Raw genomic sequence first — 72,089 nt, 5'->3', positions numbered from 1 at the left:
CATGCGAGCGCATTTTCGCTGGTGTCAGCATAAAGCATAGTTTTGAACTTGCGACAAGTACTTGCTACCAAGTGCACATACAGCGCTCTTCTCCAACCTTTGTCATTGAGACGACAAAAATGGCTTACTCTGCAAAAAAAAAACAATAGAATTTAAATGATTTTAATGTGGTAGTTCAATTTTATCGTCACGCCTCTCACTCGACATTCGTTTGGCAATTGCGTCTATTTGCTTTCATTTCGCCCGATTATTGGCCACAGCATATTGCACATTGAACAGCTGGCGAGGCTTGCAACGCTAGAAGCCACTTGCTTTCCGATATTCTCTGCTGCTTGCCTTTGCTTGCTACAAATATCAAATACCAGCAGTCGCAGCACTCATTTGCTGAAAATCGTATGCACGACTACTTTCAGTAGCTGAGCGCTGCAGTCCGTTGTGCGGAGTAAACAGCAGTGCAAACGTAAAATGTGCTACCAGGGAGTAATCGCATGAATTTCGTATGGCTGTAATAACAATAATAATAATCTACAATTGCCCCATTTATGTGCTTACATATACATACAAACTATATATTGCTGACTAGTTGCATTATATAACATATGCTCATATAGTTAGCATCATCAAATATACGCACATAATTACATATTTATATGCAATCATATGCTAAATTACATAATAGCCCATATGCGAGTACTAGCACTCACAATTCTTTATACTAGCGAGCTTTTGCTTGGCATATGACTTCCTTTAATTATTCGAAACTTTCACTTGCTTACAAAGTGCGTTCTTACACATATGCATATATGCGAATATTGAAATATTTTTTACTTAAAACGAATGCTTAGGTATATCTCTGACATATATTTCAATGGTTAAGAGCTACTTCGGTTTACCACAGGAAAATATTTTGTTTGTACATGTATGGAGTATGGATTGGTTATTTAATCGAGGAATATTTTTTGTTGTTCATTCATTATTATTTCACTCGCAAGATCTATACCAAATATATATACCTATATATACATTGATACCCTGAACACTGTATATTAAGTTTGCCATGAAGCCTGTAACACCCAGCAGTAAACGTCGGTGACTTTATAAAAATTATGCAAATGAACAACGTGGAAAGCTGAGTCGATTTAGCCATGTCCGGCTGTCTGCCTGTATATACGCAAACTAGTAACTCAGTTTTTGCGATATTGAACAGAAATTTTACGCACATCCTTTTCTCTTCAAGAAACTATATATTATATTTGTCGGAATTGTCGTAATCGGACCACTTTAACATATAGCTGCCGCCATAAAAACTGAACGAGCAAACGCAAGCCTTTGTAAAGACAACTTTCTTATTTTACAATATATCGTCACGAAATTCAGCATGAATTATTTTCTAAGTCAAAAGTATAGTCTCCAAAAAAAATTATTCAGATCAAATCACTATTGCACGTAGCTGTCATGCAAACTGAGCGTTCAAAAGTTAGCTCTTGTATGAAAAACTTTTTTATTTGACAGCATATCTTCATGAAATTCGGTATATATTATTACCTAAAGCAGTATTACAATATCTAAAGACGTGTTTTAGATCGGACCACTATATTACATAGCTGCCATACAAACTGAACGGTTAAAATCAAGTTCTTGTATGAAAAAGGTTTTTATTTGTGAAGCATATTCAGACTCGGTGCAACCGAAATTAACATTTTTTCTTGTTTAATGCGTTGCCAATCATTAGAACATCTTTTAGGTGATATCTGTAACAGATTAATCGATTTTGGTATTAAGTTTCTCTCTCAACTTTGATAATATATAATATAATAATAATAAGTTATAAAAAATATATTTCAGATATATGCGACCACAAAAATAATCCCTAATTAGAAAAATTTTAAATTATATTTTTAAGGTTCACCATCATATGTACGATAAGTGTATTAACACATACGCATACATATGATACATACAATCAATTGAAGTAAAGGTATATGGCTACAAGGCTATTGCAATACATAATAATTTCGTGTGCTATAACATAATTTCTAATGGAACTTAAGTGAACTTTAATTCTCATATTGGTTGTTAAAACTTTTATAATATTGTGCGGTATCCACGTTGAAAATTTGATCAATATGCATAAGTGTGGGTCAAAAAAACCGAATATTTTTTTCACTTGCTTCTCTAAAAAATTAGGTTCTTAGACATCTCACCTTTTAATTTAAACGAGAAGGTCCTCCGCGTTACTTTTTTTTTGTTTTTGTTTCTTATTAACAAATTGAAAAGTTCATTACGGTTCTTTTGTAAAGCTAACCTTTTATATGATATTAACTTTCGTATAGATCCGTTTTGAAGATATTAACGTTAGAAGTTTAAATTTTTTAAGGCAAAAAATAAATAAATAAATGAAAAATATAATTTTAAATTGGCAAGCTCTTAGTCTTTTAGGAAATTTACTGCTCTACAAAAACGCCCTCTATAATTTTTCGATTAAGTTGAGCGTTTTAAAGATATTCATCGTCAAACATCAATGTTAATCCAAAGAAAAAAAAAAGCAAAATTAAGAGAAAAAAAAAAAAACAAAAACAAGAGCAATAAATTTCCTGCACAACTATAAGTTTTGCAATTTAAAATGATTTTTTTTCATTGAACTATAAAATTCATTAAAAAAAATTAGTTTTAAACCAATCAAATTTCAACCGTCAATATCTTTTAAACGGTTAGGGCTACGAAAAAATCTTAAGCGACCATTTTGTAGACCGTTCGATTTCTTAACAAATCTATGAACCAGATATTTTTTCTTAACAAATCTATGAACCAGATATTTTTTCAATATGTTGGAAACGATACATAAATTTTTATATTTTATACTAAGAAAATAATAAAAAAAAAATAGAAAACCGTAAGACGGAGCACCTTCCCATTACAATTAACAGCTCATACTTGGAGAGATTTCCTTAAAGGTGTCCCAGAACCCATTTTTCATAGTAGCAGCGAAAAAATGATACCCTAATATCTATTCTTATATTTATATATTGTGAAACTTAACAATAGGATAAACCGCAGGCAGCAGCAAAGGGTTAATTTAATATTATCGATAACAATTCATTTGTCATCTGTATACTTGCATTCCTAATAGTTTTATAAATAACCGTTACGTTTGCTCAATTTTTTTTCTAAAATAAGAAATGCTATAGCGCATGGTTCCTAAAAAATTTGGTTGAGTCAGCCGTAGTAGTTTGGGAGTTGTAAGTCTCAAATATATTGAAAGTCAGAGCCACTTTTCACAAATTTTTAAACACACATGCTATTTCTGACTCACACTGTGTTATAGCGCATCATGTTCTTGTTCAAACAAAGCCATTTTGTGCGCTTGACAACTGACCTATTTTGTCCATCTGTAATACCAAGCCACTTATAGTTCACCTAGTTTCGTCTGGCTATTTAACATTTATTAAATTTATCACGGAGATATTGACTACAGAGAGTAGTCAACCGGAAGTCAATACGATTCTTGTGATATACACAACCCTACATACTTGTATATATGTCACGTTTATTTTTAGGTACTAAACTAAGAGTTAGCTGTTAAAAATCACTGTATTCAGCCAAACGTCTTGTGAGAGCATATTAATTTATTATATGAATTCAGTTGCATATTATAAAAGTTCTGTAGTACGATATTCGAATTCAGTGAAGACCTGCTTCGTATAATTTTTTCGGCATTTAATCACTGTACGCATACCGTTAATTTAAAGAACACTACCTTGTCAAGCTAATATTTTGTTTGATTAGTGCAAATACATGCAATTTTCAGTTTAGTTAGTGCATAGGATTTAATTTGCTGCGGAATTGCAAAATTTTCATTCGCAACTTATTTTTGCATGTGCATATGTCAAAATATGTGCAACAGCGCATGTTCGAGTATATCCAAACATTTGTATTATTTGCTGCAAGCGTACAAGGCTTTGAACAAATGCCAATGGTTGTGTTTCTTAATTTTGCAGCCAGAACTTCAGCATTACATGACATGCTGCCACTGTGCGTCAAAATGTCAAACAAAACTAGCAATATACAGGGTTGCTCATGGCAGCACGTCAGCAGAACAGCTGTTTTAACAGTAAAGAGATTTTGTTTGGTTTTTCGTGGGTTTAACTTGAGGCTTTTTGAAATGCAGCAGCACACTGAAAAAGTGTATTGAGTTAGTGAAATGAAGACCTGTGGCCTTTGCCTTCGTCAGTGCTAACAATCTTAAGATCAGTGCTGCCAAATAATTCATAAAAGGGAAACCGAAACAAAGAAATCTCGTTGTTCTTGCCTTCGTATAAAATTTTTTTTATCTGGATTCAAATCTGTTATCAACAGAATCCAGCTTACCGACGAGCTTGTATGGAAATGGAAATTGCGCTTCAGATATATATATATATATATATATATATATATATTTACATATATACATTTAACTGTAGAAGAAGTGTCTCCATATACCACACACACAATATAATTTGTAGTTGCAGTTGCTGGTTGTCAACAAATTGGAGGCCACGCCATGCCATTTCAATTGCCTCAGCGTCATACGCTTGTCGCAAGCACTCCCGAACTAACCGACTAACACATATTTATATAGTGGGCGCCTTCCCCCCCTGCTGAGTTGTTAGTGTGTTTCGTAGCAATGTTTCAACATCATTCGACAAGCTAACGAATTCTCTATTAATTTTCAAATATTTCTACTGAAAATTGTACATATTTTGGTAACGGTATGTGAGGGTATCCGCCCGGCAGCGGTAACGTCACTGCCAACAACTACATATACATACACGTGCACCGCTGTAGCAATATCCGCAGCAGAGCTGGGTTGTGGTTGCAGCGCAGGACATTGCATACCTGCCGTGAGCGTATCTATGTATTTATGCACATTAACATGCACGTGCATGAGTATGTGTGCTTGCTTGCACGAGTATGTTTCAAATACCTTTATGATGAAATATTTTTACATGCATTTCAAAGAAATATTTGCCACAGCTACTTATGGGCTTCGGGCACACACACAATGCATACTTTGCTGGCCGACTATTTGTGTGTGCGTTTTTGGCAATTTCATATATTGCATGTTCAGTATTCGATATTTGTTGTAGCATTATGCTTTAATGAAAATGCTAACATATTATTTAATAAATGAATTGATATGGTCAACAGCATGGATTGTCTCCAATTTATGCACTACATTTTCACAAATTCACAGATTTAACAGTATTTTCATAAGATGAACTTTGTGTTCCTTACATGAGCTTTATTTTGCTTGATCAGCTTGTATGACAGCTATATGCTATAGTAGTCTGATCTAAAGAATTTCTTCGAATATTATACCATTACTTTGGGCAATAATTCATGCCAAATTTATTGAAGATATCTCGTCAGACGGCTTAAATGTACCCAGCGTACCGGATTTTTTGTGAAAACGAAATACTAATTTTAAATGAAAAATTAAAAAAAAAAATTATTCAAAGTATTGGCCATTGCTTTTAACACACTTTGACCACGTTGCTGGTTATTTTTGTATAGCACACCAATAGAAATGTTCGTCTTTTCAAGCAAAACAATCAGACACTAAATTCGTGTCCGATCGATGAAAAAAATGGTAATCGGAATGTGCCAAGTCTGGCGAAGACGGCGGGTGGGGTAGCAGCTTCAAGCCAAATATTTTGATTGTATTATATTACCTATTTTACTTTGTGTACAGGTACATTGTCGTGTTACAAAATTACTTCGTCGTGTCTTCAGGCCCATTTTGGTAATGTTTCGAACAATGCATGGTTCATATTGATAATTATTTGTCTGTAGCGATTAACAGTCTCACCAGGTTTTAGAACCCACCACACACAGAGCATTGCCTTCTTACCGAATTTATCTATTTTGTCAGTCGATGTTGTTCGTTGTCAAGGGTTAACCCATGCTTTTTTTTCGTTTAAGATTCCTTAAATAAATTAATTTTTCATCGTCAGTGATAATTCGATGAAAAACTGATTTTCTTTCGTGTCTTTTGAAGCAAAATTAAGTATTTTTCGGTTTTCTATTTGTCTTTCACCCTTTTCATCCACACATTTTCCACAATTTTGGATCTTGCCCATAGCTTTTCAAACGTTCTGAAATTGTTTGTTGTGAAACATTTAACTTGGCTGCCATTTGTTTTTTACACAAAGTGTAATATTACTTGCAGTTCGGCGTCTTCAAACTTTTTTGGTAGTCTTCCACGCTCTTCGTTTCTGCCATAAAAATTATTATCTCTAAACTATTGAAGCCATCTTTTGCATGTGGCTTCTGATAGAACATGTTTACCACATGCCTCGACAAGCATTCGATGTCACCTTGCTGCACTTTTCGTCAAATAGAAAGAAAAAATTAATGCTTTCCGCAAATCATCAGTTTCCGGTAAAAAATTTGACATTTTCAACACAATGAAAAACTATGATGTTGTTTGTTCAATGACTGTAAGGTCCTTAAATATGTTTGACAGCTCTTATGGCAACCAACCAGAAAAAAATTAGTGCTCATTCACAACAAGTGTTACCTACTAACACATTTATATTATATATATCTTAACGCTCACTTCATACCGGTGCACCGGGTACATGGCTGCCATGCAAGCTTAACGAGCGGAATCAAGTGCTTGTATGGAAAGTTTTGTCATTTGATGGGATATCTTCGCGATATTTGGCATGGATTCTTAACTGAGGCAGTGGTGCAATCTCCGAAGAAATTATTCAGATCGGATTACTATAACATATAGCTGCCCTACAAGCTGGACGATATTAAGTGCTTGTATTGAAAACTTTTTCATTTGTTAAGGGTATTATAGTTTTGGTGCAACCTAAGTTAATATTTTTAGAATGCTTACGCTCTAATGGTATCATCATGTACGCTAGCATTGAGTTTATGAGAGACTTTTCTCAGATATTCTTGCCATTATATGAATATAACTTCATCTGGTTCGTATGGAATACCATAGAGCGAATATTTACAAGGGCGTGGATTCGTAGAATTAGACACTGTAGAACTATAGTTTTAAGAGTTTATAGGCGTTTCTCGTGCCACAGTTATACATATACAAGTATGTCTTGTAAACGAAAGCTTAAATTTTTGAAAACTCTCAACGAGTACAGAGTCTCTTCGAACTCTCTTTACTACTCGCAAGAGTTAAGTATTCTTATAAATAAATTAAAAATTGTTCAAAACCCTCAAAGATTTTAGATTTTCTTGCGATTCCTTTAACTATTCGCAAGACATTAGACTTTTTATTAAGAAATTAAATTATAAAAATTCTCAAAAATATTTTATAACAAAGAGTCTTAAACTTCAGATGTTGCTATTAAAGCTAATGATTTATCTGCTGTTTAGTTCACAAATTTCTAAACAAATTGATCGAAAATGTCTAATTTCCCGTTCATTGTTCAATTTCTTGGTGAAAAATATGTTAAGTGTCCGCAAACTTAATGTGCGTCTGTGTGTATGGGTGTGTGTCGATTTTCGAACATACGAGCAGATGTTTTCCATTAAACAGTTTATCATATTCGTTATTTCACAGTTTATGCTTCAAAGCATATTTGAAATACTGTCTTCCCCCCAAAACGAAACAGCCGAAATATCAAAGAGCAAAATAAAAAATAAGGGAAACGTGAGTGGAGGCGTAATAATAAACGCGAAATCGAAAAACAACATGAACGCAGCGCCAAAACCAACTCACTTAGCTGCAGGTGTATGGTAAACATTGGGGGCGATAAAGAAGTGACGTGTGCATGAGCAAAACAACAAAAACACTATGGGGAATCCGCTGACATCGAAGAACTTATTCATGGCCACACGCTGAGCGCCGCTGCTTTTCAGCACATTATTAAGATGACACACACCTGAAGAGTATTTCTGGCACTTGTGCACTTTTGCTTGAATATTCGTGAGTAAGTGAGTGTGTGTATGAGTGCGTGTGTAACAAGCAAGGGTACTATTTTTGTATTATTATGTATAATGTGCTGTTGTTGTTGTCGTTAGCGAAACATCATTTATGGCATGAAATGAAAATCGTTTCAGCTAACGGTGCAGAAAGGCTGCGGGAAAACTACCTTAAATAAGAATAAGAGAGATGAAAGTTGAGAAACGTATGCACAAGGGTTTACACATTGCCTTGCGGTAGTTGTGTACGAAAAAATGCTAACGGTGCAAAAACGACAAAATAAAGAGTGAATAATACAATTTTCACCATACTGAAGAATGGCGTAAGCAGTTTGCACCACAACAACAACAGAAGCGGCAACAACGCATGGCTGATAAATAATTCTTTGAACGATGATTTGAGAATCATGAACGAAAATGTCAAACTGCCAAAGTGTCAAGAGCGTTCAGTGTTGAGAGCGGTTTGAAAGCCGAAACCATTGCTAACCTCAGCTGCTTGCTTGCCGTGTTTGGTTTGTCGTCGGTGCAGCTTTGGCTCACGGTCGGTGTTAAAGCGTGATATTTAGGTTAAGGATTTTTGAAAATTGTGTTTTTTTTTGCGTTATGAGTACACTTATATGCTATGCCAGTTTGTTTGGACTAGCCGCAAAGAAAAATGTTCAAGGATATGTGCGTTAAGCCAAGAAGCGGGCAGAGTAGAATCAGTAAACATGCATAGAGAAGTCATTATGAGGTAAGGAAAGCAAAGTCGTTGATTTGCGCTTCGTCGATTTTGTATTTCCTAGAAGCATAGCTGTCAAAATTAACAGATATGCTCACCGTTCAAGTTCAGTACGCTTTGATAGATTCCCATAGAAATACTTTCTGAGCATACATATAGCAAAGCTTGAAGCTTTCGAGAGAACTTTCCTATGCTAGACTTGGACCTGGAGCCGTCCGCATGAGCGATAAATATCGAAGAAGTTGAAATTTGAGCTTGAGCTCTACGGCGACATGAATATAGTATAAAGTGCATAAAAATTAAACGAATAGACATGAGTGGACAACCGAAGCAAGAGCGCTCACGCATCCAATGGAAAGACGAAATGCACTTGGGATGTACTAGTGGCGTGACCTCGTCTACTGGAAAAGTTTCGTGTTTGTCCCAGATTGATTCACGCTTGTAATGTCAAAGAAGAAGCAGATAATTGTTTTTGCAGAGAAACTACGACTGATCCATCAGAAACCAATATTGTGTGCTTATGCGAGAGATAAATATATATATGAAGGAGAGACTTTAGCTGAGAGCACCCCCCTCATGATTATATAATTATATAACTCAAAAATTGTTGCACATTTAATTTAAAGTTATGCCCAAATGGCGTCTTGCTTATAAACTTAGGCACACAAACAAATTTACTTATGTAAATATGTATGTGCGATGTGTTTCTCAACGGTTGATAAGACGTGCGTGCAAATTGATAGCTCTGATTGCGGCAAGTAAGCTTAAAGGGGTGGGCATGCTTCGGTATATGACTACACCAGCGCTGAGACTATCTTTCACTGCTCGGCAGATGCTACTCAAAGGATTGCAAATATCGCGGCAATGTGCCAAAAATATCCGAAACTCAAAGATACATAAAGAAACGTGACTGGAGGTGTTGAAAAGGAAGAAATGTTGGGCTTGTTTGTTGTGTATTATTTTCCTCAGCTTTGCACGCCATTGTGCGTTTTATACGGTTATAAAAGTCTTTTGCGTACATACTCAGTAGAAGCTCTTAAGTGGAAGAAGTATAGATATCAGCAGGCAGTTGACAAGGTGGATTCACTGCTGTCAACATATTCGAAATATGACAAATTTAAATTTCAAGCATCCAACCATATGACAGTTTGGTGGCAGTGATAAGATGGTAGACAAATATAATCATAAATATGGTATATATATGGATTCGATTTTTATAATACCGATTAGCTAAGTCTTTAGCTTCTGCCAATTGAATGCCAATCCTGGTTTAGCACTATTGCCAAAAAAAAAAAAAAAACACACACACACTTGGTGCGGATTTAAAATCAGATTTGTCAGCAAAACATTTGTCAGAAAACATACAAAAGCTTCGAGTGCTGGCGCAAAAGCAGAGCGTTTTCTACAAAAACGCAGCGACTGCTGGTTTTAGAAGTGAAAATTGTTGGTGTGAGCTAGTGAATAACAACACTTCCTGCAATGGAAGGACACAACAAATAGCGTTGGTTTGGAAAAAAGCGAATTAAGCTGACAAAAATACCGCAGAAACTCGCTAGAAATACAAAAAAAAGCTAGCAAGTGAAAAATCGAAAAATAAACACATAGCAGGCGAGCAAAACTGACAACAAATGCGACCAATGTCGATAATCGACAAATAGTTAGTGCTGTGGTAAAGAGCGGTAGCAGGGATGCCTGAAACTATCTGAAAGAATTTGCAAAAAATAACAAGTAATGTGCGCCGGTTTAACAGCTGAAATGTTGGCAATGTAGTTGTTGTTATCTAGCGCGAGAGTTGGAATACCTATAAAACTCTGGTAGACAAAAGCAAGCAAATGCTTGTCGCAGCTGTTTGCAATGCAACAATTACTTGATCAAATCAGAGCCAGCATGCAAACAAACTTCTAAATGCCAAATACAAAAGGATTGGGTGTGTCAAAAGCAGAATTCAGAAATTTGCAGACATTGCGGCACTGAGTATAATGTAATACCTGCTTATGGCTATTGGTACGCTTAGTTCCATTTTAATATTGTACGTATTTCATTATCAGCAAGGATTTATCACGTATACGATCAAAACTTGAACGCTTCAATTTCTTTATGTACTGCACGCGCATTCGATATATTTAAGTACAACCGAGATTTTTGCTTGGAACTGTTGTAAAGCTCAACCGAATTGTGATCTCTTACCATCAGCGATTTTTAATTGGGGTAGTTCTTGCAGTGGAAATAAGATTTTAAGGATCTAAAACTATTTGTAAATGTTTCCTTGGCAACCAAGTCTTGCTCACACGATTCATATGGATTACACTAAAGAAGGATAGGTATGAGAATCCTTGGCCGAATAAAAATATTTCGGATCCGTTCTGATAACTTAGACCCGACTGTCGAGTGTGTGGACTTTTCCGATCATCTTAGGCGTCTGACCGATTTTGTGAATAGTAGAATGAATTTCTAAATAACTTAATTAATTTTTTTTATCAATATTTATACTAATAGTTTTGTTCACCTTACGGTTGTGTGTATCACCTAAAACCTAACGAGTTCGATAGAGTATGATGACAGAACGAGTTGAATTATGAGTAACTGTCTGTCCGTCTGACTTGAGGAAAACTTGAGATATCTTTATGAAATTTAAACACATGTTCATTTGCGCTGAATGAAGGTTGGTATTGCAGATGGTCATAATCGGTCTATTGCCACGCCCACAAACTTTCAGAAAACCTTCAAAGTGCTGTAACTAAGTTTTAAACCAAGATACGAAACTGAAATTTAGTATAGGGAATCGCTGTAGTAAGAGGCACACATAAACTGAAAAATTTGAAAAAGTGACCACGGTCCCTCCCTAGTAGGTTTATTATACATATCTCAAAAATTCTAGAGTTTTTTCAACCAAATTTGCTCAGGGCAAATATTTTCAGTACTTCCTCCTACAATGTGAAAATGGGTGTAAGCGGTGATTTATCAATATTTTCATAAATATAATTGTGGTGTAGCGCTGAATATGTATGAAATTTGAAGGTGGTGGTTATTCCTAATTTAATGACTAACGTTTTACTAGTCCATTTTTTCCTCATATACTCAATATACGAGTATTAAATTTAGTCTCTTTAGTATCACATATAATTCATTTGTATTAAGGTTTATTCTAGTACGGATATCTCGGATATGAAGCGAAATATAGTAATCAGGCTAACTGACTCGCCGATCTATAATATTATTTAATAAGATACTAAACATGATTGTAAACCTCTTACCTTTTTTTTGAATAATGAGTGTTGAAATATTTCACAAACATTCATTAAGGGGTTACATGGGCTTCGTCGAGCAAAAAACGCCAAATTTGTAATAATTTTTTTTCATATAAAAAATGAAATATTTTATTGAAACTTTTTATTATTCCGAAGATATGTATTTGATAGAGATTTTGTGAAATTTTTAAAGGAAAATATTCAAAACTCGGTAATTTCGACGTCATTTCCGGCAGTCCCTCAAGAAAAAGGTGCTGCCGTGTTGACTGCAGAATTTCTGACAGGATCATCAAAAGTAAAAAGAAAAAAATACGTGTTTAAACTAAGACCATTAACTAGGCATTGGACGGAGAAGAAAACAAATAAAGTGAGAAGTGTATTTTTGGCAGACGTTTAAAATAAAAACGCAAATTTTGATGAAAATTTCTCAACGTTTTTTTGTTTTAAATAATTGTTATTGAACGAAGATAGTTGTAATTTAATTCAAGACTTTGTAAAGGATATCTCAAAGACCTGTGTATTTTATTAAGATCGGTTGAGTAGTTTATGAGAAATCTTGACAACCGGCTCTGTAAACAGAGTTTCGAGAAAAAGCGTTTAAAGTTTTAAGTGGCTTTACAAGTATAGCTGACCTTGAGCTGTACCTTTAACTCTTACTGGGAGCTACTTAAGAATTTAGGGTAATATTCTAGAGATGTTATTGAATTAAATAAGACAATAAAAAGCATTTTTAGTTTTTGAAGCCGTGAAATCCATGTAACTCTTTTTTATGTGAAGCCAACAGCTGAAGGTATGCACTTTCCCGAGAGTATAAAATGTTCAGTTGCACGTGAACTTAGCCATTCATTATTTGTTTTGAATTACATTTTTTTAATAGGTGGCAACATTTTTTAAAAATCAATCGAAAATATTGGCGGTCTTCTTAAATCTATTTACTTAGATGTCCTGATTGCAATATGTCTTCTCTGTGTCAATATAAATCAGATGGCAATATTTCCGAACATTTTGATTGCTCATTTTCAGCTTTTAATATAATATCTATAGATTGGTATACGAATTGCCAGACTTAATTTAATATACTAATTTAAGTTAATGAAAAACTGTATAAAGGTTGCAATCTATATAACAACGATTTCCTGCTAGTGGTCTGGGTGTGTATTTGGTGTGGCGTTTTTATCTGCTTTGCTCGAGTCGTGTGCAAAGGCCAGAAAAGTCACCGCCGCCTTGTACCGCTCTCGAGTAACGAATAGCGTAATCGTTCATCAATCAGTTCTTAAAGGAACTTTAGCTCACTTTCGACATTTTGTTGTTTTTATTTGCTGCTAATTTTAGTTATAACTCTGCCTTACCATTTCCATAAATTCCATCTTAGTGGCTTTCCGGATAAATATTCAAACAAAATGTCCGCCTGCTGCATTTGCCGAACGCAGCTTAAAAGTTTAACAATATTTCACATTTTTATCTAACAGTATTTTGTGGAGAGAAAGCCAAACCTTCCTGTTAACGGTTAATACCAGCACAATAACAGTGAAATGCTTGTTTAGTAGCGAGCGCCAGCAGTCAATATATTTATTCATTTGTTTATACAAACAAATATAAATGCATAAGTGTATGTGTGTATTTTGGCGTTCATTTAATACTTGTATGCAGCTGTGTGAGTGTGGCTAAAGAGTTAAAACCCTGCACACTCAGCTCACACCACACTGCAGCCAAGCCAAACGCAGTTGTATTTCTGTTCGGTTTGCTTCTACAACCCGCCGCACCGGATGTCTATCGACAGTTAAGGAAATGGACTTAAGCCATGATTTATAGTTTACGGATTTTCCATTTAACTTTATTAGTTTTCTGTGAAATTCAACTAAGTAAACTTTCATGGCGCGCCTTGAACGTCGCACAGACTTTGTTGGTATGTACGAGTATGGTATGTCTTATTCGATATATATGTATTTATGTATGTATGTATATATGTGCATGAGTGTATTGCAATATTTTATTTGAATAGACTACGCAAATTTCTAGCAAACAAGCATATATAAAATAAGGCTGTGGTTGGCACAGCTCCTGTAGGAAAAATCCACAGTTGCCAGCTGTTTTGAACCAAATAATGTGTTTAGAGGTTTGCGACAAACAAAGGCTAACAAAACTCCGCTTAAAAGTAGCAGTTTGTGCATATTTCTAACCCCAAGCACTTCGACTACTCTATGGCGTAAGCATCACTAGCGAAACAAACCCCCCCTCAATTGTTTATAGCTCGAAATTTTTTCCACTGCCTTACTTGCTTTTCCAGCAATATGGTTGCATTTCGCTTCGTTGATAGTGTTCGTAAGCATTTAACGCTGCTACCGTGTATATGGTGGCACTTATTGTGTACGCCCCTACTAACAACTAGGCTACAACTAGGTTATTTAGTCCTTTTCATAGTAATCAAGCAATTTACCGGCTTCTCAGTGGCAGCGCAACATTTTCAGCTTTGCGGCTGATGGGTGCTTTCTGCAAATTCAACTCGGCCTATTACCATATATGAGTAAAGCGTATGTAAATACGTACAAATATGTGTTTATGTGTTGGTATTTACACACAAGTGGATAAAGCAAGTGCGAGTTTCGGTGTGTGTGTGCTGTGCAAACAAAGCCTTCGGTGCAATTTATTGGTGCGATTTTTAACTTTATGAGAAAGCAATTTATTTGATTATACTACTGTTGGCTAGGCATCGATTTCAGAATGTTATGTACAGGGTGGTGCAAATATGCTTGCGAAAAAAAAAAAATATACGTATAAGTCCAAGTGGAAAGATACTGTATTTAGTTCGTGTGGTCTCCAACAATAAAAGATACTGTCAAACATTTTTGAAAATTATGGTTTGTGATAAGTAAGGTTAAGTTAGGTTAAAAGATCGTTTTTGTGACAAATTCCAATAAGAATCTCAATTGGACAACTGAGAACGCTGTTCTAACTAAAACACTGAAGTATTGATCGCAAAGACCCTCATTAATCAGCAAAGCGCTGACACAGGTTTGTGGATCGCCTAAAATGTCTATTGAACGATATCCTGTAAGAACTACTACGATTGCAGCTAGAGGAACCTTGTTAAGGGCGAAAAGTATAGTGGATCTCTTGCGTTCCACTCTAGGCTAGATGGATCTGACAGTCGCACAGCAACTAGTTGTTAACCAATGCTTGCTAAGCTCACGGAAGTTTCATAAATTTAACGCTAGAACAGTGATTTGCATCTACAATGTTGTCCTTTCTTCTAGCGCTGAACTATTGAACTCGTTTGAGTCATCCCTATGTGATTTAACTGATACAAGGGTTCATTTTCTTGCAAACTCATCGGCTTTGCAGTTAAAAACGAATCAGTTACGACCAGGCATCCGAAGTAGTCTGATATTGAAGTAGCTTGATTCTATCGATAGTGAAGACAGATACTGCTTGACTAACTTTGAACGCACAGTGAGCGAGCTCAACGCTAGTATTGCCCTACTGCTGTCGCCGTGAGTGTTGTCTTCGTTGAAAGAGGGTATATTTCGAGGAAATACATAAACTGCTACTCTAATGCTAGTTACTTTTGCTTAAAAAACGCTACGGTGATTCGTTAGTCTGAAGCTATGCTTGATGGAGAGCTCCATTAAGAAAACTCCCCTAACTGACCAGCTTTGCCTCTGAGTTTAGTGAGCTTAGACCCATTGGTGAAGTGGCGACTTTGCCTCGTCGGTGTGTGAGTAAAAAAAAAAAAAAACACCAGGAGCAGACTCTTTGACACACTAAAGTAAACTGAACTTTGTTTTTAATGATTACTGCTTTCTACGGTACCCTAATTGTCTGTCATTAGAATAGTATTGTCATTTGGTTCACCCTTTACTTTTGTCATGTGCACATGTTTGTAAATAATGCTTGCAATTTTGAAACATATATATGTTTACATTAATATACACCCATACATACTCACATTGCATACGTAACTTGCCTATGTAAGTGGAATTACAATCGTACAATTATTCAAGCTCACATCCGTAAACGCCGAAGGCAGAGTAATTCGTTGGTACTTTCGCTGCCTCATATTTGCATTCGAAAGTAGAGCAGTAAGTTATTGGATTTCACATGGAGGTCATCATTTTTTATCTGCCGTAGATTTTTTATTCAATAAACACGCGTTTGAGTAAAAAGTGAATATTGATTGGCTTATTGGAAGAACGTATGTAGTGCGGATGTTCCGCTTACGTTGTAATTCAGCCGAAAAACCTTTGCTGTTGTGAATATGAATTTTAGATTTATTTAAATGTTAAATATTTTGATGAAAAAGTTAGCGAAAATATTTGCGGGAAGTCAAGCAGCATGAAAATATATAAATTTTTTTTTTATGAGAAGAGAGTTTTTTTGAAGACGTCTGAAGGCATTGATGAAAGCGGCGAAAAAGTTGTATTACATTTTATTTAATAAAACAATATATTTTTTAGGGAGTGGACTTGTGTAAGTTTTATTATATAAGTTCGATTGTGAGTTTTTTGATTTTACTTTCCATAAACCATTTTCATATTTCAATAAAGCACTGTGATCAGTTGATCTGTCGGCTTTCGATCAGCTGTTCCTATTCCATTCAACTGTTCCGCTCTGCAATGATCGTTGGAAACAAATTTAAATTTGTAATTTATTTTCAGATAAACGGCAAGACTTAGGTCAACAATATTTTAAAACATTAGATCCATTACGAAGACAAAAAATGTGTTTTTCTTGAAAGAAATATAGACTTTTCAGCCCGTTTATTGTATATATAAGAGGTGGAGTGCTATCTCTGCTCCTATGGACATAAGTAAAGAATAAACTGCTACGGAACTTAGACGGTAAAGCCCCTGAGATCTATACCCTGAGATGGCTATCAGTGCTTTATATCTGTGTCGGAAAATTTTCGGCACTACCAGAGCACTTTCGATCAGCTGTTCCTCGCTCTCATGCACTGGTGCTACACAGCTATTGCAAGACCAATTTTGCTCCACTGTGCAGTAGTAAAGAGAACAGGCATATGGAAACAAGTGACTTTATTTCTACTGGGTGCCAGGTCACAAAGGCATCCAGGGCAATGAGATAGTGGACGAGATTGCTACAGTCATGACGTGGCCGAAATTGGTAAACCCAAGCTACAAAGGTCATGCGCAAAGCGGTAGATCTCACTCTTGATAAAAGAGGCTGTTGAAACATGATGGGAATACTCAGAGGTCACAGTCCGGTGGGGGCACACGCATGCATATGAGGCTGACAGATCGAGATGAGTGCAGAATACGTCAAGAGCAAGGCACCAAAAAAACAATGGATAATATCGTGCGCACTTGTCCTGCACTAGCAAGGCAACACTTGACCCACTTGGGGGCCCACGGTATCAAACACTGGAAGTGGTGTCGTTAGTGAGGCCGCAAATCTATTGAAATTCACGCTGGCATCTTGAAAGATGACTACTGATCTTGAATTATATAACGGCTCTCAATCTAGCATCGCTAAGCACCAAAACTGGTCTGTACGTGGCTCCCGAGGCTACCAGACAGCATCTCTTGTCGTCCAAATGGGCACCACGGCTAGTATTTCTGTTATTGTCTTCGTACCTATTAAATCTATCTACCCCAGAGAAAATAATCCGTAAACAAACATGGCCGCCACGAGCTGTCAAAATCACGTCATCCCTATTGGTAGATGCTGTATAGACCATATATTTTGATATTTTGACTGCAAATTTTTGTGAGCTACTGAATATGAGATCACGTAAATTTTAATCGAAAAAGTAGTATAATATGTGTGCATAAGTGACTTTGGGATTTATCGAAAAGCTGGGTTCATTTTCAACAGTCGCAACATAAACGAAATATAAGCCGGATTTGCGCTGGAATTTGAGTGTTCTGTGTGTTGTCGCAGCATTTTGATGGCAGGAAACCATAAATGGATCTCCCCATCAACACCTTTCACCCGCTTTATTGACCCTGGCGCCAAGTGACAATCCTTTGGCGGGTAAGTAAAAGTGACCTTGGTTGTTTTGGTCGCCATGCAGTCGGTTCTGCGTGCTAACCAACTAGTATGGTAAGACAACCATCAACAAAGCCACAAATGACAAAGTCCAACAATGCCATCGGCTATTGTTATGGCATAACATTTTCTCATTCATTCTTTTCCCTTGGCTATATTTAATAATATTATATTAAAATGGCTTTTTGGCGATAAACACAATATGGGCAGCGGCGCTCTTCAAGGTTGGGTTCGCCAACTACAATTTACCGTTACTTATGTTTATGTTTATGTCTGAGTGTTAGTGTTAGTGACACAACTGAAACCGAAGCATTAATGGTGGCAATATTCAAAAAAAAAAAACCTGAGTTTTTCTTTGTAATTTTTTTGTTGTTCGGTTTTTGCCATCATCGCTTTGTTTCTTTGTTTTTGCAACGTTCAGCTGTTTGACTTTCGCATACCCATGTCTTTTGCGTCGCACGTCGTGTATTAGTTGGCCGAAATATATTTCATAATCGTGTTTGCGTTAAGTGCATTTGGGGTCTACACATGAAACGCGTGTTTATATTTGCCTTTTTGATCCTTTCTTTAAGCCAAACACTATAGATATGGCAGTGCTGTTTGCTGGCTGCCCAGAAAGCCACATAATCGCCATAATCTCATAGAGTTTTGGGCTGGGGGAAACACATTTTTATGTATCGGCATACCTGACTTACGTCTACTTAGAATTACACTTGTGTGTATTGGGGTGTGTGTGTGTGAGTATTATGTTTCGCTTACTGTCCAAATGGAATTTTCATGCATTACAGACATAAATCGCAAGATTATGACCATGAAAGGAAATATAGTAAATTCCTGATAAGAGACTAAGACGCAACACCCAATTCAAGCGCTGTAATAATCCATACGTATATTAGGAAGAATTTTTATTATTTTCAAATACATGCCGATAACACTGTTCACATATACATTTGCATTAGTGTGTAAACCTTGTATTAGTGTGAGTTATATATCTGCTGTGGAATACTCGTCGCGCTTCGATAAGAGCCAAATCTCTTAGAAGAGAGAAGAAGCGCATATCATTCCAAATAAGAAATAGTTACAGTGCCTTAAAAAATTCATTAATTGCTAATTATACTTCGCCGTACTAATGATTACTGTAACATGAAAGTTAAAGAAAAATATTTAATTAGTAACAAGTAAAGAAGGCTATGTTTGGGTGTAACCGAACATTTGTAGTATGAATATTTACTTACGTGACTTATGGGATTTAAATTTTAATAACAAAATTATAAAAAGTACATTGCATTCATTATTTACACTTACAAGCAAGAAGATACACTCTTTTTAGAAAGATAATCTTGCTGAATTTTATTAAGATTTCTTACTTATTGTCCGATAGATGCAATATAAAGCCCACCGGACGCTCAAACATATTCATATGAGGTATATGAGGGTTAAGGGAAGTATTGACCCGATTTACATATTTTTGGTACAAGGGTATGCTGTCATAAAAAAAAAATATTCTACTCGAATTTTTTTTATGCAGCAAATTTTATGCCATTTATTATTTGAACAAATTGTCAGTCAAATGGCAACCACGGCTTCGTTTGTATATCTCCACTCGTTTACGCCAATTTTTGATGATCCAATGCAGCTTTTCGGCTGGAATTTGGACTATAGTGCGCTGAATGTTGTCTTCGAGCTCCTTGAGCATTGCTGTTTGATTGGTGTACACTCTTGATTTAACATACCTCAGAAAAATTAATCTAGAGGCGTTAAATCAAGTGATCGTGGCGGCCATTAGATTTTGCCATTTCCCGAAACTAATGAGTCGCCAAACTTTGCACGCAAAGTGTCTATGTTTAGACATAAAACAAGAGACGGCGCACCGTCTTGTTGCAAATAGAGATCGTTTGCGTCGACTTCAACAAATACCGGGAAAAGAAAGTCGGTCGATATAATGATAAACCGCTCCCTATTGATGTTAGCGGCATTTCCTGTCTCATTTTGAAAGAAATAAGGTCCGATGATGCCACCATACCACAATCCGCACCAAACAGTAACTTTTTGGGGATGTAATTGCGTTTCCTGAACAACACGAGAATTTGACGCACCCTAGTAGTGATCATTTTGTTTGTTGACGCAGACATTAAGGCAAAATTGAGTGTCATCTGAAAAAATGACTTATCGATGAACGTGAATTCTTGAATATGACAATTTGCGTAATAATCTTGAAAAATTTCCTAGTGTTAATCCAAAGTAAAACTTGACATGATGAAATGGCAAACCTTGCTGAACACACTGACAAATTTTGACACAATTGACACAAATCCGTAAACAAACATGGCCGCCACGAGTTGTCAAAATCACGTCAACGCCATTGTTAGACGCTGTGTATGTATAGTGATTTTGCCATAAAGTTCTTAAGGTCATGCCGCAGCAACATAATTTTAATATAATTATGGCGAGAATAGGATAAACTTCAAAACCTCGTATCCTCTTCTGCATACTGCCCCCTCCGCAAGTGTATGGGTGACAAAACAATGTGTCAGACAATGTCAGCAACCCATCAACGCCACATAACCGCACTTTAATTTGCTTAACATGCTTCAAATGTTGGTTGCAAACAGCAAGTCAATGAAAACAACAACACCATTGGTAGCAGCAGCGACAGCATTACGGTACTTAAGGCCAACGAGTGGACACACTGGTACACAGTTGTCCTTCCCAACAGCATCAGCATCAGCACCAGCCAGCCAAGCTTGTTAGGCAACGGAGCCTTTGCAGTGAACCGCAACAATACAAGAGCAACCGAAATAACAGCCTACAAGCAGCAGCTGTCGGCTAACAACAACAACAACTAAAGACCAACAACATAACAGCCGAACTATCAACATACTCACCAAACACAAATTTCTATGTCACCTTTCCACCTACACATTCCAAGCTATTCTTACTTGGCAACACCGCACTCCACCCGGCGTACATATGTGAGTATTGTTGCGGTTTTTCGTGTTGTTTGTTGTCGTTGTTTGCTTGTTTTCGTGGCATAATTTGCACACCTTTAATGCAGCACACAAATATATACATATATATATAATATATATTATATATACTTATATACAGTAGTTGTTTGTTAACATTATTGTCCTTGTTGTTGGTTGCCGTTGCTCACGTTACTCTAACCGACGATATTTAGTTATAGTTGTCGAACTTGTTTAAAGCTGTTATTGCTCGCTAAATTTTGGGGTCACCATGTCAATTGGGCACTGTTCGCACAGACACTGGCAATCACCACATCAATATGCACATATGGAATTGTGTGTGTGTGTGTGCGTGTAGGTGAGACACAGCTGGCGTATGCATTTGCTTCGAAAAGTATGGCAATAGACGGGTGACTGAACGCCCAAGTGATTCTCTGCCGCACTTGTTGGGTGAATCTAACACAATTGTGTTCGGTACCCTGTTGTGTTTTTGCTCACCCGAACGCCAGAAAGCCCGAAAGCCTCAATTTAGATTGTGTGTTTAAATCTTTTTTAATCTATGCTGTAATTTTATATGAAAATATTGCGAACTGACTGAATATTTGCCAGTAAATTGGTTCTGTCTAATGATGTCTATCCTGCTCTTGCAGATTATAGTTGCTTAAATTTATATTTGAAAATACTTTCATTTTGAATAAAATTAATTTCTTCTGGAGCATGGAGTGGCACTCAATATTATTTTACTTTAAACTCAATCTAAACACTTTTTTGATGGAGCTAGATAGTGAGTCCGTAAGAAACTTGAGTATACTTGTATTGAAGTTACTTTCTAAGATTCTATTCAGGGCGTACTCTGTTTTAGAAAAAAAAATAAAAAAAAAATTTTTTTGTGATATTATTGTATAACCCTTTAGGAATATGCCCTTAAAAATATTTATATATATATTATATATTTATATATATAATATAAATTTCAATTATTTTCGGAGTAACAGCTAATGTTGTGATGCGCCGACAAAAGCAACTGGCAACTCGGCGCGAGCTTTAAAGTGAAAGAAAGTTTTAGAAACGGTGTGCATGATATTTTAAGTTCTACTCAATCGCTTTACTTGAAGTTTTATACAGAGCTGCTTTATACATTATACTATCGCAATACGAGAGCATTTTTGGAATTATTATTTTTTTATTTTTAAAAAATTCCGAATGGCAAAAAATAGGGAAATAACGAAACATATTTTTCGAACAGCCGCCATTTTGTGAAAAAATAAGGATCACTCTTGCACACCAGGACACGCTATTGTTTCATCAGTCTCCACTTTGCCCGCCTGGAATGTTTTTTTTTGTAATATTATAAATGATTTTTACTCTTTAAATTCCAATAAGAACATATAAGAAGGTAAAAATATTTCTTGTTGATTTTTTTTATCGGGTCCGAAAAACAGTCTAAAATTCGGGCTTCTAAACCATAATACCCTCTTAATAGTAAGACTTTCATTAGAGAGCGCGATTAAGTAGAGGGAGTTGTAGTAAGTGAATAGCATCAATGTTAAGTTGTCGAGGTAATAAAGTGAACTAGCACCTCGCGAAGAGTTGGTGGCGTAATCACTTTTCTCTACGAACTATCCCGTTTGTTGTTAAATGAATCTAGAACCGAGGCCTGGCCAAAATTACTACTAATCGCTCTATCTAATAACTCTACCATGGCAATCGCCATGATTGTAAACGGTGTCTTACACTAGCCCTAAGTTGAAACATAAGAACATACAAAGAAAGACGAAAATAAATAGGATTTTTAGAATTTATAAGTAAGCAAGGGATAAGTTCGTATGTAACCGAATATTTTAGACTTGCACAACTTAAAAGCATTAAAGCCGGGGGAAATTCCTTCAGGGGTTTGGCAAATAATTATTTTAAGCAAGAAAATACACTGTGATTAAAAAGAGACTATTTCTGAATTTCATTAAGATTCTTAAATATAGACCGATTAATGCGCTATAAAGTCCACCGGAAGTTTTAAAAAATTTATGTTATTTATATGGGGACTAAGGGAAGTATTGACCCGATTTTACGCATTTTTGGCACAAGGAGTGCTGTCATCACAAAAACATTCTCCCCGAATCTCAGTACTACAACTCACAGATTGATCGATATGTACGGTAAAAAATCAGTCATACGCACTGGGGTTCACATATTTGCTGTGTGGATGCTTGAAAAGTTAGTCTCATTTCTACAATTTTCTGGCCTAATGAAATACCTCGAGCGCATTATCTGTGCAAATTTTTATTCTAATAACTTCATTGACGTTTAATTTTTATATTTGAAGTGAAAGATTCAGTGGAATAAAAAGTTTGTCATATGGGAAGTAGGCGTGATTGTCATGTGATTTCAGTGTATAATAGGAATGACTGCGTTACTTCACACATTAAATTTGGTTGCTCTTCGTCAAGTAGTTCTTGAGATATAGGCTTTCACCTAAAGGTGGACGTTGTCATGCCTTTTCACCAAATTTTTACACTCGTAACCTTAAAGCTCCTTCCTACCATTTTGATTGTGAAATTAAATGGCTGTGACGCATTTATTCAGTGAGTTATCGCACTTTTAGTAGTTTTCAATATAACCGTTATATAGGAAATGGATGCGGTTGTTTTCTGATTTTACCTATATTCCCAGCGTATGTACAGGTAGATGACGGTTACTGAATCATAATCGCCAACAATATTGCTCAGAAATCCACAACAAAAAATTTGCCAAAAAATGTCAGGCAAAACAAAATTTAAATGAATCTATTGTCAGATTGCAAGTTGTAAAAGATACAGAAACACGCCAATCAGTTTTCGAATTTAGATGTGTGTGTGTGTGTGTTCTGTATGCGCTTTTCCGTTCATATGTGTATGCAATATGAGCATACGATTTTTATTTTTTTATTTTGAGGTTTTGGGTTTGACATTTACAATGTTGACTCAGCGTGGCGGTTTGTGTTTCGGGCTAATGGCCTCAGGGTCTACTCCACTCGTCCAACTCAGCACAACCGGCGATACATAATAGCTGACGCTGTCACTAAAGCGAGTTGAATGTATCGTTAGCAAAGCTTGCGAATGCCACTTGCGGGCGACCGACAACTGTAAGTGGTGTGTGGGGCAGTGTGGATACGGTGTGGGGAGGTGGCAGACTAGCGGAAAAGGATATGCAGCAGTTTCATTATTATTATTTCTACTTCCCGTCAATTTCGCTCGAACATTACAACACCCATTGCTACTGTCCACTTCATACACACATACACAGGCACACACACACGCAGATCCCATACATGTATAAATCCATATAGAGGCAGTTCATGCAATTCCACACACACACTCACACACAATATAAGTTCCGCACACTATTCCACTCGCTCTGTTGCAATAATAATGAAAACCTTTTACAGTTTGCGGAAAAGTTAAAATGATTGTTATGCAATTGTTGCCAAGAAAATTTTGGTTTGTTTACTTTATGTAGCAGAAGCAGCAGAAGTAGCGGTGAAGTGCCGTGCAGTTGGCAGTGCAGAATGACGACAAATTGCAACTATGTTAGACACTAATACATCTGCGCATTTATTTGCTTTCCCACACATACATACATATACACATATAAAAGTATATATACATTAGGGTGCCCACTATTTCCCAAATTGTTTGCGTTTTTATAAACGCCCGCTGAAATTTCAGTTTTTACCCTAAAAAGGATGAGCCCATGTAAACGATAGCGTGGAGCGAAAAGAAAAATGTTTTTATTTTTTGCTTATCCTCAGGGTCAAGTTTGTATATTATAAAAAAATAATTTTTTTGAAAAAAAAAACAATTTTTTTAACATCTAGAGACTCACTTTTAAAGTAAATTTCGAGTTAAAATTTTTATTTCGTAAAAAATGTTTGATAAGTGTTCTAAAAACAAAAAATTTTTTTTTCGCTCCACCCTAGTAAAAAAGCATTTTTCTCTTATATTCTTTTTTAAATTTTTGATATTTCGCACTAAAGAAGAAAACCTGAAAACTCGAAAAAATCCTATGCTATTGTAGTACAAAATTTTCCTCTCTCCAAAATAGCACTTAATATTTTCATACCCTGTACAAGGTATATTAAGCTTGCTACGAAGTTTGCTGGTTAGAAGGAAACGCAGGAAACCATACAAAATATTGTATATATGAGTATATATATAAATGATCAGCATGACGAACTGAGTCGAATTCGCTATGCCCGTCTATCTGTCTGTCTGTATATACGCGAACTAGTGACTCAGTTTTTGACATATCGATCTTTAATTTTGCACCTATCCATTTCTCCCCAAGAAGCTGCTTGTTTGCCGGAACCGCTGATATAAAACCACTATAGCATAGAACTGCTATATAAACTTAGCGAGCAAAATTAAGTTCTTATATGAAAAACTTCTTATTTAAAAAGATGTTTTCACGAAATTTTGCATATATTATTTTCTAAGCCATTGTTACAATATTTGAAGAAATTTTCCAGATCGGACGACTAGAAAACTTTTTTATTTGATGAGATATCTTCACGAAATTTGGCAAAGATTTGTACCTAAAGCAATAACGCAATCTCCGAAGAAATTGTTCAAATCGCTATTGCATAAAGCTGCCATACAAAATGATTGTTAAAAATTAAGTTCTTGTATGGACAACTTTTTTATTTGTGAAGGGTATTATAGGTCGGTGTTAACGTTTTTTTTTTGTTTTTTATTCGCAGCTAAAATTATGTATCAAATGTAGTGTGCATTCATACATGCTGTATTGCTCATACGACATGGCGCACTATATAAAAACAGTGTCATTTTAACTGCGTATAACTTTTAAAGCAATGTTTGTATGAAAAAAATTAAGAAAACTTTTTTGTAGAGCGGAAAATTTTATATTAGAATATTATTTTCTTAAAGTTCTAGATTTATTTGCTTTTGAGATAAAAACTTTATTGCAAAGGTTTAAAACATTCCAAATAAAATTTAATATATCGTATAGGAAAGGGTTTTATGCGTTTTAAATTGAAAATAAAGAGCTTCTTGTTGTTAGACTCTTTTTAGTGCCGAAAACGGAAACGTCAGGTGGCGTTTGCAAAAAAAAAGATTAACTTGCGTAATAACGCATACCCTAATATGCAAGTACATATATATATATTTAAACGAGTAAGTGGAATATTTATTAAATTTATTCATTTGTTCTTCGCTTTGTTAATTTTGAGCCTGACAATTTCGAAATATGAATGCTGTTTGGGTGCGTACATTTGTGAGTGACTGTTGGTTTGGTTATTGTTGTTGGTCTCGTCTTAGTGCTTTGGAAACTTTTGTTCGTACTTATGAGTATTAGTTTGGCTTTACAATTGCTCGATTTAAATACCCACAGCAAAGTTTTGTAGACAATTTCCGGAATTTGTCATTAGTGCCTGTTAGTTGGCAGATAACCCAAAGTTTATTGTATTTATAAATAATATTTCAAGAATGAAGTATGCCTTTAAATGTGGGTTAAAAAGAAGAGTGGGGGTTATATGAGATGATAAGCACTTATTTTCTTTAAAATGCGTCATTTTCGGCGATTTCGTTCTCCATATATCTCACTGAGACACTAAGGCTTATGAACTCCGATGTGGCTTAGCTTATGCATGGCTAAATAGTGAAGAGAGGTAGATAAAGAGAGAGAGAAAGATATGCTACGAAAAAGAGAGATAAATAGAGAGAGAGAGAGAACATGAGAGAGAAAAACGAGTGAGAGGGAGAGAGCTTAAAGGAAACCTTTGATCTGAATAAGGATTGTGAGATTATAATTGAAGGGTTGGCAACATCGACGTACTTCATGTAATTCACGTTTTTAAAGATTCTTTTGTAAGCTTAAACGCCTTACCCTTAACGTTACCCCACAGTGCCTTAATTCGCTATCCCCAAAATGTTTGACTTTATACTCAAAAATCTTTTTATCTAATTTAAGAGGTAACAATTTTTACGAACTGTTCGTAACAGAGGTAAGGGTAGCGTTGATTGTAAGAACTGAAATATTTCAATTTATTATTGAGTCTAACACATGCTATCAATAATAGGGTGAATTGGGTGTGGCATGCATTTAATCACTGTATCAACCGGTATTGAGCCACGTACCGAATTGATTGAATTGGTTAGATAAGTCCATTTCGCACAGCAGAACGCAACGTTAGAGTCACCTATACAAACACAGGTAGATACTGTTATTGGCTTGCTTGTGCTGCTGTGATGACCATAAAGTTAACGGTACATGGTATGTTGCTGCGAAATACATTATACTTGCTAGTGGCAAGTGGCAAACAATCAAACTGAGCACTAGGTATGTTGCAACGGCTGGCATACACGTCTATAAAGCCGAATTGCTACGGAAATAACGGTAGCGCGTGCATGAGGCAGTGGCAAGCGGAGTGCTGGCAACAGCAGCATTGCCAAACGACATGTGCTTACCGATGATGCATGTGGCATGTGGCCAAAGGTGAACACTCAAAGTCAGCGGAAGTGTAGCCAAAGCGGCAAGTGGCAATGGTAAGCAATATGCTGCTGCGACGCGGGAAGCACCCAGTGTTGTACGCAATATATATACCTAACATGTAACGAAATCAGTTGAAAAGTTTGAAAAGCTTGCAACTAAGCTCCACTGACATCGATGTCAGGCAGCAGGTTAACTTGCAGTGCTTGTCATGCACACAACAACAACGCCAACCAAACGCACCAACTTCTTACAAAATGTGCTGCATCAGTTGTCGCGTTGTGCGGAATATTGAGCGACACCGTAGAAAATGAATGAATCAGTTGAAGAAAGCAACAAAAACAACAAAACCGCTGCTTTGTGCTCGTGCAAGCAGCTAAGAGCCGGGCGAGTAGCGTGTAAGTGTCGAGCGCTAAGCACTGCTGCCACGTGGAGTTAGTCAAAGTCACAACCAGTTTCCTATATACAGCGTTACATATTGGATATGTACCTACTATATAGACGCATATACTCGTATTCTCAAGTTACCGCATCACGAAGCCAGTGTGTGGTGCGAGCGAATCATCAATCTTCTTAGACAGCTGCAATGTCAGCTGATGTAATCCCTAAAACTACTTGAATTATAAATATTGGCGGAAAATGTTTTGGGGGAACGCAGGCGACATGAAGACTAGCAGAACTAAGCATAATGAGACTATGTAGAAAATCTTGTGGGGACACCCATAAAAAACATAAATACGTGTACAGCCTCAAGAGGCAAGAGACAGTGGGAGCTCCTGTGTTGTGAAATTGCAATACACACATGCCCACATATTTGGGACCTTCGCGTTTCAAAAGTTCATATTTGTTATTACGCATACACTCAAATACACTGCTATGTACAACTAGAGTCTTATTGTCGTAGCTTAGGCAGCTCAAATTGTCAACCTTGACGGCCCAGAACCTCTATATAAACGTAATTTGCTGTCGCAACGCTTCGGTTTTACATTTCTTGACCTATAAGGTCATCGATTTGTTGGACTGTATAGTGGTCATGCAGAAGAAATGCCCAAAAAAGCCTATATTATAATATATCAGATGATTGCCACTAATAACCACAGAGTAAGGGTTGCCAGGTCTCATAAAGTGGAGCACGATGCTATGTTAGGTTAGGTTAGTTCGTAGGGTTGTTCCAAAAATCGATGACTCTCACTTGAACACACATTTGTCCTTTGTTTTACTCAAAAACTCCTTGAAGTGCATCAGCTCGTAGATTGGCGAGAAGTTTTGAGCTCAACTTAAATTTATTAAGGCGGCTAATATCAAACCCAGCCACTTCGCTAGGTTCTCCAAAGGCATCCAAAATCTGGCAAAAGCCGGGCATTAGGGAAGAAAGTGACAAGATAATTCCATCACGCTTTCCTCCATACAGTTTGGCGAAGAGCGTCAGTCAAAATATTTAGTCGCACCCCGTGTGTATCTATAGGACAGTGTCCAGCTAGAACACCACCAACTGCGGCGAGATTAATGTTGCAAAGTGCGAGAAGTTCGGATGACGTTTTACGTTTCACACACTCTGCCAGAAAGATCTCGTAGTCGCACAAGTTCTGGTTGTTGACTAGCGTATGCCGAGCTCACTGAAAGTCCATTGGTTCTGCGCTAAAATGCAAGAGGACATCGGAAAACCGGCTCGCTTCTATTCGGTTGAAATTGCAGTAAGGGTGCCTTCCATGGCAAGCTCATCAAACCGCTGAGACTTATTATGCTAACATGGAAAGCGCTTGTATCTATTGTTAATGAGGTCATACATTCTTTGAATAGTTTTAAGCGCGTAGTCAGCGAGCTCAAAGCCATTGTAGCTGCTCGGTTATTTGAGGGAACGCACACCTCTCTGAAGCATGTTGTACTTCGAAGCAGTATATCACCCTCAACGCAAGACGCTTTAGTGGTATGATGGCCTGAAACTCGAGTTGCTGGAGAGCTCCTGAGACTCCGCCTCCTACTCTTCCTCTTAACTTTGATGCATCCGTGAAAAACGTTCGTAGGATGTGGAGTGTTCCATCACTGGAAGACGAGTTAGTTGTATAAAAAATAATATGGTACTAAAAGAATGAGAGATTCTGAGAATCCGATATATCGTCTAATCTAAAACGCAACGGATATAGCTTGCTTCACTTTTGGGCTACTACCGTGACCAGTTCGGATCAAATATCATAAGATGTTGAGCAATCATTGTTGGTTTAGGACTATGCTAGAATATTACGAAGATAATTCAGATTAACGGTGCCACGGACTACTTTTGATGCAGCAGATAAATGAGATAACCGAAAAATGTTTATTTATTTAATTTATGGCTCATACTCGTATATTGCTAACAGTACAGAAAAGTGGGGAAGCTGAAACCCAAATTTTATTATGTAAATAAATATGTATATCTTTCCGATTTCTTAGCAGTTTATGTAAAATTTATAAATCGCTATTTCATAGACTGTCTGCATCGAAACCTTCCAACAAAATAACTGACTTACATTATTCTATATAATTATATTTACTTGCAAGCTTAAGCATTTTCATACCAAATAACCAACTTAACGGTAACTTAAAATATACATATTTACATACACTTGTGTCGCTATATAGGTTTCTCGAAAGCTTCTGCGGTAGCGCATAGCCACTAGCACTGGCTGCTTTGCAACTACAGCGCTCCTTCTTGTCACTTTAACTTTCCATATCTTCCATTTGCTACGCTGTCAAAGCGAACCATTTATCATCGACTGTTGGCATAGCCACAACGAATCAACGAGAGTACCGTTGCATGGCACCCACACATTTCCGTTGCATTCTGGAATCCACTTGGCATGCACTTGTGTTAAATGTGCCTATGTGCTAGCGCGCATTGTACATGTATGTGTCTTGTGTTTGTGTGTGTGTATGCTTGTGAGCTGATAAGTTGGTTGTTTTGCTTTGTGGTGGCGCCTTGGCTTATGCTACGGTTTCTGTGATTATGGTCGCATTATCCTGATTTCCCCTATTGCCCAGCTATGTTGAATAGACTCAAATGTGGCATTCACCGCTTCTGCCCGGCTGCGGCTTACATACAATGCGCTGTGACGATTGAGCGTCGACATCACCACACATTGCTTTGGTTAACCGGTGGCAGGCGCTGATGTGTAAAGCGCGCTATTGCAATTACGGCAAGCATACACATCGACCTGTGATAGTAGCACAATAACGGTAGCAATGAGCCTTGCACCGATATCGACATGTTTACGATCGTACGTAAGCGCTTTAAGCACACACGCACACAAATGAAGGTGTGTCTGTACTTACTGTACTTTGTTGGCGTTTAATATCCGCATGTCTCTGTTTGTGTGTGTGTGTGTGTCTTTGGTGCTTGCTGTTTGAAGTCCAAGTTGAAGTGCAATGAAAGTTTGAAGGACAGTCACAATTTTGTCCGCACACTTCTCCATAAAACGGCAAAAATAAGTGCAAAAACAGCAAAAAACACAAAGTGCAGCATTGGCAAAGTAACGCACACACAAAGTTATGAATTATTCATTCATGTTGGCTGCTTTGCAAGATAAGCTTTGTGGATATTTGGAGCGTGTGTGCTTCAGCTGCTACGGTTGCGTACGTAGCCGCTTCGCATGTATGATTGAAGTTGAAGGTAAATGTTTGTTGAATGTTGGATAAAATTTGCATTGAGAATTTCGCCAAGTCGTTAATTTTGATCGCTGGGAAGCTGTTGAGTATCGCTTTGACATTTGCGACGCCATTAATATGAAGTTATATATATTTTTAATGAGGTCAAACAAGTTCAATGCGTTGGTGTACTACACTTGCGGCTCGCTACGGACCTGTGAACTCTCACGAGTACTTCAGATATTTGTATCTAAAAGCTGTTCAGATTGAAATGCTACGCTGCGCTCAGTATCAATTTGTGCGAGGGTGCTACCAACCTTGATTTGTATTTATTGGGTTTTGGAAATTTAGAGACCGAAATTATTATTTTGCATAAGTTGTGTAGGCTTAAAATATAGTTATTTTTTCGAGTGTTTGTAAAAATGTTAGTTAAGTTTTTAACCACAAAACTGGAAGAATTTTGAAAAATGTATAAATATGGTTAATGAGTGTTAGTCAGGCTGCGGGCTAGGTAAAGCAACCAGTCAGAAATGGTTTACTAAATGAAGGCGCTGACTGTGGGCAACCTTTAGGAGAGGCTGCTATGAATGAAAGCATCACAATGAAGTTGAAATACAGTCAAGGCAAAAAGTTTACATACACTTTTTGATTTTGCGATTTTTAACGAAAAAAAAAATCTTTTTGTCAATATTTAAGACATTTGTGAAGAAGCTTATTAGCAAAACCAAAAAGAAATTCATTTCAATAAGAAAAACAGCTAGAAGAATCGTTAACTTTGTTTGCATCGAATCTATAATACCCTTCACAAATACAAACGATTTCTTAAAGAACTTGATTTTGACCTGAACAGTCAGTATGTATGGCAGCTATATGCTACAGTTCTCCGATCTGAACATTTTTTTCATAGTTTGTAACATTGTCTAAGGCACTAGCTTATGCTAGATTTGGTGAAGACTCTTTTTCAAATGAAAAAGTTTTCCATACAAGCCTTGATTCCGATTGTTCAGTTTCTATGGCAGCTATGTGTTATAGGGGTCTGCTATTGGTGGCTCTGACGCTCACTAGTACGAGATTGAGGAGATAATCACAAACCCAACCCCGACCATTTACTCATGCCTACCACTTGAAGTAGCTCAGACGCTCACAAATTGTTTGTGCGTATACAAATAATCACAGCTGCATCGCCTCCTGCTTTGCGCGCAATAGCAATTAATGGATTTTACATTTTCTTTACATTAGGAACTCTACAGAAATTTAATTAAACTTAACAACAAGCTAATGAAATCCATTTTCGCCCACACACATGTACACATGTACAAATGAAAGGGGAAATTCCATTACTCCACTTGACTACCGCACTGTCGCCGTCGCCACCGCCGTTAACAGACAAATGTAAATTGTTAATAATTATAAACATTTGCGTCACAATTGTCACGCTACAATGGTATTAATTTGCGGAAAACAAAGGACGCGCATGCGCAACCAGAGTGGGGGCGAGAGCAGGCAGCACCTAGACATATATGGACAAGACGCGGCGCGGCGGTGGCGCGTTGCTAACATTGTTGCCACAAATTCAATAACTGTTATTTCCATATGAGCATGGAAAAACACGCATGTACACGCAAGCACATGCATGTGGACGCATGCATGTATATATGCGTGCTACATACATGCAAACAGTTGAAGTGAACGCGGTTGTGCATGCAAGAGTTCGGCTTTACACACACATACACATAACGCATGTCTGGTAGCGTGTGCCTCGAACACAGTTATATTGAAAATGATTATAATGGTGGAACAAGGCGCCAACGTGTGCCACTGTGCCACTGCTGTGCATACAATTTGCCGTTAATTAATGCAATTACTCACACACATGTTAGGACTCGACGAGCGGATAGCGCAATTGTATGGCCTTTGTGATCGCCTCGCTTATTTGTATATATATAGGTATATATATATATATCAGTATATATATGTAAATTCGTTGCATTTCACTAGCGTTGTGACGCTTGCGGCAGCAAACTCAAAGTTGTTGGCTAAAATCAGTTCTCACTGCACTCTTGTTATCGCAGGCGATTGTTGGAAGCCGCTGTTATCAGTTATTTTGATATATGTTTATATACTCGTGAGGACATACAAGATATTAATGAATAGAATTGTCACATTTGGAGTGATGATAATCCACAAGCCATTGTTGAGACGCCTTTACATCCTCAAAAAGTCATTGTTTGGTGTGCTCTATTGGCAGAGGAAATTATTGATCTATATTTCTTCCCACATGAAGCCAGCCATATTATGACAGCCAATGGGAAACGCTATAGAGCAGTATCTGAATTGGAGGATGTTGATGTGTATGACCTCTTGCTTCAATAAGACGGCGGTACATGCCATACAGCCAACGAAGCAAACAATTAATTGAAGGAAATTTTTAGTGAACGCATTATCTCGCGTCGTGAGCCCGTGTCGCGGCCTCCAAGATCATGCGATTTAACATTGTTGGATTTTTTTTGTGTGATTATGTGAAGTCGCTTATCTACGCAGATAAAGCCTAGACGATTGACGTCTTGGAGAGCTAATTGCAGTAAAAAATGGTCGAAAACTGAGCCCCGCGGCAGAAATTTATTCGCGCCAGCCGCTAGGGCACTTGCTCGAAATCATTTTAGAATAAAATTGTAAACTATTTTCTTTATAATAAACCACGTGTCTAAAAACTTTAATATATATATTTATGTTTAATGAGTTAAAAAAAGTTCTAAGGAAAGTCACCGCTAAATGTTTAATTTAGCTAGTTTTCCTTATTTACCTATTTGTTTTTGTATTTCATATTTTTCATTAGATTTTCAGATTGGTTTTAGTTTCACTGGGAGAAATGTTTCTGTTATTTTAAAAGCCGAGTAATTATTTTTGTGAAATATAAATTTTTTATTTTTTCGAAGATCCGGTTTTTTCGAAGATCCGAATTTGACTCCTTAAAGCATCTCTCGTTAAAGCGCGATAGAAAAGTGTTACTCATCAATGATATAAGAGAAATAGGCGGAATATAGACAAATTAATTATTGCTTTTTTTTTTGTATTTAACAAAATTTTATAAATAATAGTGTTTTTTAATAAAAACCAATTTCGAAAGTCCAATATATATACGTATTTCGATCTTTGGGGGTAAAGGAGAAATAATTATTTTACTTATGACTTAATTTCTCGAAAAAAAACTTGTTTGATCCAATCTGAAAAAGGTCGAGGTTGACGTATATTGCATTGTCATTATTTCGTAGATAAGATTGCAGGAATTTGCGTAGTTGAAATTCCCACTTATCAAAAAAAAAAGCTAAATATAGTTATGTACGTTGGAAGTTACAAAAATATTACGGTATCTTTGGCAGTCAATAGCTGGTTCCAGTAGAGCGAAGGTTAGATTAGGTTATGCTGGCCGGTTGTCAGGCCATACATAAACCTACTGCTCCTTAGTAAAGCCAGATGGATGTTCAGTTTTATTTGATCTGAATTACTCGTCATACAAGACGTCAACGGGTTTTGCGAACTTTAAAAGCGACTTGATATCTAATTTTCATACTTCATCTAGTCCCTTGAACTGCGAAGCTCCTAGATATTTAAAACTAGTTCAAGGTAATGCCGGAAAGAAGCATAGTAGGTATTCCAGCGTCTATCTTACGCCTACTTCCCTGCGCTTCTTGCATGTATTGTCGTTACTAAATCCGGCTCGCATGTGTTTCCAGTAGGTTGTAATCTGTTATTAGGCCAACAACCGTCTTGCAGTTATTTAGAGATGGTGTGAGGAAAAGCATGCGTGTTTTTCTTCTGCACTCTTGCGCCCGATCTTGGTGATCTGGCGTTGCCTTAAAACATTTCATTTCGCTCTGATCTGTCTGTCAGCCCTTTCGGAAATTTCATATAGTTTTTAGTGCCTTCCATATTTTCTGTACTAGTTTGGTAGCCAGACGCATGACACTTTTGGCAATCTCATCAGCTATTTCGTTTTCCGGTTATTACATCTACTGCTTCCCTGTTTCTAAGGGCACTCTCTGAGGTAATGCGATTATTGCCTTAATCGCCGCCTGGCTATGTTGTTTTCTGCCGCTTTCCTGACGGCAAAGACTTTTAGCAGGATGCTACTGAAGTATTCCGGAAGCTTGAATTATTGCCTGAGATCAAGCTCCGAGCAATAGATTTCGGCTCGCACCTCGTTAGTAATTTTTGACCCGTCTGTATATACCTATGTTGTAAGTTCCGTTAGCCAGCCGCATTTATTTTAGTGTGACTTGAAACCTTCTCTCCCAAATATAGCATAAGGGTATCTCGTCTAATTTTTCTTCCAGAAACAGGGGTTTCAGCTATGCCAGGGAATTGTATCGAATCTGCTTATAGAATCCCTGGATGGGCTGAAAGATATTTAGTATGTTGCCCATAAAAACTGTAACACAAGAAAGCCAGGTTCCACATTTTTTTTAAATAGATATAGAATAATAGAGCGTTTAGTGAGATTTAGATATTCACCAAATGGTAAGACATGTCCACAAAAAAGTTTTTGTAGCCTAGTATAACATTTTCTATCGCATATCATAGATTTTTAATTTTTAAAAGCATTAATTGCGTCATATTTTTATTCAACTACACAACAACAAAATTCAGCGCTGCAATTTTATTAGGTCTGTCTCAGTAATACTATTGCCAACATTAAGCCTACCGCTGTTTTACTATAAAAACACAACTTAAATATTTATGTGGCAATTCAGCTCAGTACGGATGTGTTCTAATAAGAACACAGGAGAAAAATAAAAGGAAAGTAATCGTTAATAAGCAGCGAGCATTCGGGTAGAAGCAAAATTGGCAATTATTATGCCTTAGGGTTATATCTAGCGACCGTAATGGTGGGTTGGAGGCTATAAAAGCGGTTAATAGATTTTATTTCCGTATACGCAGTGCCGAACGCGTTGCCGGCTTCGTAAGTACATACTTATATATTATATGTATGCACGGTGATTTGCCTAGAAATAGTTGCCTCGTAGGCGTTTAATTGTGCCACATACATTTGCAACATATTTTATTTATTTGCTTACAACCTTATTACATGCAGCCGCATGTGTACATTTGCGCTAATTGCGTAAGGGTGGTTGTTGTTGCTATCAGCGTTATTGTTATTATTATGATGATTGTTGTTGTTGTTACTTATTCTTATGAAAATGTTGTAGTAATGTGGCAGACATTAGGTTTAATTTAGCGCACCTGCCAGTCAAGCAATACCAGTGACGGGTTTGATTTGAGTGATCTCCATATTTTCTGTAGACACATCGAGTAATTGATTTATGTTGCTGATTTTTCTTATACCGAATTCAATGCTTACATAATTGTATTCAACAAAAGTGCAAAATTTGGTTAATACGAATAAAGGCAGACGTTGAATAGAGTGTGGTCAAGTCCAATTCTGCCACGGAAGGTGATTTGGAGTGTACGCCAGCTATTCTCTAGAGCATCAGTCTACAAACTAGTTCATACTGGAAATTTATAAATATATACATACAAGCACTTAACAGAGACAGAAATTTAAAACAGACTTCTAAATATCATAAAAAAGTAGCGAAATTTAAGCAAATGTAATATTCTTTGTGTAGCAAGAATTTGTCATAGAAGCTACGGAACAAAGTATCAACTGAGAATGCATGTGTTTAAAATATCTTCAAAGAATTGCTTCAATAATACAAGTACTTTATTATTTTATTATTTATATTTTGATTGCTTCAATAATAATATAACAAACAAGCTATAATACCTTTCACAGGTTCAAGTTTTCCTTACAAAAACTTTTTGATTTTGTTTGATCAGTTTGTATGTCACCTATATGCTAGAGTGGTCCGATCTTAGTGATTTTTTCGGATATTAAATCTCCGTTACTTGAAACAATAATCCATGCCAAATGTCGTAAATATATCTCGTTAACGGGGTATTCTAGTGAAGAATTTCCAAAAAATCGATTTTTTTTTTTTGTATATTCAAAGTTTAACTATTTAAGAATATATATGTCTACGAGAGGATTTTTGAAAATTTAAATTATTTTTGGAGATAATGACATTTTACTGACCTGGCCTTCAAACTGGGTCGGCTTAGACTTAACGCGTAACTTGAAATGCGTTTTTGTCAGACCAGATTTTTTCAATACGATATCCACGATTTTTCGAGTTCTACTAGACCGATTTACTGGAAATTTCCAGAGAATCTTCTTCATAGAGCTATTCTCATCCTCATAGAGATAGCCTCATCCTCAAGTTTAAAAAATAAATGTGAAATATATTAAAATAATAATTTAAAAATATAATAAACGTTTTAAAAATACGAGAAAATAAAAATTTTTGTCAATATTTTTTCTTTTTACTTATCGCTAGTTCAAAAAATTGCGATATTAAAGCAAATTGATATTTTTTTTTTCATTTCAGATGGCTAGGAGGGGTGAATTCGTGGGTATGCTCATGTGCCAATTTTTTGAGACACGCATTTCAGCAGCTGCCAGTTTTTTAAATTTTTAACTTTTTTTTTAAATTTGTTTATGTACGCTTGTAACATTATTAAATCACTGATAAAAAAAATCGACAGCAAAAATATTGACTGCTTGTTTTTACGACACTTTAAAAATGATCAGTGTGTCTGGCAGCTTTATGCTATGGTGTTCTGATAGCGGCGGATACGACAGATGAGCAGCTACTTAGGTAGAAAAAAAGTTTCAGATAAACTGAGAGACTAGTTCTCATATAAACAGACAGACTACTGACAGACAGACAGCCAAGGCTAAATCAACTCAGCTCGTCATGCTGCTCATTTATATATAGCGTTTATAGTGCCTTTTCCTTTTGGGTGTTAAAAATTTCGTGGCAAACTTAACAAACCCTGTTCAGGGTATAAAAATACAGACATTTTATACTGCAGAAATCCTTAAATGACAAAACTTAAAGCAAGAAAATTTGCTTCAGGTTAAAGCTTAATTTTTGATTCATATGTAAACATAAAGAACATACGCATGTGCCCTGTAGGAAATTTGTGATGAATTGTCTGTGAATTAGCACGTTTTAATAAATTCAAAATTATTAAAACAGCATATAGGTATGTATATTTATGCAATATTTTTACTTTTATTAAAATAATCTGGACTATGCTTTCACTTAAACCATAAGCGTTGTCGCTTCGCTTTTTTATTACTTTACAGCAAAAGACAGAAAAAGATAAACTTTATTGTTTTTTTTTTCTTCGCACAATCAATTATATATCGACTAAATACATATTAACCATATATACCACATTTACCAAGACTAAGATAAGTCCAGGTAAAAGCCTAAAATTCAATTCCGGTTCTGCATTGTTATTTCTTGTCTACAAGCACGTACACATACATGCATATCACAGACACATACATGTGTGCATATGATAAATGCAAATTTTGTAGATTCTTTTTCTCCATTTTCAATCAAATTTGTTTGGGCCTTTCACCGAGTGCAGGTGCAAACATCGGCTAGCAAAAGAAACTATAGAAGCGTGCAATTTTCGCACAGCTGCACACAAAGTTGTGTTTATTCAAGAGAAAATTTTAATGCCGAAGGAGATACATTTTTCACAGCTATAGATTTTTCGAGCACAGCACAACATAGCATAGCAATGCGGCTGTGAGTGTGTGCGTATCTACCGGCATAAGCTTGCAAAGTTATTTTACTTATGGGATAAATTATTTTTGCTTTGTTTGCGAGTAAATAATTAATTTGTACAACTTGTCATTTGTTCAGCACCAAAAATACTTCTACGAAACTTTATAAACTTTGTGGCGTCAGCTAAGAGCTTTCGTTTATAATTAAATGCAATTTTTGCTATGGAGGCTTCAACTTTTGCATCGCGCTAATATTGCCATATATAACAGTTAAGCGCAGTGAAAAAGCTGCAACTCTGAATTAGTATTAACAAAAATTAATTATAATTATGCAATTGTCTTATGCTGTTCTACACAATTCAGCGCCTTCAAAGGTTGTTTGAAAAATCTGGAGGAACACCTTGGGTCTATCTAGAAATACGAGCAACACAGTGCATGCCCCAAAAGTACCTCCGCGTAGTGTTGATGGTTGTTGGCAGACCAAAAACGTTATCTTCGGCTGCACAGCAGCTATAATATTCTTCACACGTTTGATTTTTCCTAAAAGAACTAGATTTTGATCGGTCAGTTTATATGTCAACTATATGCTATAGGAGTCCGATATGAAAAATTTTTTCAGATATTGTAATATTGCTTTGGAACATAATTCATGCTAAATTTCATGAAGGTAGCTCTTTAAATAAAATATATGTCCACACAAGCACTTGATTCCGACCGTTCAGCTTGTATGACAGCTATATGTTATAGTGGTTCGATGTCAGCAGTTCCGACAAATGAGAAGAAAAGGACAGATGCAAAATTTTCTATATCTCAAAAACTGATAGTATAATTATGTAATTCCTTCATGCTGTCTTCACCACTTAGCTTCTTCATAGGTTGTTTGAAAAAATTTACTATAGAGACACAGGTCAGCTCTAGGATCACTAGCAACACAGTGCATACCACAAAAGCACACCCGGGTATTTTTGGTTACTGTTGACAAACTAAAAATATTATACTTCTAGGCATGAGTGAACTAAGTAACATTGTAGGGGGTCAATAAAGAGCTTTTATCGCTAAGCTACCACCTTCAGAAATTTAGTGAAGTGGAAACGACGAAATGCAGAGCATGTAGAATTAAATTCACTTAGTTACTGGATACCCATTACTCTTTGGAAACACAATGGCCCTGGTGATGACTCAAGTGCAGTTGTCTACGATCTGACGCTGATGCGCCTCCCTTTTTAACCCACCAAAGCACCAAAAAACTAATACTAATTGATTTATAATGTTTTTTGGCATTTTTATTTATTTTATACTCATTAATTTTATATATGTGTAATTAATCCGGCATTTATTATTTTATGGCTTCCGCCACTTTTAGTATGAACATACAAAACGCTTTTCTTTTGCTCTGAGCGAAATCGATATCGAATTTAAAATGAAAAGTGAGTGTCAATGGCAGGTCACAGCGTTAATACATTCATGGTAGTTTGTTGTAGTGAGCTTTCATACTCTGTAATCAATTGTGTAAGCTTTATTTTAATATCCAACATTTCTCACAGCAAATTACAGCAAAATAAGATATTCGCAGTGATTGTAATCTCTTGTCTTGTAAGTGGCGCAAACTTTCGTGCAGCTGGCACATACACTGTAAGAAATATATTATTATACTAGCAATTGCTTTCTATGAATTTTAAGCTTAAATTATTTTAGAACTGATTTTTTTCTTTTGCTTACAATTAGTTTTTACATAAATATTATGACATAATTAAGTTTATCTCTTTCATTGGACTTACGATGCGGATAGAATTGTGCTCGGAAGACGAAAGCTCACAAAATTTCCTGTGAACTTGCTGAACACATTTTGAAGAGAGGTATTGCGTATTTATCTGTAAGCTAATCTATACAGCCTGAGCCATTTTTTATGTTTTGTGAACATCTTTGGCGGCTTTGTCATGATTTGGGTACGAATGTCTGTCTTGAGCTCGTCAATGGTCAAAATGTAGTAAAGGGTGACCGGTCCGTTGTGTTACCTAGAACTTCTATAAAATTGGTCATATAAGTTCTGGACCCGGCTTAAATCGGCACTTACGGCTATATTTCCTGGTTCACCGAAGGTATGACTACCGAGATGTTAAAACCTTAGTTTTGCCGCTCTTCTGTCGGGGTGAATGCTCATCTCCCTGAGATAAGCTGTACTTCGGAGCAGTAAGTCTTCAGCTATTTTATTAGCAGACTGAAAGACACTACAGCACTTTAGTAGCCTAAACTAAAGCTTGGCAGAGAGTTTACGCGCCAACCTTCCCTCCTAGCTTTGACACAACCGTTAAAAAGCTCACCGCGGCTCTTCTCCAGCGATATTTGCCCGTCCACATATCCCACGTCGGTATATGAGTTAAGAAACAGCCACTAGGGGCTCTGCGACGTCTTGATCGGATAGTCAATGTCAAAGTATGACGTTTATAAACCGACAGAACAGATGCCGCGCCTTTTGTATATTAAATCAAAATCTCTGCAAAAATTTCATATCTCAATTTTTTAATTTTTTCAGCGTTTGCTTGCACAGCGACTTACATATTCAAATCTATAAATATATACGTACGTATGTACATATAACTGATTGCACACATTTATATAAGTGTATAAGCCTTCTGAGTCTTCATTTTTTCCGCTACTCCACCACAAATGTTTTTATTTTTTGATACACAACAAGAGATTAACTTTCTTTACATATTTACAGTAAATAATATAAGTATGGTGTGCTGCCTCTGAAATATATTATGTATATATATGTACATATATTTTGTTATATACACCCTTATATAGGTTTGTTGATGATGTGCATTACTTTATTGCATTTATTGTTATTGTTGTTTTCATCTGCGTCGCCTCAGTGCATTTCAATAAAATGAAAATGAAAATGAATTTATTACGTTTGGCAAAATGACATTTTTATAAATGTATTATTAATGTGAATGCAATTGAATACTATGGATAAAAGTTAATTTGCATTTCATAGTGAAGCGGGTCGACCATTGTATATATGTATGGGTGAGCCTAATAAATATACATATTTGCACAGGCAAGCAGATTTTTTTATGCATTTTCAAGATGAAGTCAACGTCATTGTGTGAGCGCCAGCAGAGTTTAATAAAAAATATATTGATGTGAATTTGTCAAGCCATCAAGAAAATGTCAGATTAGTTTAAGGACACAAATTATTTATTTGTAATACATATGAGGATATTTTACGTTGGACTTGACTTTTTCCTAACTTGGAATAGTGGAAAGCATCCTATGGAAACCTATGAAAAGAGAAAATAGTTGGAAAATAAAATATATTGATTAACCTCTGAAATTATTAAGAGATGAAATCTATTACTGTTTCGTCCAAAACTATTCGTAAATGATTATATAGTCGAAATGGAATGAAATTTTTTCACTTTTTTAGTTCGAAATGTTTTAAAGCTAAATTTAAAATGCCTAAATGTATTTCAACCCGAAATTTCTTCGAGTTCGAAAATACTTTTTATCTTCAAGCCCCTTCGAACTCAAAAAATTTGTTTGGACTTGACTGAGGATACGAAAAAGCTGAAAGACCTTTTATTGGAAAATAATGGCGCTTCTATGTTTAGAATGAAGTGCATTGGGCTTCTTCGGAAACTAATAAGAGATTAAATCGATAACGGCGTCAATGAGGACTGCTCGTAAATGAGCACTATAATGATTGCAAAATCGAATTGGAATGGAGCTTTTTCTTAATCTCAACTTTTCGAGTTCGAAATTTTTTATGCAAGTTTTTTTTTTTTAATTTCACGATTTATCTCTTTCCGAACTTTTTTCGAGTTCGAAAATAATTGCTTTCAAATTCCTGAATGTATCTCACCCTGAAACTTTTTTGAGTTTGAAAATATTTCTTCTACTCAAGCCCCTTCGAATTCGAAAAATTTTCTTAGCCCAATTTTTTTTAATGTTGGAAAATAAAGGCGAATATATACTTTTAGAATAAAAGTTATGGGATTCTTCAGAAATTATTAAGAGATTTAATTCAACATTGCTTCTTTATAGACTACTTGTAAATGAGCTTTATAATGATTCAAAATCGTTTTGAAGGGAACATTTTTCTTTTCCAACATTTTTTTTGAGTTCGAAATTTTCTTAATCAATTTTTTTTTAGTTCCTGAATGTATCTCAAGACAAAATTTTTTCGTGTTCGAAAATACTTCATATGCTCAAGTCACTTTTTATTCGAAAAGCTTTCTCACCCCCATTTTTTGGAATGTTGGAAAATAATGGCAACTATTTTTTTGAATAAAACATTTGAATTTCCTCGGAAATTATTAAGAAATGTAACTTAGCGCTGCTTCTTTGAAGACTACTCGCAAATGAGCTCTATAATGATCCAAAATCAAATTGGAATGAAATTTTTTCTTTTCCAAAATTATTTTCGAGTTCGAAATTTTTTTAACTTTTTTTTCAAATTCGTAACTGTATCTTACGCCAAAATATCTTTGAGTTCCAAATTACTTCTTATACTCAAGCCACTACTAGTTCGAAATTTTTTCAGTTTAGTTTTTTCGAATTCCAAAATTTTTATGTTCTTAGAAATACAAATGTTCGTAAAAGCAATTCTAAAAGTGGAATGGAATTTTTACGAAATCAAAACGTACGTAAAGCACAGTTGGCAAAGCGAGCTTTCTTGGCAGCCGTTATAAAATCTCTGTTGGAAGCCACAAATTCTTGGCCACAATTACAAATACTGCTATGTCCGGATTAAATATTATGGCTTAGGCGCAGATTTTGTATAACTTCTGTTATTTCTTTCTAAATGCCGTTAACCAGCAGGATGCATTAATTTACCTTAATGTTTTATGTTTAATTTTACAGAGAATTCTCAAGGACATGCGGTTATGTAACATGAGTTTCTAAACTAAAATACAAGATTTTTAGACAACAAAGAAAGTATATGCTGCTTGAGAGGAATGCTTTGTAATTGTTTACCAACATCTTGCGAATGGAATTAGGTGAACGAAAACGTTACCAAAAGTGGACGAACACAATGAAGACATGCCCTTATTTATCAGTGCAACAAAAGTGCAAGTATACATACGGTATATATGTATACAATACAACAACTGACTTGACTGTATGCTCCAAAACATTTTCCTTACCAGATGGTGCTTGTAAGAAAATGTAAGTGGATGGGCTACACATATAAAACGGTTTAGGTCTAATGGTTTTTTTTTTTTCAATACCTCTTTTGTTGCCGAAAATTCCCGAAAATGGAGTTAAGCCCTAATATATCGACAAAGTGTCTCCAGTACATTAACAAAGTCGGAACAGATCCTGTCTTGTTTTCTCCTAAACTACAATAGTTCCGTGACATTGCAAACCCCACTGCAGCTCACTTAAGGTAAAACCGAATCTTACTGACAGCAAAGAGTTTGCAGCAAATCTAGGAAGCTCGCCTGATGAGAGCCAGCTGTCCAGTGGTAATCAGCTTTGCAGTTCTGTGACCTCCCTTCAAAGACCGCTGCAGTAGTCTGGTAGCTCGAAACTGAGGTTATTTTTAAAACGCCGAAAATTCCCGAAGATGGATCTTAAGCCTAATATACTGACGAAGTGCCTTGAATCCATCATTAAAACCAAAACGGATTCTGTTTTGTGTTCTTCCAAACTAGTCAGGCGGTTGACTACATTAAAATGTGTATATTCAATACAAGGACGGACTTTTGAAACCCGGTTAGAGCTCCCGTAAGAGAAAACCGAAGCTTTCGGAAGGCAAAGAGTTTACAGGAGCTCTATCTATTTATTCCGCTCCAAAATGACAATATTCCAACGAACGCCAAACTCCTGCGAAACCCAGCTATCCAGTGATAATCCGTAAGATCAGCCGATCAGTTTTGCAGTTCAGCTACGTGCTTTCAAAGAACGCTGCAATAGTCTGGAAGTCCGCGACTGAAGTCACCGACAGCTCTATGCAATATTCAACGATTGCTTATAAAAAGCGCACGTGAAGGCCAACTGGTTATGGTTATGTGTCTTAGTGAACTAATGCTTAACTAGTCTGCAACTATTGCATTTTCCACTAGGAGTTTCGTTGATGAGCGTAAAAGTGCTGCAGTGTGTTGTAACTCTATTCCAATATTTGCATTTATGTACCAAAGTTTGCAAACAAACACATACATAAACACACACATACTTGGTTATTAAGTACTTTGTTACACAATTTGCAAAATGTCAAGTTGTTCATTTATTTATTACATTTTGTGATTTTCGAAAGCGTACAAGCTGCCATGCACTAAACAACAAACACTTATGCTTACTCTTGCACCTTCACCGCAGCCAACACCTGCTGGCAGCGCACTTGCATTGCCACGAAACGCTGCTGCAATATGGCGACGCCTTCGAAATGCGCCAACAACACGAGCACTTGCTCACACGCTTGTGTTCTTAGGCAAAGCAGTGGTTGTAGACACATGGAGCGTATGTGCGTGTGTGTCTGTGTGTGTGTGTGTGTGTGCGAGTTACCACAAAACCGAGGCACTTGACGCGGTTTTAAGTTTAACCATATAGGCGACAAGGATTCGTTTAATGCGACTTTGCTTGCTTCACTTCACTTGCCAACCAAAGCTTGCCTCAGTTGCCACATGCGCACACAAACATTCACATGCATAGTTAATGCGCAGCAATATATGTTATATACCAGCGACTGTAGTACAGCTGCTTGAGTGTTTGCTTGTGTGCATGTGTGTGTGTGTTTTGTATCCACAATTGCACACATATGTGTTATATGTTGCAGTTGGCGCTTTGCATCAATTAAATTTCTACGGCTCAATGTTGGATCCGATTTTAATTAAAATCTTCTGCAAACAACGTCATTGAACGCGCTGTTGCATCTTCAGGTGGTGTTTGAGCTGCCTTCGGTGCTGTGGCAGCCTTCGGGTCGGGCACAGCAGCTGCAGCAGCAACACGTCTTGATGGCTGCATCTGATGTATAGCATGCTAAATATATATAAAATTTGTGTATGCACCTGTAATTGCTTTTGCGTGTAGTTGTTGTTGTTTTGTCATATGCATGCATGTGTGTGTGTGTGTGAAAGCGATCGTTAGCTGCAGCTGTGGCAACAGTGCTGCTGCTCTCGTAAGCCGTCTTCGCTTGAATGGCGGCGATGCCCTGCTGAACCCATCGCTATCATTCACGAAAAGACCGGAAATTTCACTCACTTCATTTTGTTGCGATTACTACAGCATTTGCTGTTGTTGTTGTTTATGTATTAGTAGTTTGAGTCACATATGGCAGCGAAACGACCGCAGCCATCGCAGCAAGGCAGATGGTTGTGCGTTTTTGTGTGGCAATGGCGCTCAAACGACCAGTTGCTTGCAACAAGTGGTATGCTGCATGCCACTAGAGCCAACGTACTTGCCAGCTCTTTAGCAGCGCTGGCGGCGTCATAATTAAGTGTTGTTCAGGTTGTTTTTTTTTGTCGTTGTTTGCTGTTGCATTTAAATTGCACTTGGCGAATTATTATTTATTTCTCGCGTATTTACTCACTCGCACAGCCACTTACATAATTTTAATTTATTGTTGTTGTTGCTTTCGCACATTTAATGTTTTCTGTTTACTATATTGCATTTTGTACGGGCATTAAGTTGCCATATAACGGCATTACCTTAATTTTTTTTCTTACTTCTAAATTTAATATTAAGGTTTTTATTGCTCAAGAAGCAGTTCCTATATTCCTGGCAAATATTAGCACATACTTTATTTTAATTAATATATAAAATATAATATATTATACTATTGAAGTTAAAATTTGCCACTTTCACAATACTTGCATGTTGCAGCTAACATTTTTTTATAAGGAGTTGGTATTGCAATGCACAAAGTTCTGCCATAAGTACTGTTACAAGTTCAGGTCATTATAAATTTTAAACTATCATATATTTTTAATAAAGCTTATTTCATTCAATAATGCATATGTTTAATGAGCGTTATACCAAATTTTATTCGAAATGGTCATCTGTTGCTTTAATACAAGCCTTCAAATGATTCGGGCATTGATCAAAAGCAGCTCGCACAATATCTACCATATTGGTATTGAGGATGCTGCTCGAATCAATGGGTTTTTGAGACTTTCAAAATTTCTGTGGAGTATTCAACAGACTCTGTTTTTCAACTCTGTCTACAAACTGTAGTCCAATGGACTCAAATCTGGACGACCAATCTTCTGCAGCTTTGAAACCAGGAATATGGCTTTTAAGCCACTGCTGTGTAGTTTTTACCTTGTGTGTTGGAGCAGCGTTCTGCTTTAAGATCCAATGCTCTCTATCGAATTGAGTATTGCCTAAAGGTTTTACCACGCTTTCTAAAAGATTCTGCTAGTACGTTTTTACGCCATTTTTAACCCCTTTTTCACAGAAGTGAAGCGGTGTAACGACTTTGCAGGAGACTCGCAAGAAAACCATTACAGCAGCTGGATCGTGACCACATAAAACCCTCGAAATGTAACTTTTTGCAACCTTGGAAGTTTTTGCGTAGATTTTGTTGTTTCTTCTTCTAAAAATTTTTTCATCTGTATAAAGCATGCTTTCATGGCCGTTGGTCACGTCTCACTGAACAAGCCACTTGTGTCTGTTGAGCCTAATTTGCTTCAAACGCGTTGTGCGTAGATGACCAGTTGACCACTGGTAGGCTTTTATATAGAGACTTTCGCTCAGTTTTTATGGCGAAATTGGTTCGAACCACGGACGACCACTTCTTATTTTGTCATCGACTGGGAACGTTTGCGAAAAGCGATCAATAGTGCGTAACAGAATTTTTGGCAAGACCAAATTCATTTATTAAAATGATCACAATGGGGAGTTCAGTAGAATCGTGTAGCATGAATGTAAGCCAAGCTGATATTTTTGATATAGAGGCAACTAGAGGTCATGAGGACCTCATATTTGGTAGCTGAAGGCTTAACAATTTTTGAGCCTGATTTTAAATATTTTAAGAAGACAGACCAGCATGCCTCAAAACAACTATTAGTGCAAAGTTTAATACCAATATCTAGTTTATAACGTCAAAGGATCAGTTAGCACTTATAATTATATTATATGGGTAGCATATTATTGCTAATAAATCATTGACGCTTTTTTCAGGCTGTCATTTTAACATTTAAAAAAACTTTTTTTTAACACTTTTCAGAATTCGAGATACTAGAATGGCAAGCGCTGGAAACTGAGCGACATATGCAGCAACGGTAAAATTATATTAAAAGACAAAACATAGAATTCCATGTTCATGAGTGAGTACTCAAGTACACACCACTTTTTCGGGTGGTGGCGGAATGAAGGTCACGAAAGTCGAGCAAAAGAGCTGAGGTATGTTAAGAAAAACAAAGCAGTATACAAGAACCTGCGGCTAAAATATGTAAAGAAAATTAGGAGGCAACAATTATTGAGCAACCAAAAATACAGAAACGCACACTAGCGAACACATATAGAGGTTTGTATGATAAAAAAAAGAAACCATGTCGACTATTTGCTCAGCAAAAGTAAGTGAAAAATAAATGATATTAATAAGCCTTACACAGAGGAAATACACCAATAAAAGTGTTTCGAAATATGCTTCCCCTCGGAAGGGAAAAAGTAGAGAGCAGCAAAAAACACAAAGACGTGTGCCAAAAATATACACTTTCGCTTATTAAAATGCAGGTCTTTCATATGTGTATGGCTAATATGTATGTGTGCACCTCTTGGAAGCGGCAGCTTAGTTTGCGCTGAGCTACTGGGCCGGCGAGTGCTTTTAGGGCCTTGCTACTTCTTGCTTTGACGAGGTGTTTGGGCATGCATGTCGTGCACACGTTTCCACTTAAGTATGCTTTAATATTGAAAATCCGGTTTGCCGACAAAAAGCAAGGCATTTTCTGCCGTCCTTTATGTCATGTCCCTCTTTTTATTGCGCACACGTTCCGGCGAATATGTGACAAGCGTATACAAAGTAAACTGTAAATTTTTTTAACCGCATGTTAAGTGAATGCTATTCTCTATTTGTAAGCAAGTAGCTTACAGTGCAGAGATTTTTTTTTTTTACGTTCAGCTAATATTTAATTGTTGTGGCCTAGTAGATGTAGTTTTTACCACATTCTTGTTAAAACTATTACTCTAAGTGTAGTGCTTTAAATTATTGATAATATTATTATTTATGTATTTTACTATTCAACCATGCAAAGGAAAATCCAAAACTCAATTTATGAAATATTCGAGAAAAAGCTGGAAAAGAAAATGGTAGCGCTGCGCTTGGGATCGAAAATAAGTACACAGCGTCGAATGCGATATGCATAGGTTTTTCGGAAAAAGGTTTATATTTAACTCAAACAAAAAAAAAAAAAAATAACAAGAAAAAAATCAGACACACCAGAAATCTATAAATGAAAGCTTATTCGAATCAAAGCAAAGCGGTGTGCTGCACGAAAGCGCACGCGAACACGACTTCTCATAAACGACATGCAGTACGCTCTGCATTTACATAAAGATATTGATCAGTTACAATATATTTGCGTGATTGTGGCAAGCGCCCATTAGAGTTTAGAGTAAAGCAAAGCTTGAAATACATTTCAATGCTTGTCCAAAGCATGCAAAGTCGTTATTTCAATGAACTGGTCAAGTGAAAGGGCAAAAATTCTAAAATGCATTAAAATGCTTTGTGAATTTATTCAAACTTAGAGTATGAATATATATATTCATATAAACGTATATATTTACTGCAGAGGCTTTTGCGAAATTTGGTGTTGGAGGGTAGAGCGTATGGGAGCTTATTGCTTGAAGTAAATAAACTCTGGCGTCTGAAGCTCTCGTTATTGCTCTCTAAACAAGGCTTACTTACAATAATGGGAGATATAAATATAATATATATGTAAGTAGCAGCAAGTAAATATCTATGTCATATTTGCAATGTATTTGTTCGATCTTCAAGCATCAACTGTGAGCATATATGATTTTTGATTTTCTGGCTTTCTTGTAAGCCACTGCAACCAATATGCGAGCACTTGAAGTAAGCGCACTCTGAAGCCAGCATTTATGCCTCACATTTACCTACACACATATTTATGTATAAGGGTGCAACGTAAACAAGTTCTTTATTTTTAATTAAGACGGTGCCTAAATTAATTTTCTTTTCCCCTGTATATAACATGTGATTTCTTGATATTTTGCATTACGAAAGTAAATTTAAAGCTATGAAGAAGTTGTATTCTAACACCAAGTTTATAGCTTCAACAAAAGGTTTTAAGAATTCTTTTCATAAAAACATTCCTTTAAAAGTTATACACAGCTAAAGTTATACAACAATGAGAAAGTATTCATACAAGTGCCTTAAAAATTAAATGTTGCTCATACGACATGGTGTACTAAATGAATACAGTATACTTGATATATTTAAATAACTTTTAAAGCAATGTTCGTATGAAAACAATCTTTGATAGCTTTTTTCTACAGCGAAAAAATTTTTGTTCGAATATCAATGTTTCAAAACTGTAGATACATTTGCTTTGGTATAAAAATTTTATTGCAAAGAATCAAAAAATCCCATATATTTTAATGGCAAAAACTAAAACTCCAGGATGTGTTTGTAGAAAAATAACAATGAACTTTGTTAATAAGAAACACCCTAATATTCATACACCACATTACAGTACACAAAGTACGTGCATAGCACAGCACTTAGGTGCACATTAGTGTTTGAAGTCCAACAAAATGCGGACCTGTACAAAGGACACACACACACACACCCACATATGAGTCCGGCTTAATGCAATACAATTATACCCGACTCGTGTGCATTTCGGTTTGCATGCTAATGTAATTTTGTAGCGCATTTAAATATCTCTATCTCCGATACAAAAGTCTGCTTCGGACATGCATGCTAATGCTTTTAATATGCATATAGCTTTGAACAGGATGTACAAAATCATACTGAATAGTCATTTGCGCGTGAGTGTGTGTTTGTCATAAATGTATTTGTGACTATTTATAGGTCAATCGCAGTCGCAAAAGGCTGCAATTTCGTTTTGAATGCAGCTGTGTGTGTGTGTAAATATGGAATATTCTGGATCTGAAATTTTAAACTCATTTATTCAGTTTGTATATCTTGGCTATTCACAGTCAAAATGGTATTTAAATGGAGAGTTGAAAGTATTTCATTAGTTGTTGTTGTTTGTGACGATTATAAAAAAAAATGGACGAACTTATTTATAGTTACCTTTATGAGTTCCAAAATAGTGAGGCTTTAGAAACTTACACTCTAATGATTGCCATGACTGCGTGTTTGGAATTCGGTCTGTATCTCCGACATCACAAAATTTATTCGCATAATTTGAACGGTTTAGAAAATTTGTGAAGAGATATATGGTATATGACTCTTAGTGTCGTTTGAAGCTAATTTCATAAGCCATTTTCATAGAAAAGCGCGTGTCCGCTGGCATAGTCGATTTTCATAAGCTTCTATTGTGGCAAATTTTTCACCAGCAACAACACACGCCATGAGCATGAACAGGTAATAATCGCTTGGCGCAAGATCTGCACTATAAGCTGGATGTATAAAAATCTCCGAACCAAGCTAAAGGCGCCTCTAGCGACCACCTAATTTTTTTTTTGTTTTCAAAATGAGATACCAAAATTGCCTTCCGTCTACCAGACTAGCGCAGTATCTTCCAAGCGATGATCACATCAATTAAAGAAATCATTTTTATTCTGACGAAAAATGTGCTCACAGCAAGGAATATATATATGTATATGGTTAAACAAGTGGCTTTGAAATCGTTCAAATTTCTTAGGGTTTCAATTGAAATAGTGAAAGAATGTCTTGAGTGCTTCTCGCATTCTATTTCACGTTAAAAATGCAATGAGTTCTAGGACATTAAGATATTTCTAATAACTGTGAAGCAAATGAACTAACCAGACCTTACAATTAGAATCCAGAAAAGGGGAAATTTATACGCCTCTGGAAGTTTGTAGATATATAATCGACCAGCAAGTTATAAATATAGCTGCGTTTTGGTGAATTCAATCTCAAACTTGCTCAACAAGCAAACAAACGTGGCATTAGTAGTATTAGGGCTGCACATACCGTCTATTAGAATTCAAAAGGAATAATATAACAACCCTAGGAGGAGTGCTTGAAAGGCAATGAGGTATGCACCCCGAACTAAGGTATATTGTACCTAGGAGTGCTAACAGGTCTCTGTCTAATTGGCAGATATGCCACAATATTACTGTAGAAGAAGAAGATACTATAAAACATCTTATTTGCAAATGCAAAGTTTTGTATAAAAAAATAATTGCATCTATCAGTTGACGGTTTCGGTGGTTGCACAAATAAAACCTTTTGTAGTGATCATTTCATCAGGAGCACAGGGTGGTTCCGAGCGGACTTAATAGAGTGAAGTAATTTTAGTTTCGGTGGTTGCAAAATGGGCCTCCTAAAGGTTTAGGTGCGCCGTCAGACTTGCACTCTACCTACCAACCTACTTTAGCTCCTAGGTAATCGAAATAGTGCTTACATGATGGTCGGACTCGGCAACTTCCATTATTTTATTACTATTTTCGACTGTTGGCCTTGCAGGCATCAAAGTTTACACTAAGAATCGGATCGGTGAAATCAAAATTGGGTACAATTAGTATACATTGCAAAATATATACCACTGAAGCCATCTGTTAAAATAAGAATAGATTTATTATTACTAGGCTTCATAAGCACAATTGCAGTCGCTTTAATATTTGTTTTATAGTACAACTGTAACAGATTTCAAAAATTTAGCATGTAAGTTTTGGCAATTTTTAACAAGAACTCAACGCAAATCGTTCAACTGGAAGTACATAAATTATTTGCAATATAACAAACATTGTTTTGCTGGAAAACTTTCGCCGGCCGATAACCAAAAAGCAAAGCGCTGGTATAAGCTACGCAAATACTTTAACATATACATAAATAATTTACGCACATATACATTGCAGCAGCGCATTACAGCGTGTGTTTGCACAAAATTAGACATTCATGCATGACCAAGTTATCAACGCGCTGCCTCATAGTACGGAGGCAAAGATGTTAACTCCCCCAACGTGCCGCAAAAGCTTTTTAATATTATTGCATTGCCGTTGATTATAGCTGAGCAGTTTTGCTGTTGTTGTTATTGAACTTACTAACATCACGCTCCGCGATTCACTTTAGATAAGTAGTTGGCGTTAAGCGCCATTAAAACGCTTTGATTCATTTATATATACAAATATATATTTACATATACCATATACATATATACATATAGTGTATGTTATATAACCAGACATCCGCATATTCACTTTAGTCGGATAGTCGTAAATCAAATTGTTAGCTAGACGCGTCGGAAGTTACATGAAACAGGATGTGCAGAATGGCGGCAAAACGCCGAAGCAACGAAACGAAAACATCGCATACACTGCTTCGTGCTGCGAGCAGCAGAGCGGCACATGTTGACGATATTAGAATTGTCTGCTGGTAGATAAGTTGCTTATACACACTTATAGTATTAAAAATTATGAAAATTGCGGATATGTGTGGCATATAAACGTATTACCTCACCATAAGTAAAAGTTCCTTTCGTGATATACGCATGCGGTTGGAGGATGTAAGGCAGTTTCATGTCTACATAGAACGATTTGTGAGTATAAACATAAAATTTATGTTGGGTTAAAAGGAAAAAGTTTTTTTAGTGAGTCTAAAACTGAGAGTAGGATGCTCGTCTCCTCGTCATTGTTTCTCTAATTGGCCATTTACAAGTATACAGTAATTTAAGCTCAGTCCACAGTTGCGTGCCCGCCATATTTCGGTTTACCTTAATTACTCCAAGAGAAGTCAAACCTTTGTAAGGGAACTCCTTGCTGTCTGCAAAGTCATTACAGTTTGTACTGCAATAAGTATTACCAGAGTTCAATTGCTAATTGTGAGTTTCAACCGAAGTTTTGTCGCATTTCGAAAGGGTTTCCAACGCACTAGACGCCTTATTCTTCCGCTGCTACCTTCAGCTGCTGTTACGTTGAATGCTTTCAGAGGTGCAGCACTCGTCGTCTTTTCGCCATCGTCTAATTCCCATAACACCAAACTTTTCTATATTATTTTTGCTTTAACTCGACTTCTACTTCCTTGCAGATTCCAGTCAAGCGATATCTTCGTAATGCTGTTCGGACCTATGACCTATTCAGCGCCGTTTTCTGTGCTCAATATGACTTCCGATCGAGTGATCATGCTGTCATGGTCTTTGTTCTAAATTCTGAAATTGCCATTTTAGATTCCATACGATATCTGTTTTCTTGTGTATGGTGAGTACGCACATGACGTCCTTTAGAATGAATTCGAGAGAAGAGGTTAGAGAGAGAGCAACAATACTGCTGATTCCTAATTCGCTTCACTATGTAGATCTTGTCATAAAGCTCCACCATAAACGATTCTCTCTCCTTCTCGATTCTGTTCTGTTCTTCTAGTATTAGGACTAAAAAGTTGAAATGGTTATAATGTTTCAGTTTCATTCGTTGAGAGCAGCCTTTCTAGGCATATTCTTATTAAACACAAAACTACAAGAATAAATATAAGCGAATTAGTGATGTGAATGGAGGTCAAACCCGTGTGGCAGACAACGACAACTCAAATATTGCAGGTGTCAGCTGAGAGCATAAACCGTATGAATCAACAAGAGTTATTTGCGTTGTGGACTCAGACGTCCGGCTCTCAAATCAAATAATGTTAAGATGATGTCAAGGCTCGTGTGTGTTGAGCTGAACTCTTAGCTTTTCACCGAATATTACAAAATAACTATGAACACACACATACATATGCCTGTAATTGCAATGCCACTCGCTCAGTTTTGGTGATTCGAAGACAGCTAATGCTTGCATGTGCATATGCATGTTTACTCAGTAGTTAATGGGGCTTCTGCTTACGCTACGATTCGCAATTATTACCTCTTTGATGGGCTCTCCAACTCACCATGCACCTGCTAGCATGACAATCCAATGCTTGCGTGTGTGCATGTTAATGTCTTATATAGTAGACGACAGGAATTAAGAGGCCACCGCATCTCCACCGACCGCTTCAACTGTCTGCTATGTGGGCACCGTTCTTGTGTTTGTGTTGCGCATCAAATGCGCAATTAATTATGCATTCAAATGGAACCACAAATTTATGTCTTCCGGTCAATTTGTGTGTGACTGTGTTTGCAAAACCCAAAACACACGCGACGATATAATAAAGCAATTGAGAGTGGGTAGACACGAGTACAAGTATATGGTATATGTCTGACGTTTAATGTTGCAATTTCTGCGAATTGCTACTGTAAATTATAAATCCGTTAAATTAAATTATCATAGAGAAACAGCTTTAAATAGAGAAAGGGAAAGAGCAACATCAGAAGTACATTCATCATTAAATATGCGGAGTATTGTGTTTAAAGTTGGCTTCTCGTTGATATGATTTCTATTTGGTAATCAACAATTGAGGTTTGTGACTTTTTTATCACAGACAAGAAAAAATGTTAATCCCGCTGCATCGAAGCCATAATATTCTTCGCAGGTACATTTCTTATAACATGAAAGGGTATGAACAGATCGTAATCTCAATTTTGATCGATAAGTTTGTATGGCAGCTATTTATTGAATACCACCTTACCTTCCTCCATATGCAGCTTTGGCAAAGAGCGTACGACAAAATATTTTGTCGCACCGCATGTGTACCTATTGGACAGTATCCAATCAGAACACCTACAATTGCGTCGATATTAATATTGCTGAGTGCAAGTAGTTCAGATGAACTCTTAGGGTTAAATTTTGGGTCTGAAAGATCTCGCAGTCACACAAGTTATAGTTGTTGACCGGCGTCTGCCAAGTTCACTTGATGTCTATAGGTCTGGCACTAGAACGCAAGAGAACATCGGACAACCGACACGCTTCCAATCGGTTGAAAATGGGGTAAGGCTGCCCTCTCTAGCAAATTCGTTGTCTTTGAAGTTTCGGTGCTACGCTGTGACAGGATAACCATACAAGTCTCATATGTGAAAAGCTTGAAGCTTTTGCTTTGAGATCATGCATTCTTTGACTAGTAGCATGGTAAAAGTTTTAAAGAATATCTCTGAGCTGTCTCAAATCACACATAGTTTCAGAAAGGAAGACAACTTCATGCATAATGTTTTAGGTGATAATGGCAAGTAACAGTACATACTCGTAACCGTTATCAATGGTAATTTTCAACAGTTTTGACTTATATAGATGATATAAAGAATCAAGGTGAATGTCTTGGGGACAAGACGAATATTTAATAACATGAAATGAAGAGTTAAAACATTCACATACTGTGCCCAACATTACTCCTCAAAGTCCCGATTTAAAGCGGATTTTAAAGCAGCAGATTCTTAAATACAATATTTTTCGAATCCCGTATTCCGAATCATGTTTTTAGAAATCAGAAGAAAATTTGGGTTACTTAAAGAAGTGTTAACTTATATATAGATAAAAAAAACCATTTTAGGTAAACGTGTTAACTAACGGAAAATATAATTGGTTGGAGTAGCTAAGCATCAAACTGCAAAGTAAATTAGGAAAACATTTTTACAAATATAAAATAGTCTTACTAAATACACAAATATAGTAAAATAATATAACAATTCGGCACACAAATCTGCTAAACTTCACTCAGAGACTGTAGCGCAAATAGCAAGTAATGACTAAGTGTAGGTATAATGTATCAGAATAGACAGATAGCCAGCTTTTACCGTGCAGCTTATTTGTATACCAATTTTCCAAACATTTGTCTTTATATGTGTGTGCGTGTGTGTGTATGTGGTAGCGAGCATGTAAATCATTTTGCGACTGTCATTCGAATTACATTTTCCAATTCCGGTATTTATCTGTGTACAAATCAAAATCATTTGAATCTGACATTTGTGGTTCTGGTTGCGGTTACGCCTCGGCAGCAAACAAAAATGTCACATTTTACAAAATATGTGAGTGTGCAGACACACCTACATACGTGTGTGTGTGCTTGGTTGCATATACTTGTGTCTATGTGTGTGTTGATTCAGGTGAACGACAGATATGAGTTGGCATTTTAAAAGTAAATTCAGTTCTGTGGAAGGCGTTGACATTGAAGGCCATGTCAATATTATGCAAAAGAATCGAGTGTGAGAGAGCAAGCTATGTTAAATTGTAGTTGAAATTTGTAATTTAGCAATGAGTTTAAAGTTTTTTTCAAATATATTCATAGTTTAGAAATTATTTTCCGTTTTGTGTTAAAATATTTTTTACGAATATTCTTCAAGTTATTTGGGTTTCGAAAATAAAGAAAGATTTTTAGTATTTCCATACAGTGCAGTGGCCTTTTATTGTGATAGAAATTATGGTGATTGCATTTCAAATATTGGAATCGATTTGTTAAAAAGTAGACTACAATTACGGTGACTTAGCAACAAACAAACTGGTGCAACATATCAGCAACCTCTTGAGTATCAAGAGAGTAGCATATACCAATGAACAAAGAGAGCAGAATATAAGAAATATTATACTTTAGCCGAAAGCAATGATAAAGAGCGGCACTGATACTGGAACTTGTGCATGTAGGCGTGTCAGATCGATAAATAATCACGGGCCGGATGAATCATATATTCGAAGGAAATGTAAATGCGGAACAAGTTGGTTTTGCTGTTTACTTGAACGGAATTTACAAATTTAAATTAGTAGCCCTCATCGTAGAGAGCTAAAAATTGTGTTGGAGAAGAATTATGTTCCGTTTTGTTTGAAAACTCTATAGTTTATGTTGTAAATATTACGGTTAAGCGAAATGCACTAGTTATCTAACCATGCTCTAGTCGTTTAACAAACGTTTTTGTTTATTGAGTTCATGGAGCAAGGCCAAGCGGTGCTGCCTTCTGTTCTGTGTATGAAAAGTGAGTTTGAAAACAAAAACTGCTTTGCAGCTACCAATACTAAGGAATACTATAACTTAAGTTTAACGAAATGCTATTTAAAAAATTCAAATTCAAAAGTAAGCACATCGACGAGCGTTGTGATCTGCTTAAGAGTACATGCTGATCTCTCAGAAAAACCTACTGCAAGTTGAAGAAATAAGCTGCTATTGATCATGCTAAGAAAAATTTATAAATTATCAAAGAAAATTTGACATCAGGTGAAAATTTACATTAAAATAAGAAAATGCTAACTTTGGCCTTCACAGATGCATAGAGGATAATAAAATCTGTATCTTGAGTTTGACCGATCAGTTTGTATGGCAGCTATATGCTATAGTAGTCCGATCTAAACAATTTCTTCGGAGCTTATACCAATGTTTTATATAATATTCTGTGCCAAATTTTTTGAAGCTAACTTATCAAATAAAGGAGTTTTCCATACAAGGACTTGATATTGACCGATCACTTTCTATGACAGCTATATGCTATAGTGGTTCGATATTGACGGTTCCGACAAGTCAGCAGCTTTTTTGGGCGAAAAAGACGTGCGAAAAATTTCAGACGGATATCTTGAGAACTGGGGGACTAGTTCGCGTATTTACTGATTGATAGACGGACATGGCTTAATCGACTTAGCTCGTGATGATAATCATTCATATATGTATTTTATAAAGTCTCCGACTTTGTAGCTATAAAAACTGGCAATATAATCAAAATAAATAAATATGAAGGCTTCAAGTGAAAGTATCACCGAGTTAAGAAAATTTAGTAGAAAATCATTTTATTTCATTAACCACTCGAATCGCATTCCAGTATTGAAAACAGCCAACAACAACTAACAACAAGATCCTACTTGTAAATCATAAATGCGGAAATCTTTGTAAGCGAAAAAACAATAAACAAAGTGTTTTGCCGGCAAAGTGTAGAGCAAACAAAAACAAAAACAAAATAACACAAACGAAACGGCATAAACACAAGGGGATTAATGAATTTCTCAGTACATACAATTTGTAGACTTATCTGGCTGAAGTGATCACCTAGCTACTATGCCATTTAGCCGTTGCTAGCAAACGCACGCGCACATACACACACATACACATGCTGCTGTAATATTTAAGGAATTGTGCAACTCTTATGCCAAATAATTTTCACACATACTGGCTGATGCCACAAAATGCTGCATGCCACACTCGCACGTATATAGCATGTGGGTGTAAATACTTGCAACAGCATGTCCTTGTTGCATGCGGCAATGACAAAGTGCATACACAAATATCCATAAAACAAACTACGTTGCATTTGATTCGCCTGTACGCGTGTGTATGTGTGTGTGCGAATGTTAACTAATATGCATGTGCATCTCCACAATGTTACAGTGTCTGCCTCGCATGCAAATGGCCCTTGGTTAAAGTTGCAACAGCAGCCGTGTTGTATGTTGTCGTTAGTGCAATGTTATATTGTCGCCTGCTGGGCGTTGTTGTTGTGTTGACAGTGGCAATGAAAGCTTGCTTATACTGTTATTATTTCAGCTATGATCAGGAATGCAATCGAAGTTGCTGCTGTTGTTGTTGGTTTTGCCTATGCTTCAGTACAGCAGCTGCGGCTCACTAAGGCACTTGAAAGTACTGTTACTCGTATGCTGCATTATCGGCTACTTTAACTGGGTACTAAAACGGGATGTGACCATATTTGTGCAAACGACGGCAAGATGAGAGCAACAAGGGCTCTGTGAGAACATGGAATGTGAAATATAGAATTTGTAAGTGAAGGAATAGTGAAGTATGAGTTTTTCATGTTATGAAAGTGTCTCCAAAAAATTTTGAATTTTCATCGAGTTTTATCAGAAGTTAATATTTTTGTTGAAAATTTATTGTTGTAAATGGGTTATACCCACTTGGAAGTTGGAAAAAAATGCGCTTTTATTTTTGTGATTTGTTTTTGAAAACGAATTTCATTTAATAAATAAATTTAAAAAGTTGGAATTTAGAAAGTTTAATATACTTTACTAATAGCCGATCTCTAAGAGAACCTCGGAAAAAAGTGTGTGGTGGCTAGGTATATTAGTCAAATCAAATCAAATTCAAAAAAAAAAAAAAATAAAATAAATAAAATATTATTACTATAGGTGAAAAGAGGTAATAATTGAAGGTCCAGAAAAAATTTGGATGCTTGAAAAACGGACGGCTTTCAACAAAAAAAATAATACAATAATAATTTTTCGTGAAAAAATTTACACTTCAGGGTGACTTAAAAAATTTAAATTACTGTCAAAATTATTATTTCTGCGATCATTATCTGACAGATATATCTAAGAAGGTCGTGCAAAAGTACTTCGGTCTAGCCGCTTCGGAAAAATTTACCCCACCGACTCTGAATGCCAAGAAATCGAATTTCAAGGGCACAGCATGCCTATTGCAAAGGCAGCTCAATGTACACTGCTTTGAACACTGTTGTTTCCCGACTCGAGAGGAGCATAAGGAACAAAGAATTTGCAGTAGGGACCTTTCTCTGTATCAAGTGGGCAATAAACAACGTTTTAAATAGGTTAGGAATAGGATAGTGCGCGGGCATAACGGCATGTCAGAAGGGGCACTCTACAAGGAGAAATTCTCCCGCCGCTTCTTTGGATCATGTTAATGATAATCTGATGATTGCCTACGCGAACGAGATAGCTCTCATGATTGAGGGAAAATTTCTGAATATCGTGTATAAGCTAACTCAGGGGTAACTTGGCATTACAAGCAACATAAATCCTAGCAAGACCAAACTGGTTTTAGTCACTAGGAACTACAAGCTTCTGGCGGCGCATTACCACTAAAGGGGCGAATGCAACTTCGGCTTGCTGACAGAGTAAAAGTACCTAGGGATCATCCTAGACAGGAAGCTCTCGTGAAGCGGGGTTTTTACGGATGGAAAGCTTGCGGAGAGGGTTGGTGGAGTCGTATACTCTTGGAAACTTTCCATGAGCTTCAGTTTTAGGCTTTTTAACCACTGGATCGTCTGCCAAGCGGCTCTGAAACTATATGCCGCGTCAACTGGAAATTCTAAAAAAATATGCTCAAATATGTATATGTATACATTCGGTATATATGTAAAAATAAAAATTGCTTTTTTTGAGTGAAATTGCCCTTAACTTAACAGTAAAATTTAGGGAAAAAATGTACCGAAATTTTATTGAAAAAAATGTTCCTCATGTGTCCAGCTGGGTTTGCTGCATGTAAAACACACTAAAGATACTCATGTGTCAGTGCACATTTGTCCCTCAAGTATAACAGAGTTGCATTTATGCCTCAAAGTTGCACATATGCACATATAAATACTCACTACATTTTGCTAGGCAATTTGTGCGCCAAGTTTACGTCATGCAGAAAGTATTCTTATCTGTGTTATGGTTTCTTTCACTAAACGGGGAGAGATATACACTTAGAATGGTCGATTATACATATAAGTTGAGCTTTTTGTAAAATGAATCCGTGGGGCATTCCAAGCTTAAAGTAAGAACGTAAGGAAAACAGACTTTGCTGTAAGTGAAAGTGTAGTTAGGAACTCCAGAGTTTTATTGAGTTTGAGGTCACATATTGGTAGGAGAACGTGTAAGAAACCAGTAATTATACAATAGTTGGTTTCAGGCTCATAGAGTAATAAAATAATTATTATTAAGTTATTTATTTAGTTAAAATTTGGTAAAATGTTTACTAAAATGCAAATACTATGCTGTTTGATTGCTCCTGCTACTATGAAAATTTAGCTGATAATATTTATTCCTTGAGGTTTTTTTTCGTTTATGCCTTAAAAGCAAACTTCAAAGTACTTTTTAGCAAAACATATATTTAATAATTTCATTTAAGAGACTTAATTAAAATAGCTTGCATACTTCAAAGTATTCATTCTTGAACATACCTTTAACATTTTGTCGAACAGTCTAAACGAAACCATCTGCAAAAGTAGAGGCTTTGCTTACCTTTAGCATTAAATTGGCCAGACAAGTGTGTAAGCTATTATTTTTATGTGTATTTGTGTTCTCATATGTGTGCGCTGTTGTAAGATAATAGCATTTTTTTTGCTTATTAGCAATTATGTTTGCTGCCTTTCGCAAGTGCAGCACTCTTTCTTCATTACCTCTTTGAAGTGCACTTAGACTTGCTGCCAGCTACTCTTCAAGTGCTGTTTTACGGCTGTAAAGATAATTTTGCTCTTACGCAAAGAGTTAGTTTCGACGCAATAAATGGCTCGGAAAAATTGTTTTCTGAAACACTTTTCATCAAGTACATGTCTGCATGTAAGAGCTGAAAGATATGCAAGTGCTACTGCACTGTGAAGGTTGAATTGAGCGGCTTGAGCCCAATGAAATAAAAATTATTGTAGAAAAAAGGAGTTTGAAGATAACCAAATAATATTACTGTCATTTAAATTATATTCGCTTATTATTTCTAAAAAAATATGACCGCTGAATAATAATATACATAGAGAGATTATTTTTATATCCTGAACAGAGTATACTAAATTTTCTACGATGCGTGTAATATCGAAAATTTAACGTCAGAGACCCTATAAAGTATATACCTATAATAGGCTGGAGCGAAAAAACAAAATTTTTGCTGAGCCTGAAAGTAAAATCTGCAGATTATAAAAAAAAAAAATTTTTGGAAAAAAAATATTTTTTTTGGACAAAAATTCTTTTTTAGTTCAGTTCAGCTCAGTTTTAAAGTAAATTAAAAAAAAATTAAAATAATATATAAATGATTGGCGTGATAAGCTAAGTCCATTTAGCCATGTCCTTCTATCTGTTCGTCTGTATATACGCGACTGAAGGACTAGATTTTTTGGGGTATCGGTCTGAAATTTTCAAAATTCTTTTTCACACCAAGAAGCTGCTCATTTGTCGGAATCGCCAATATCGGAGTACTATATCATGTAGCTGCCATACAAACTGAACGAGGAAACTTAAGTCTTCATATGGAAAACTTTTTTATTTCACGAGGTATCTTCACGAAAACTATTTTATTATTTAAAGCTTTGTTACAATCTCCTAAGATTATACTACTATAGCATATAGCTGTGATCTTTTCCTCTTCTTTAAATTTTACATTGTCACTTTCATTGTTTTTTCTGAATAAAATGCCACAGTCGGCACGATTCGATTGAATACCACTTCTATATTATACAGAGCATATTCTTTTCTAGAATTCCTTGGTTCATTTTTTTTCTTTATTAAATTTTAAAGATATGTTTGTTGCACGTCTATCAGAAAATCCGAAAATTCCAAAAATAACGAAATTTTAAACATTCACTTGCGAAAAATGTAGCAAAAGCACTCCTTTAGCACATACCTAGCTATAACTGTTGTTTAATTGCTTGCCGAACACTTAAAACGGCCCATCTGCCAATTTCAATTTACAATTAATGAACACGCGCAACTCCATTCAGTCCGCTTAATCCTTTTCCTCTTGACTTTTGTAGGACATATGCCAGCTTAAGTGGTTAACACAAACGATTTCGTCAAGACGGCGAATGAGTGAAGGCACGCGGCAACAACGAAGTCTTAATCAACAATGCGTCGCTATACAATAAAAACAAGTTAAGGAAATGATATAGTCTGAAACTGAACTGAGTTGAGCGCTCATTTGGAGTGCGCAAAAAGTCAACACAAATTACTGAAAGGATTACATGAATACATAAATGAATATAAATTTCCGCGACTATGTCGTTATACTTGCTTAGGCCAAGACGAAGACCAAACACACGAAGCGGACGGTCATAGCAGCTGGCCAAGTAGTAGGCAAAGGTTGCCGCGCAGCTATTTTATAAATAGTTTAACCTCAACTGAGCTTAAATTCTTAAGACACGCACTTTCGGTCGCTCGCTAAGCAGGAAATGTTGACTGGCGCAGGCAGCAGTACAACTAGCAAATGGGTTGAGGCAGAAGCAGTGGCAAGTCGGCAGAGCATTGCAGCGTGTGGCATGTAAATCCTTTTAAATTAAATTGCGACAAAGGTTATTTTGAGGCAGAATAATTGAGCGTGCCCGCGCACCCATTCCACAAGCTAACCGTCACAGCACCAGGTTGGTTGCCAGGGCAAAGGATTTGAATTTAATTTAAACTGTGCAGCCGAGCATTGGCGACAGCGGTCGCTTGGTCGGCCGTTTGCCGGTTCGTCAGCTGCAGAAAGCAGTCAAAGCAAACGTATATGAGTTGTCTGTAGGATGTTGCTGGCGTTGTTGCTGTTGGCAGAAAAGAACTAGTCGCTGCCTGCGCGGCGCTTACAATTAGCATTAAAATGTCTGCTTGTCTAAAGCGCTGGGCAGACAGCATGTCTGTGAAAATGTTGAGTGCTTTCTATTAATATGCTCTCCTTACTATTTGTTTGCATTGCTGTGTCAGTCACTTACGCCAACGATAGCAGTATTACGTTCTGTTTTGCTTCAACCAATTACAATATGTGTGTTTGTAACGCGTAAATCTGAATTCAGTTTGAAAAGGATTCACTCGCAAATTTGTTGTCATTCTAGTTGCTACAAGGATTTATAAAGTTGCTGGCGTTATTATTGAAATAAGAGAAATGATTGTCGTTATGTGAGTAATTTAGATAAAGTAAATGTTTTTAAGCAAAATAAATGCTTGTGTGTTTACCTGGCTGAAACGTTACTCATACGCATTGTACACCTGCAGCCGTTTTTTGATAGTTTTTAGGGAATAAGCAATTATTTAGTTAATTTTGGCTTATATTGCTAGTTCACGCTTAATGAAGAAACAATTTTGTATTTATTTTAAAAGTTTGGTTCTTCTACTCTTGAAATTCGTTGCGTAGCTGTTGCCATAAAAATATGACTGTTGTGTAAGTAATTAAATTTTTTATATTTTTCGCTGTATGGCATAAGTAGCTTCTCTTATAAATATACTACGTTTGACTTTATTAGTAATTGATAAGCTTTGCTTGAAGTTCTTTATAGATATAAATTTGTTTCAAAGAAAATTTTTACTTTTTAATTGTTCGCATTCTACAAGTAGTTGCTTTCAGGATTTATAAAATTACTGGCGATATTATTGAAATAATGTAAATAAATTAAATAATGCCAATAACTTGGGCTAAATAATTGTTTTGTAAGCGAAATAAATGCTTGTAAGTATACTTGGCTAAAATGTTACTCATACGCACTGTACACATGCAGCCTCACTTTCATAATTTTTGAGGAATATCGCAATAATTTCGTTAATTTTGATATATATTATAAGCTTATGACTGAGAAAGCACCATTTTTATATTTATTTTGTAAGTTTTGCTGCTGCTCCAAGAATCTACACCTCAAATTCGTTGCAAAGCTGTTCTTCTAAAAATTTTACTCTTGTCAATGTAATTAAAGTTAAAATTTCATTATTCAACTGTATGGCATAAGTAGCTCCCTTTATAAGTATACTATGTTGGATTTTATTAATAATATATGATATTTGATTCCTGTTGTTTATGTGTATAAATTTGTTTAAAGAAGTAAAGTTTCCAAAATTGTTGTTTTTCTGGTTACTTCCAGTATATATTACTGAAATAATAAAAATAAATTATAAAGTGTGAGTAATTAAGGTGAAATTATTACTTTTTTAAGCGAAAAGTAATAATTTCTTAAATTAATTGCTTGCTTGTTCTCTTGGCTAAAATGTTACTCATACGCACGGTACACCTGCAGCCTTTCTTTGCTAGTTTTTGAAGAATTATAAATATTTTCATTAATGTAGGTCTATGCTTTTACTTTACACCTAGCTGCCAACCATTGCCCTGCTTCTTGTGTAATTTTGGTAGCTTTAATGGGTGTTTACTGTTGACAGCTTCGCATTGGAACTGTTGATGCATATATATGATTGTTGTCAAGCAAAATTAAATTTGTTATACTCAGCTGCAAAGAATAAGTAGTTATTCACATATATTATATATATCTAAAAAATTTCTGTATTTAATAATAATTTATGATATTTGATGTCAGTTATTTTTCTTTGTTTGCGGCTGAAAATCGAAGTCGTAATTATAAAAAATCTCAATTTGTTCAGCGAAATAATTTTTTTACATTAAAAATACGTTGTTGTCACAGAATTTTGACGCAAATTTAAAGCAATTTGTTTATTTTAAGTTTGCGCTCACACAGCTACGGCCGCGCGCAAATTGTTTTGAGCCAGTTAATTTGGCGCTTAAACGCCGCATAAACTTAATGCTCACAAACATAATAGCCAATTAGCACGCGTTAGGCGCTGGGCCAATTTTCGGCATTTAATATGCGTTTTTTGTTTACAACAATTCCCCCAAGTGTAAACGAAAATGGCGCGAATGAGCTCGCATTAGTCTATTAAATTACCTGCGGTCAAAGGGATATTCAATTAATGCCGTGCTTGCTGAATATTGCAGTATAGTGAAGCTGGCGGCAAGCAACAGGTGTGAAAATGCTTAAATTCTACTAAATGCCATTGTTTTAGGAAATAGTGTAGTTTCAATAATATTTTGCACACCAAAGACATAGCGCCTCCATAGCTAAGCTAGAGCTTTTAATACACGAACTACATACACGAAACAGCGTTATCTTCCTATCGGCATATTAAATATATTTTGCTGTATTTATACTTAGATTTACTGACTTGCTTGAGCAGAAAGTGGCGTTATTTATTCAAAAACTTCGCCATTTCGCTTATGGCGCAGAGCGCAGCGCAGCGCGCTTTGCAGTGCTTTTCCAAGCCATCACTTGCGCCATTGCATAATTAAATTCCAAGCCGAAGTAATAATATGAAGCAGAGAGCCGAAATAAAATTGAAATTCAGGGCTAGCTAAATGTTTGGCCGATGCTTGAGCGTAATTCGACAAGACAAAAGCGCTACGCTGCCCAGGCCGTGCCTTTTCTGCTTTTCCGTGCTTCCATTTTTTGTGTGCTTTTTGCTTTTGCTTCGCTGTTTGGCAAGCGCAGCTGCCGCTACATTCGCGCATGCAGCATTGCTCGGCGCCCTGCAGTTTTACTATGTTTTGTTTAAGTTTATCATTTGGCTGCTGCCGCTGTCGCTGCCGCTTCGGCGGTCATTTAGTGCAGCTGGCAATTTAGACTGCACTTGATTCGGTTTGCCTTGCGCGCACGGAAGCTACAGCGCTAAGCAATCTTGGCATGCTTGACTATGCTTTGTTGTGCTTTATTGTTTTTGGTTTCTCTTCGTTATTTATTCTTTTGTTTTTTTTTTTTTGTTTTTTTTTTGGTTGTGTACTCATTCATTTTTTACAGCATGCCGATTGTTGTATAATTTAAGTTTGGTTAGTTTCGAAAAACTGCACAAAAGCGCTAAAGAGCGGGCGCGTGTGAGTGAGAGCGTGGTTTGTGGGTTGTTGGTGTGCGCGCATACGTGTGAGTTGGTAAATTTGTGCTTGTGTTGATTTTAATTTTTTTAATTATTTTGTGTGCGTCGCTGCTGCCGTTCGCTAAATGACCGACAGCTGCAGCTGCGTGTTGCCAAACGGGAATTAATTAAAACTTCTGCGTGCTCGCTTGACGAATTCATGGTGTTGCACGAAGCGGCGAAATTAATTCTTTTCAATTAGTTGGTGTTTTTGTAAATTTAGTTTCCTACTGTTTACTTTGCGGTGTTTTTTTATTCAGACGAAAAGCTTTAGGTTGCTGTTGTTGCACATGTTTTATTTTCACTCGATATTCGAGTCGATTTTATAAGTTTTATTGTATTTTAAGAGAATTATATATTAATTGATCGTGTACATAGAAAAAACAACAAAAAACAAATTTATAAATATAACAACATGTTCTAGCATGCTATTACAAAGTTTATAGGTTATGTGTCTAAGTTTTTTTAAAATCGTACAAAGTTTGTAGCTTATGTATCCGAGTTGCTTTTAAACTAAAATAACGTTTTTGAGTTTTGTTTATATTTTTAATAAAAAGAACTTATCAGCCTGTTAAAAAAATTGTTTGCGTTTTTGCGAGTTCTCTATAAATGCGTTTATAGTCATAAAACCACCGCAGACTATTAAAAAAAATTCCACAGACAAAAACATAAAAAAAAACAACAAAATAATTTTGATAATCATAATTTTAATTAAATCGAGTCAGCTGATACACTAAAGCTACGAAAAGATCATTTTGGAAAAATCGTTCGGCTATACGAATGCCTTATTCATCCCGATATTCACGGGCGACTCACCACCAACCAACCCAACGCGTAAAAGAAAAAGCATGAATATGGACTTTGAATTACATCCATATTCACCGTTATGCTCGTATCAAACCACTCACAATATTTTCCTGTTCGTAGACGTCAGAATGGTTGGAGTAAAAGAAAAAAACAATCATTGGAGACCCTATAAATGTATATATAAATGATGAATGACTAAGCGTGACGAGATGAATCGCTATACAAACTGTCCGATCGGCATCAAGTAATTGAAACCTTTTTCATTTGACGAGATATCTGCATTAAAATTGGCATGGGTTATTGCCTAAGGCAATGTTGTAATCTCAGAAGAAATTATTCAGATCGGATCACTATAGCATATAGCTGCCATACAAACTGCACTTTCGAAATAAAGTTTTTGCAAGGATTTTTTTTTGTATTTATGTAGGGTATTATAATTTCGGTGCAACTGAAGTTAACTTTTTTCTATTTTTTTTTTTTTTTGGTAAATTTAACACTTTATTTTACACATAGCAAGAGCTGTTTTATTTCACCCACAACTACTATCACTCTTATAATGAAATTAGGTTTTGGATATAGCTTAATTGTAGTTTTACTAAATTCAGCCAAGATATGTTTTCAATTCACAGCAATAAAATATGTATGCTAAAAGTGCAGTACTTAAAAAATTACTTACCTGCAACCATTTGCGATACTTAGTACTTTTGACAATGATAGCCTATCACTAATATATAGCGGTGGCGATTTATATCATTGCAGTCGCGGTTATAAAAAGCGCCATGACCCTTAAGCGCTACAAATAAACATTTCCACTAAGAATAATAAAAACAATATGCCTGCCAAAGGTGATCGACTTCATGTGCATAGCAATAAAAGCGACAACAAATCGAAGCAGACGCGCCAGCGCCAAAACCAGCAAAGCAAATAGACACAAAGTCAGCCAAACAATGAATTATGTTCAGCGCTGGCAAATGAATGCGTACAAAAAATCTTTTAGTCGACCTTTGTGTGGCGAGGTAAAACGCTACAATTCATGCGAACACAAACGCACAAACACACACACACACACATCAGAACTAAACAATCATTCATTCACAGTGTTCCACGAAGAGACCCACAATTCGTTTGGCTGAGCGGCGAGTTGTTGGCAATGGCGCAGACACAAAGCATTGACTGCATAAATAATGCAATAGCACAAGGCCAACAACAACAACAACAAAAAATAAACGCGAGTAAAACAATGATAACAGGAGCTGTAGCATAACCATAAGCGCCGACAATTTGGTTATACCCAAACCATACGCGACCGCAGTTGTCTATAGTGCTCACCGCACGGCAATGCACGACGCAGCGCCAAAGCCACGCGCACACATACAAACGCAATCGCATAAATTCAGCGAGCTGTACGTTTGCCCAAGGCACCACCTTGCCACATGTACGACGACAGTCCAATTCATCGATCCCAACTCACTGCTGCTTACTTTTCTAGTGGTTTTAATGACTCCTCTGCCGGCGCTGTCAATGTCAATAACAACTAAAGTACAAAGCTATTTGCCAGCTTAACCGCAACATCATTACCAGACGGCAGCACCGGTGTAGGCAGACACCAATACACCACAAACACAGACACACACATGCATACATAGTAGAGCTGCACTCAAGTTGCTGTTCGTTAACTTGTGCCATTGTGTTATTGCCGCTCGGCAGTTGCTTTAGCTAAGCCCCACATCATTGTTTGCGTGTGTGCGTGTGTGTGTGTGGCTGGTGCCACTTCAGTACGTCTGCTAAACAAATATCTGCGCTTGTTTTCATACATAAACATGCTCGTATTTATAAGCAACGGCCTGTCTGTCTGTCTACCTATGCTGCTTTGTCAGGTTAATACGAAGTGTTGCGCCAAAGGGAGAAATAAAATGAAATTGTTGCAGGCAGTCAGCATGTGGCGAAGGCATAACTTTTAGCATCAATTGAAAGTGTAGCGCTTTTGAATATATGCAGAATTTTATTGACTTTTTTTTTTATTACCATGACGATGGCGACGCTGACAATGAAAATGCTGATTGTATTTACGAGCGCCAGCACAGTGCATATATTGTATATGTTATAGTTGTGTGCGGGAAGCTCGCTGAATTATTTACTCAGTCGAGGGTGAAAATTTGTATTTATTGCCGAGCGCTGATAGCTTTGATAATAATGCGATCAATCAAAATGATTGGCGAATCATATTAGTAATGTTTGATGTAGATTGGCGTTTTACAAGTATGCATTTAGGCGCCGAAGACGGTTCATGTGCCAACAATGATTTTAGACATATATTGAAGTTGCATTTAAGTTTATTTACACACATATATATATATATATATATATATAAATTAGGATGGTTAAAAAAACAGCAGTAAATTTGCTGTAAGACTATGAGCTTTGCAATTTGTAATGATGTGTTTTTCACTGATTTATAAACATCAAAAGGAAAACACAATTTTGCTTCAAAATAAACGGTTAAGTTTACGAAAAAATCGTCAGAGACCATTTTGTAGAACATTAAATTTTGTACAAAATCTATGAAATGATATATTTTCTCAAATTGTTGGAAACGAGATATGAATTTTTCTATCTAATAATAAGAAAAAATAGAATACCGTTAGACGGAGGATCTTCCCGTAACAATTAAGAGCTTTTACTTGAAGAGCATTTCTTAGAGATGTATGTCTACTAATTTTTCAGAGTTTGTAGCGAACAAAAAACATTAGATTTATTTTGACCCACCCTTATATCCATACATACATAGCTGTTTTCTTTATGATTCTATTTGAAGTATCATATAAGCTCGAAGCTAACAGTTACTCTATATTTCACCTAATCTTTGATGATCTCTTGAGTTGATTTATGGCAAACAATAGCAAAAAACATATTTAAATGTTTATAAATAAAAAAATAAAAAATTGGATTGGATGAATTTTATAACACCACCTCTAACTCAGGAGTCATTCTCGAATATCTCTATTAACTTTAATTGAATACGTCTGCACCCAAGACAGCGAAATAACTAAGAGAATATCACATATAAAAAGTTTATGTCCAAATCTCAATATTTTTAAAATATTCGAACCGAAATGTATACAAAATAAAGAAAAGTCGTTTATTTTGGCTGCATTGAAGCTTTAGTACCCTTTACAGCTGCATTCCCTATATCATAAAATAGTATATGAAGATCTTTATTGTGATTTTAAACGATCAGTTTGTATGACAGCTATAAGCTATAGTGATCTGATCTGAAAAATTTGTTTGGGGATTGTAGCGTTGCTTTTGAAAATAACTCTTGCCACATTTCGTGAGTATATCTCTTTAAATGAAAAAGTTTTCCATATAGGCACCTGATTTAAATCGATCAGTTTGTAAGGCAGCTATATCCGGTAGTGGTCTGATAACGGTGCTGCCGACAAATGAGAGGTTTTTTTGGGAAGTAAAGAACGTGCGTAAAGTTTCACACTGATATCTCGAAAACTGATGAACTAGTACGCGTATATATACAAACATATGTAAGTCTCACTTTGAATCAAAATTAATGGGAGTAACTTGAAGTATGGCAAAATGGTATATGTTTCAAGTTAGGTAAGGTAAGTTAGCTGGCTGATTCTTCAGAGTGGCGGGGAGTCACACATAGACCGTTATGTGCATTTCTTTGTAGAGCCAGACGATAAACTTTTGTAGTTGGATGACAGCTATCGGGAACGCGCCCTCAACCTATCGCAAATCTGCTTATGTGTTTTATTTTAATTTTCGCTATTTCACTTGGATGTCTAAAAGTATGAGATTCGATTTGTTTTTGCCTTGATTTGCCAAAAGCGCGACATTCGAAGTGTTAAGATGATTCTATCTCATCTTCTACCAAACAGCTGATTATGTATTCAATTTTGACTTTTTCCCTTCCGACCATGTATAATTGGTGGTGGCCACTCTGTTCGGTTTGTGTTGTGTTATCTCAGATAAAAGCACCAGAGTGCCACTACAGGCTTTAAAGTATACTTATCGATTATCTAGTCAATCCATCTCGTGCAGCAAACATCGGCTAACAAAATTTCATCTTCAGTTGCAAGTTGTGCACTGCCATCCCCGTTTATAATATGCATGGCTCTGCAAGTGAGCATAGAATATATCTTTAAAATTGTCTACACTCGCATATTCACTCTCACTACACTGCGTGGTTAATTGACCAGCCAAGTGTATGCATTAATTGGAATTGAACTTTGACTGTTTGGCGAGTTTTCTATTTTTGATTTTTATTTGTTTCATTTTTTTACATTTTTGTTTTTTAATTTCATGCATGGTGCACAGCAATAACGCGCGCT

This window comes from Bactrocera oleae, chromosome 3 (assembly GCF_042242935.1).
Source record: "Bactrocera oleae isolate idBacOlea1 chromosome 3, idBacOlea1, whole genome shotgun sequence".
Taxonomy (NCBI): Eukaryota; Metazoa; Arthropoda; class Insecta; order Diptera; family Tephritidae; genus Bactrocera; species Bactrocera oleae.
This window is presented reverse-complemented; position numbering follows the sequence as displayed.